Source organism: Bombina bombina, unplaced genomic scaffold (genome assembly GCF_027579735.1).
Source record: "Bombina bombina isolate aBomBom1 unplaced genomic scaffold, aBomBom1.pri scaffold_1409, whole genome shotgun sequence".
Classification (NCBI taxonomy): domain Eukaryota; kingdom Metazoa; phylum Chordata; class Amphibia; order Anura; family Bombinatoridae; genus Bombina; species Bombina bombina.
Window position 1 is genome coordinate 1 of NW_026511223.1, and position 63,457 is coordinate 63,457.

General features: G+C 42.7%; 1 protein-coding gene across 1 annotated transcript; it reads right to left on the reverse strand.

The window, feature by feature from the left end:
- Positions 1-4,636: 4,636 nt before the first annotated feature.
- Positions 4,637-28,993, reverse strand: LOC128643653 (condensin complex subunit 1). Its single transcript, XM_053696480.1, has 5 exons — positions 28,729-28,993; positions 14,294-14,509; positions 13,788-13,962; positions 4,854-4,938; positions 4,637-4,775 (listed from the first exon to the last, which is right to left on the reverse strand). The coding sequence occupies exons 1-5, from the start codon at positions 28,991-28,993 to the stop codon at positions 4,638-4,640; spliced, it is 879 nt and encodes a 292-aa protein (XP_053552455.1). The 3' UTR covers position 4,637.
- Between the last annotated feature and the right edge of the window lie 34,464 nt (positions 28,994-63,457).

Genomic DNA, 63,457 nt, shown 5'->3' on the forward strand with positions numbered 1-63,457 from the left:
CAAACAGTCACAACAACTGCCACAGCTCTACTGTGGCTTTTTACCTCCCTCAAAAACGACTTTGAAGCCTTTTGAGCCCTCCAGAGATGTCCTGGATCATGCAGAGGGAAACTGAATGTCTGTCAGTATTTTTAGCTGCACAGAAAAGCACTAAAAAAGGCCCCTCCCACTCATTACAACAGTGGAAAGCCTAAGGACACTGTTACTAGGCAAAATTCAAGCCAGCCATGTGGAATAAAACTAGGCCCCAATAAGTTTTATCACCAAATACATATAAAAACGATTAAACATGCCAGCAAACGTTTTATATTACATTTTTATAAGAGATTGCATCTCTATTAAGCCTGATACCAGTAGCTATCACTGCATTTAAGGCTTTACTTACATTAGTTCGGTATCAGCAGCATTTTCTAGCAAATTCCATCCCTAGAAAAATATTAACTGCACATACCTTATTGCAGGAAAACCTGCACGCCATTCCCTCTCTGAAGTTACCTCACTCCTCAGAATATGTGAGAACAGCCATGGATCTTAGTTACTTCTGCTAAGATCATAGAAAACGCAGGCAGATTCTTCTTCTAAATACTGCCTGAGATAAACAGTACACTCCGGCACCATTTAAAAATAACAAACTTTTGATTGAAGAATTAACTAAGTATAAAACACCACACTCCTCTTACGACCTCCATCTTGGTTGAGGCTTGCAAGAGAATGACTGGATATGACAGTTAGGGGAGGAGCTATATAGCAGCTCTGCTGTGGGTGATCCTCTTGCAACTTCCTGTTGGGAAGGAGAATATCCCATAAGTAATGGATGATCCGTGGACTGGATACACTTAACAAGAGAAAAAAAAACCATCTTTGATGTAGCTGTTACCCATTAATTTATGTACATATGTTGTGTTTATCTGAAAAGTCTTTGCTGTATTTTTTTACATGCATCATCAACACAATGCTGTATACGGATAATGGTTGCCGAAAATACAGTTGTAACTTATGCAGCAGGGACATCAGAAGGCGGATTGGCTGCTTGTATGAACATGTCAGACAACTCTTTAACACACAGGGGCCAGTCCGGATGACGATACCGGATAGGCCGAACAGCAGCCAATTGGAATTATGAAAAGTTCAGAAGGTGGATTGACTGCTCGAATGAATGTCAAATGACGCTCTTACACACAGACAGGTCCGGATGTTACCGGATAGGCCGAACAGCAGCCAATCAGAAGCACGCAGTACGTTTTTAAAGGACTCGTTAGGGAATTACAGGTATAACCTTTTTCATCCTCTTGAGAAAGTCTGCTAAGGGCCGACGAAACGCGTTGGGGCGGAGCTCTGGTAGCTCCGGTTTAAGCAATCTAACAGAAAGGACTGTATCCTGTGGCGTGTATCGTGCTACACGAAAATTGTGACAGTTTGACATTTGGACGTCTTAATATCCATAAATGGGAGACATGCTTGTGATTACTTTCATCCTGTAAGTGTTTATAACTGTATGTGTGCATTAAAGTGTATAAAAAGTCTACCTTGATGGGCCTGCGCTTGTTTCTCCTCTTCTAGATTTTTTTAGAAAACCGTCCAATTTCTTATCCATAGGATCCTTGAAAGCACAGCTGTCTTCAATAGGAATAGTTGTACGCTTAGCCAGGGTAGATAAAGCTCCCTCCACCTTAGGGACTGTTTGCCACGAGTCCCGGACAGTGTCAGATATGGGATACATTTTCTTAAAATTGGGAGAAGGTGAGAACGGGATACCCGGTCTTTCCCATTCCCGAGTAATAATTTCCGAGATTCTCTTAGGAACCGGAAAAACATCAGAGTAAGCAGGCACTTCTAAGTATTTGTCCATCTTACACAATTTCTCTGGTAGTACCACCATAGAGTCACAGTCATCTAGAGTCGCTAAAACCTCCCGAAGTAACAGACGGAGGTGTTCAAGCTTAAATCTAAAGGACATGATGTCCGAGTCAGTCTGAGGTAACACTTCCCGAGTCGGAAAGTTCCCCCTCAGACAGAAGTTCGCTGACCCCCAATTCAGATCCTTGTGAGGGTACATCGGAAATAGCCAACAAAGCATCAGAAGTCGCAGTATTCAAATTGGCTTCAGTACTGCTGCGTTTTCCCTGCAACACTGGCAACTTAGATAAAACCTCTGTAAGGGTAGATAACATAACTGCAGCCATATCCTGCAGAGTAAATGAAGTGGACGAGGTCAAAGAACCCGGCGTCGCTTGGGTGGGCGTTAAAGGTTGTGACGCTTGGGGAAAAAGTAGTGGCATACCCTGATTCTCATCAGACTGAGAAGCATCCTTAGACACACTTTCCTTAAAGAAAATCTGTTCTTTACATTGTAAGGCCCTTTCAGTACATGAGGGACAAAAAGTAAGAGGGGGTTCCACAATGGCATCTAAACACATAGAACAAGTACTTTCCTCAAGTTCAGACATGTTAAACAGACTAGCAATAGCAATAATAGTCGTTCTTTACTTGATATATTGAGCTCTGGAGTTAATTATATAGTCAAAAATGTTGAACTAAAAAGTGTACTGCTCCTTTAAATAATTAAAGCGCAACAATTTTTCTGCTATCAGTCAAAACAATGTTTGCAGCAATAAAAAGTGCCCTTATGTTCCAAAATAACTTAACAATATTGCTCCGTTTGTGTGGTTATGCTATATACTAATTTTTATCACACTCCAGGCCCCTGCACCTCGCCACAGCTCTGCTGTGTTGCCTACCTGCCCCCAGATCACACGGATCCTCCTTGAGTAGCGCTCCTAAGTCTCTGTACCTTTCGTGTACAAACTGACTTAGGCCCCAATGGAGCCAAGGACCTTGCTGCCAATCCGGATGAATACTGCGCGGCTGAGCGCGCAAAATTAGGCCCGTCCACCGTGGGCATAACTCGAGCCGTACTGAGACCCGCATGGGAAGAAAAACATGTCTATTTCCCAACTTAAATCACTATAAAACGCCATGTGCCCCTCTGATACACACACTTTAAATAATAAAAGTGCAAACATACATTGAAAATTGCGCTCTGCCAAGCCAGTTATAATGACATAACTACAGCCCTTAAGCAGCAAACCGCATCTTCCAGCGTCAGCCAACACAGTATATCAAAGTGAAACACCAAACACACTGATAAGTAATCAAAATGAAAGGGAATTCCAGGTACACCATTTCCTTTCATATAGTGCATACTGATTACCCCTCCCCAGATAGGGAATAATGTCAGCCTATTCTGATGTATCTAGAATCCCCAGAAACAAATGACTGAACATACCTCAATGCTGCTTGTAGCATGACACGGTTCTCCACACTGAAGAGGTTTATTTACACTACCTTCAACCACTCTGTGGGAACCAGCAAGATCTTAGATAAGTTTGCTAAGATCATCAACATCAGGGAAGAAAATAAGATGTCTCCACTCCTCTTGGGAAGTTATTGACTGACTATTTCTCCCTGAGAAAAATAGTACTCACTGGCACCATTTTAAAATAAAAAACTTCTTGATTGAAGAATCTAAACACACACCTCACTTTACCTCTTCCTATCACTAACACAGGCAAATAGAATGACTGGGGTGGGAGGGAGGGGAGGAGCTATATATACAGCTCTGCTGTGGTGCTCTTTGCCACCTCCTGCTGACCAGGAGGCGTAATCCAATAAGGATGAAATCAGTGGACTCGTCATATCTTGTAAAAGAAAAAAGGCACTCAACAGGAACTGCTGCCATATCAAACTCCACCCATCATGGACATAACCACATGAAACTCCCGATCGGCTAAATGTATTATCACAGCTGTCGGGAGAAAGGTAAAAAATATACCACCATCACTGAGCCAGATTCTCCTTGTCCCCAGTGCCTGCTCTGCTGCCCTTAATAAACATTCCATTATCATAGGTGAATTTGACTTGTCCCTCAATTTTTTGAATGTGAAAGTGCTATCTGTTTCTCTGTATGCGTGTCCCAGAAAAATTTAAGTTAGCACTTACCTTAAGACTTCTGCCAGGCAGCACGGCAGCTCACTAGGTTTGAGAGGCCAGTTCTCTCACATTGATATGTGGATATAAACAAAAACCGAGTACTCTTACTTAGGCTTGCACGGTTAGGGCAGCATAAATATATGGGAGGCGCAGTGAGGATTGTACCCCACAAGCTCCCATTGTTCTAAAGCCACCACTGCTCTACTGAAGAGACTGATATGGAGTACGGCTACACCCTAGTACAAAACAGCACAATCTTGCACTGCTGAAAAATTAAATCTTGCTTAAAGAATTTTTTCCTAACACCTAACTTTACCACTTCCTTACTCTAACATAGGCAAAGAGAATGACTGGGGTTGGAGAGAAGGGAGGTTATATATAACAGCTTTGCTGTGGTGCTCTTTGCCGCCTCCTGCTGAGCAGAAGTGATATTTCCAATAGTAATTAGATGATCCGTGGACTCATCGTGTCATTAGAAAGAAAAGGTCTTTAGCATCAGGACATGAGCGGATCCCCTACTCTAAAGGGCAAAACCCATCAGCACAGCAAAAAACACCCAAAGATCAGATATTAAATACGGTTTAAAAAGACAGATCAAACTCTAGCAAGGAGGAAGTGAAGTGGGCTTGACTGATTCATACTGGCGCTTACCGTGACATCATGCCCAGCAGCATGACAGATGCTTGTCGTTCCAAAGGAGAACAAGGAGACTTTAAAGTGAACTTCTCCCAGAGCAACTGCAACACCTGAGGGGTGATGTCCCCTTTCTGCACAAACTCTGAAACCTGATCACAGAAGAATTTGTTATATGGCAGGTTAGACAAAAAAAAAAAAGCACATCAGCATGAGGGATCCATACTCACAATCTCCTCCAGGCACTGGATAAGAGCCGTAGACGAGTCAACCATAAGAAGGGACAAGCTGCAGATCAAACCCTGAGCCTGCAACCTTTGAAGAAAAAGAAAATATTAAGACCTGGATATAAAAGAAAATTTATGCTTACCTAAAAAATGTATTTCTCTTTTTTGACACTATGAGTCCACGGATCATCTTAATTACTAATGGGATATTAAACTCCTGGTCAACAGGAGGCAGCAAAGAGTACCACAGCAGAGCTGTTAAATAGCTCCTCCCTTCCCTCCCACTCCAGTCATTCGACCAAAGTTAAGGAAAGAAAGGAAAAACCAAGGTGTAGGGGTGTCTGAAGTTTATAATAAACAACAACCTGTCTTTCAAAAACAGGGCGGGCCGTGGACTCATCGTGTCAAAAAAGAAATACATTTATCAGGTAAGCATACATTTTCTTTTTTTTTTTATGACACAATGAGTCCACGGATCATCTTAATTACTATTGGGAATCAATACCCAAGCTAGAGTACACAGATGATACGGGAGGGACAAGACAAGGAACCTAAACGGAAGGCACCACTGCTTGAAGAACCTTTCTCCCAAAAGCGGCCTCAGCCGAGGCAAAAGTGTCAAATGTGTAGAATTTTGAAAAAGTGTGAAGAGAAGACCAAGTTGCAGCCTTGCAAATCTGTTCCACAGAAGCTTCATTTTTGAATGCCCATGAGGAAGCAACAGCCCTCGTGGAATGAGCCGTAACTCTCTCAGGAAGCTCATATGCAAAACGTATGATACTCTTTAGCCAAAAAGAAGTAGCCGTAGCTTTCTGACCCTTACATTTTCCTGAGAAAACCATAAACAAAGAAGACTGACGAAAGTCCTTAGTTGCCTGCAGGTAAAAAACTTTAAAGCACGAACCACGTCCAAATTGTGTTCTGAGAAGATGGATTAGGACACAAAGGAGGAACAACAATCTCCTGATTAATGTTCCGATCAGAAACAACCTTAGGAAAGAATCCTAATTTAGTACGTAAAACTACCTTATCTGAATGGAAAATAAGATAAGGAGACTCATACTGCAATGCCGAGAGTTTAGACACTCTTCGAGCAGAAGAAATAAAACTATCCAAGATAACAACTTAATATCTAAGGAATGCATGGGTTCAAACGGAGACCCTAGAAAAACCTTGAGAACTAAATTAAGACTCCATGGAGGAGTAACTGGTTAAAAGACAGGTCTGATTCTGACCAAAGCCTAACAAAAAGATTGTACATCTGGAACATCCGCCAGACGTTTGTGTAACAAAATAGATAGGGCAGAGATTTGACCCTTTAAAGAACTTGTCGACAATCCCTTCTTCAAACCCTCTTGGAGAAAGGACAAAATTCTAGGAATCCTAACTACTCCATGAGTAGCCCTTGGATTCGCACCAATAGAGATATTTACGCCAAATCATATGGTAAATCTTTCTAGGTACAGGCTTACAAGCCTGAATCATGGTCTCTATGACCGAGTCAGAAAACCCCTGCTTGGATAAAATTAAGCGTTCAATCGCCAAGCAGTCAGCTTCAGAGAAACTAGATTTGGGTGAAGAAAGGGCCCCTGAATTAGGTGGTCCTTCCTCAACTGAAGTCTCCAAGGTGGCATGGATGCCATCTCCACCAGATCTGCATACCAAATCCTGCAAGGCAAAGCCGGAGCAATGAGGATCACCAATGTCCTCTCCTGCTTGATTAGAGCAATAACCCGAGGAAGAAGAGCAAACTGATGAAATAGGTATACTAGACCGAAGGTCCAAGGGAACGCCAGAGCATCTATCAGCTCCACCTGGGGGTCCCTGGACCTCGACCCGTATCTCGGGAGCTTGGCATTCTGTTGGGATGCCATGAGATCCAATTCCGGCTGACCCCACCCGAGAATCAGGTTTGAAAACACTTCCGGATGGAGTACCACTCCCCCAGATGAAAAGTCTGCCTGCTTAGGAAATACGCCTCCCAGTTGTCCACCCCTGGGATGTGGTTCGCCAACAGACAGCAAGAGTTGACTTCCGCCCACTGGATTATTTTGGCTACCTCTGTCATCGCTAAGGAACTCCTCGTTCCTCCCTGATTTATGTAAGCCACTGAAGTTATATTGTCCAACTGGAACCTGATAAACCAGATTAAGGCCAACTGGGGCCAGGCCAGAAGAGCATTGAAGATCGCTCTCAGCTCCAGAATGTTTATAGGAACAGACTGAGTCCAAACTCACTCAACTTTTAGGGAGCCCCAGACTGCTCCCCACCCTAGAAGGCTGGCATCTGTTGTCACAATCACCCAAGATAGTCAGCGAAAGCAGGTTCCCAGGGAGAGGTGATTCAGAGACAACCACCATTGCAGAGAATCCCTTGTCTCCTGCTCCAGAAGTATTCAAGGAGACAAGTCCGCACAATCTCCGTTCCATTGCCTGAGCATGCCTAACTGTAGAGGTCTGAGGTGGAACCGAGCAAACGGAATGATGTCCATTGCTGCCACCATCAGCCCGATTACTTCTATGCACTGAGCCACTGACAGCCGAGGAGTGGACTGAAGGACTAGGCAAGTATCGATAATCTTTGATTTCCCGACTTCTGTCAGAAAAAACTTCATAGACAGGGAATCTATTATGGTTCCTAAGAAAGTTGAAATTGCAGAAAAGGTAACACCATGTCGGTGTGGGATGTCGCTTATTGAAAGGATGGTGCCTGGACTAGGATGTCGTCCAGATAGGGAGCCACTGTAATGCCCCATGACGGAAGCACCGCCAACAGCGATCCCAGAACCTTTGTGAAAACTCTGGGAGCTGTGGCCAGACCGAAAGGAAGAGCCACGAACTGGAAATGATTGTCCAGGAAGGCAAGCCTTAGGAACTTGTGATGATCCGTGTGAATAGGAACATGTAGGTACGCGTCCTTTAAATCCACTATGGTCATAAATTGACCCTCCTGGATCAAGGGAAGAATGGAACGAATAGTTTCCATCTTAAAGGACACAAAAGTAGTAAATGAGTACAGCACCTGTTGGTTCCTTAAAGCAGGTTTTAGTTCTGTATGATGCCCGTGGAGAAAGGGTTACTGCCACCCTTACAGCAACATAGACAAATGGAATCCAAAGCACCAATTAGGTAAAAGAAAATACCTTTATTTTCACATTACATGCGACGTTTCGGCCTTCACAGCCTTAATCATGCATACAAAACACTTCAGCCTCTGTCCACAGTATATAGGCTGATCAATTAAAACATTAATTACAAACAGATTTGACAAAATGTTTCACACAGAGCAATTACTCCCTCTAGTGTTAGTCATATTTTACTACATCCTATAAAATTTAACTCTCAAGTTACCAAAAATACAATTACTAGAGGAGTTTCCACTGAATGTACAAGTGTCATTAAAAACAAGAAAATATATAGGAACAAGTCTTACTGCAATCTTATATTTCTATAGTAATATTTCTAAAGTATATTACTGACACCTTTTACCAATCTTACTGATAAACTTTACCTATGTGTTTAAGTGAACAAGTGACTTTACCTATGTGTTTAACTAAACCAAAACTAACTAAAAAAAAATAATTTTTTTTTGAAGAAAATGTTTTTTGTTTTGAATTTTTACTGTTACATTTAGAGAAAGACAGAGAAATCTATTTCTCTATTTAACCCTTTAGGGTACATACAATCTAATTTATGGATCCAGTAAGTTTCTTTTTGTTTAAGGATCCTCTCCCTGTCACCCCCTCCTCTTAATGTACCTACATGGTCAATAATCTGCCACCTAATTTGACTTATGTTGTGGCCTGCCTGGATAAAATGATTAGAAACAGGAGCTTCTTTATTACCACATCTCAAGTTGGACTTATGCTGATTAATTCTTTCCCTGCCTTTTCTAGTCTATTCTCCAATGTAAATAAGAGAACACGGGCATTTAATAAGATAGATTACGTAGGATGTCTCACATGTATAATAACCATTAATTTTATATTTATGCCCTGTTCTTGGATGGGAAAATTCTTTCCCTTTTATCATTGCATGGCAATTAGAGCACCCTAGACAGGGATAAGAACCATAAGATTTCTGACCCATATGGCTTTGTTTAAGACTTTTGGAGGGTCCCAAATCATTTTTAATCAGTGTGTCTCTCAAATTTCTAACCCTCTTAAAGGCAATAATGGGATTATTTTGGAATATCTCCATATCTCTATTACAATTTTTAATAATATTCCAATGCTTTCTTATGATTTTAGTAACTTCAGTACTGTATGAATTATATTGTGAAGTAAATACCATCCTCCTACTTTTATTTTTACCATTTTTATTATCTTTAGGGGCATTATTATCCCTGTACATTTTCTTCTCTCTCTGAAGCCTTGAGATCTCTTCCTTAATGAGGTTTTCAGGATAACCTCTGCTAACAAATCTGTTGCCCATTTCCATCATTCTGGTAGATAATATTTCTTCATCCTTCACTATTCTACAGACCCTAAGGAGTTGACTCCTAGGGAGTGAGTCTTTTAACCTAGTTGGATGGAAACTATCATAGGCAAGCATAGTATTCCTATCAGTGGATTTTCTAAAAAGATCTGTTTTAAGGGTCCCATTATCCTTATAAACCCTAGTGTCTAAGAATTCCACTGAAACCTCACTATGTATAAGGGTAAATTCTATCCCAGGGATAGCAGAGTTTAAGTCATACACATCTCAAGGCTTCAGAGAGAGAAGAAAATGTACAGGGATAATAATGCCCCTAAAGATAATAAAAATGGTAAAAATAAAAGTAGGAGGATGGTATTTACTTCACAATATAATTCATACAGTACTGAAGTTACTAAAATCATAAGAAAGCATTGGAATATTAAAAATTGTAATAGAGATATGGAGATATTCCAAAATAATCCCATTATTGCCTTTAAGAGGGTTAGAAATTTGAGAGACACACTGATTAAAAATGATTTGGGACCCTCCAAAAGTCTTAAACAAAGCCATATGGGTCAGAAATCTTATGGTTCTTATCCCTGTCTAGGGTGCTCTAATTGCCATGCAATGATAAAAGGGAAAGAATTTTCCCATCCAAGAACAGGGCATAAATATAAAATTAATGGTTATTATACATGTGAGACATCCTACGTAATCTATCTTATTAAATGCCCGTGTTCTCTTATTTACATTGGAGAATCGACTAGAAAAGGCAGGGAAAGAATTAATCAGCATAAGTCCAACTTGAGATGTGGTAATAAAGAAGCTCCTGTTTCTAATCATTTTATCCAGGCAGGCCACAACATAAGTCAAATTAGGTGGCAGATTATTGACCATGTAGGTACATTAAGAGGAGGGGGGTGACAGGGAGAGGATCCTTAAACAAAAAGAAACTTACTGGATCCATAAATTAGATTGTATGTACCCTAAAGGGTTAAATAGAGAAATAGATTTCTCTGTCTTTCTCTAAATGTAACAGTAAAAATTCAAAACAAAAAACATTTTCTTCAAAAAAAAATTATTTTTTTTTAGTTAGTTTTGGTTTAGTTAAACACATAGGTAAAGTCACTTGTTCACTTAAACACATAGGTAAAGTTTATCAGTAAGATTGGTAAAAGGTGTCAGTAATATACTTTAGAAATATTACTATAGAAATATAAGATTGCAGTAAGACTTGTTCCTATATATTTTCTTGTTTTTAATGACACTTGTACATTCAGTGGAAACTCCTCTAGTAATTGTATTTTTGGTAACTTGAGAGTTAAATTTTATAGGATGTAGTAAAATATGACTAACACTAGAGGGAGTAATTGCTCTGTGTGAAACATTTTGTCAAATCTGTTTGTAATTAATGTTTTAATTGATCAGCCTATATACTGTGGACAGAGGCTGAAGTGTTTTGTATGCATGATTAAGGCTGTGAAGGCCGAAACGTCGCATGTAATGTGAAAATAAAGGTATTTTCTTTTACCTAATTGGTGCTGTGGATTCCATTTGTCCATCTTAAAGGACAGTACCCTGAGAAATTTGTTTAGACTCTTGAGAGCTAAAATTTTGGGAACCACAAACAGATTGGAATAAAAACCCCGACCCTGTTCCTGTACTGGAACGGGAACAATCACTCCCAGGACGGAGAGGTCTCTTACGCAGTGTAAAAACGCCTCTTTTTGTCTGGTCTGCAGATAATCTTGAAAGTAGAAACCTGCCTCTAGGAGGAAAACTTTTGAACTCTAGTTTGTATCCCTGGGACACTATTTCTATTGCCCAGAGATCCTGAACATCCCAAACCCAAGCCTGAGCTAAGAAGGAAAGTCTGCCCCATACCTGATACGGTCCCGGATAGGGGCATGCCCTTCATGCTGTCTTGGATTCAATAGCCGGCTGCTTGGATTGTTTTCCCTTATTCCAAGACTGGTTGGGTCTCCATGCAGGTTTAGATTGTTCCTACTTAGAGGAGGAAGAATTTCCCTTAAAATTTCGAAAGGAACGTAAATTACTCTCATCCTTTCTGCTTGTTTCTCTTACCTGAGGGAGAAGATGACCCTTACCTCCTGTAATAGAGATAATTTCCATTAGCCCAGGTCCAAACAAGGTCTTCCCCTTGTAAGGAATAGCTAGAAGCTTAGACTTAGAGGACACATTCGCAGACCAAGACTTCAACCATAAGGCTCTGCGGGCCAGAATAGAAAAACCTGAAATCTTGGCTCCCAGTTTGATAACTTGAAGGGAGGAATCCGTAATAAAGGAATTAGATACTTTAAGAGCTTTTATCCTATCTTGGATATCATCCAAAGAAGTCTGTCCTGAAAGCATCAGCTCATCAAACCAATATGCCGCTGCACTAGTGACAGTAGCAAGGCACACAGCTGGCTGCCATGGCACATACATCTTCTTGAGTAGACCCTCTAACTTCTTGTATATAGGATCTTTGAAGGCACAACTAACCTCTATGGGAATAGTAGTTCTCTTAGCTAGGGTGGAAATAGCCCCTTCCACCATGGGCACTGGTCTCTCCCACTCCTTAGTAATAATCTCAGAAGCTCGGTCAGGGACCGGAAACACGTCTGTCGAGGAAGGAACCTCAAAATTTGTTCAGCTTACTGGACTTAGGAACAACCACTACAGTGGAGTCGCTGTCGTCTAAAGTAGCTAAAACATCCTTAAGTAATAGCCGGAGGTGCTCTAGCTTAAATCTAAAAAACTTCAGTATCAGCGCATCAGAAATTGTAGAAGACATGAGATGCAATGTCCCTTAAAGTAACTAGTGAGGAGGTGCAGGGCTTATGAGAGCGGTAAAACTTGGGATGCTTGAGGCGAGAGCTGCGGCATATACTGTACTTTATCATTAGATTCCTGGACAACATCTGCTTTAGAAGCTCAGAATTTTTTTTCCTTATAAAACTTAATGTCCTCTCAATACATGAAGGACAGAAAGGTATTGGTGGTTCCACAATGGCATTAAAAAACAAATAGCAAGGAACATTTTACAAAGTCCCTTGATCCATACTAGTTCACACTTAGAAAAAAATCAAATAAAAATCTTAATTTACTATAACATATTAATCTCAAAAAACATTCCTGTCTCTTTAAATTTAAACGTAAAGTTTTTTACTGGTCTGTGTAAACTAGCAAAACACAAAAAAGATATTACAGATATCACCTCCAAAGTCAACTACACTGAGGTGCCTACCTCGCTGGCCAAAAGATGAAGGACTTCACTCTACGCAGACGATCTGCTGTAGTGCAAGAAAGAACTTAGTCACAGTCCGGTCCTAGGAACGCATGTCTAGCACGGAACATGCTCTCCTAGACAAATCCTACTCGATATGTCCCCCAGACTGAAGCACATAGAAGTGGCGCGCAGACAGTGGGCGTAGACAAAAGTAAATGCTTTCTCCTAGGGAAATGTATTCATGTTAACCCCTCAGAGAGAAAAAACACCGTAGCCCTAAGTGAAGCGCTCTAACCAGCCCCAGTGCCTGCTAATAAATCTGTCTGCAGTACTCTCCCGTATAGGAGTTTATAATAAGCAATAAAGTGCCCCATTGTCTTGAGCCCTTTATGTGTAAGGTAGATCCAATATGCTAACTTTCTTTTGAGTTGTCTCCTGTCCCATAAAATTAAAAAGTAGCACTTACCTCATATTACTGCCTGACAGTAAGGCAGTTCACAGGTTTGAGAGGTCCTCCTCTTCACATTGACCTGTAAAGAAACCAAAGACTGAGACATATCCCTCAGACTATAGGAAATTAGGGCAGCATTAAATATGGGAGGCACAGTGAGAATTATGTCCCACAAGCTCCCATTGCTCTAAAGCCACCAAAGCTAAACTGAAGAGACTGATATGGACTACGGCTACACCCTAGAACAAAGCAGCACAATCTTGCACTACTTTAAAAATTATAAACTCTTGATAGAAGAATCTTTTCTAACACCTCACTTTAGCACTTCCTATCACTAACATAGGCAAAGAATGACTGGGGTGGGAGGGAAGGGAGGAGCTATTTAACAGATTTGCTGTGGTGCTCTTTGCCGCCTCCTGCTGACCAGGTGGTGAATATCCCATTAGTAATTAAGATGATCCGTGGACTCATTGTGTCAAAGAAATAAGGATAAAAGGAAATTAAGCAGGAACTAGACCATGATCACAAGTAAAGTAGAGAGAACTTAAGTGAAATTAATACATAAATACATTTCATGTGCCTCCCTCTAATCATGGGTGCTGCAAATCTGGAACCTACGTTTCACTGTAGGAGACAACAGCAGTGAATATGGTGGTACCAATTACTAGAGGTGGGGAACTTTAAAATGGCCCAAAAAAAAAAAAAAGTGTCTAAAAGTTATATAAAGGTATAGGAAGGATATTTCATAGCACAAACATCATTGGAGTGTGCATGTTGCTAAAATGTACAGTAAGTAGGAGAAAAGGCTAATGGGTAACCACAGGAGAAGTATTTACCGCTCAGACTCTCTGCTCGGGCTGAGGTAGAGCCGCCGGTAGGCACCAATCACAGCTTCTCGAACTCCAGGCTCCTTTGACCAGACCAGTGGAAGCATGCGACGAACACCAAGTAAAGCCTGGGAAACCCCAAACTGTGACACGGTGACAAAGAACTCAATGACTTCCTGCACCACTGGAGGGGGTGAGGGTGGAGAGAGGAAAAACACAAAACATTAAGGAAATTCCTCATGAAGGGTCACCAATGTTATTATCTGTGCAGTGTGCACACGCATGTATATTAAAACAGTAGTGTGTACATCTATCAAACACATGAAACACACGTCCCTAGGATGGTCACATCAGAGGCCCACGCATTACATGCCAGTGCCCCCAGGAGTGTCTAATGAGCCACACATACAAGGACCACTAGGAATGTCAAAGTGCACCAGGGTGCTCATGCTACGGCTAGGTATATACACATACAGGATACTGGGCAATGCATCGAGCAGCCAACTAGTACACACCTGACACAGCTGGCTCATACATCATTCTGCTGATCACATCAATCGCTTCTTCAATCTTCAAAGCAAAGTGATGGGCATCTGTCAGATACTGCACCAGCATTTCCTGTTTGCCCAGATCAGAAGCTTCCGGTGATGTTGCTACAGACTCAGTTTCCTTATCTTGAGGGGCATCAGCAGGTCTCTCGTCACTAGGAGCTGTAGATTCTTGCACAGTTACTGCAAAAGTAGAAGGAAAACTAACTGCAGTGTGTCACAGTATAGGCAGAGCCATAAACCTTCTCTGGCCTCAAGACCAGGCATTGACAAAAGTAGTGAGTAAGCCATGTCTAAGGTCAGTAACACACACTAGTATGGGGCCACAGACAGGGTGTGCATTATTAGCACTGTCAGACTCCTAAATTGGAGTGTCACCGAGTCCTGAAAACTATGTGAAACACTCTAATCCTATTTAACAATCCTGGGGTCAGTGTAAGGTGAGCACAGTCTGTTACAAAGAAAAACTAAATTTATGCTTACCTGATAAATGTATTTATTTCCGGATATGGCGAGTCCACAAAAATCAATTACTGTTGGAAATATCACTCCTGGCCAGCAGGAGGCGGCAAAGAGCACCACAGCAAAGCTGTTAAGCATCACCTACCTTCCCTCCAACCCCAGTCATTCGACCGAAGGAAAATGGAGAAAAAGCAGCAACACAAGGTGTAGAGGTGCCAGAGCTTTAAGTGAAAAAATAACGGTCTTAAAATAAAGGGCGGGCTGTGGGCTCACTGTATCAGGAACTAAACTAAATTTATAAGGTAACCATGAATTTTTTTCTTTCCTAAGAGAAGGTGAGTCCACGGAATCATCAATTACTGTTGGAAATAAAATGATCAGGTAAGCATAATTTGTTATTGGTTCTCATCGTGGGGAGGAGAGTCCACGGCTTCATTCATTACTTTTGGAATACAGAACCTGGCCACCAGGAGAAGGCAAAGACACCCCAGCCAAAGGCTTAAATATCTCCCCCACTCCCCTCATCCCCCAATCATTCTGCCGAGGGAACAAGGAACAGTAGGAGAAATATCAGGGTATAAATGGTGCCAGAAGAAAATTTAATTTTAGGTCTGCCCACTGGAGTTAAGGGCGGCAGCCGTGGACTCTCCTCCCCACAATGGAAATAAAATTATCAGGTAAGCATAATTTATGTTTTCCATCTAAAAGGGGAGGAAAGTCCACGGCTTCATTACTTTTGGGAAACATATACCCAAGCTTTAGAGGACACTGAATGAAACCGGGAGGGTAAAAAGGTGGACCCTAACCTGAGGGCACCACAGTCTGTAAAACCTCTCTCCCAAAAACAGCTTCTGCAGAAACAAAAACGTCAAAATTGTAGAACTTTGTGAAAGTGTGTAAGGAGGACCAGGTAGCCGCCTTACAAATCTGCTACATAGAGGCCTCATTCTTGAAGGCCCAAGATGAAGCCACAGCTCTAGTTGAATGAGCAGTAATCTGAGGAGGCTTATGTCCCGCTGTCTCATAGGCCAAGAAAATCAAGCCCCTCAACCAAAAAGGACAAAGAAGTAGAAGAGGCACTTCTGCCCCTTGCGCTTCCTGCAATACACCACAATAAGAGATGTAGACTGTCTAATATCCTTTGTAGCCTGAAGATAGAACTTCAAGGCACGAACCACATCCAGATTATGGAGTAACCTCACCGTAGAAGGAGGGTTAGGACACAAAGTAGTAACAATTATTTCCCGATTGATGTTACGGTTAGACACCACCTTGGGAAGAAACCCCAGACTGGTGCAAAGAACAGCCTTATCCACATGAAAAACCAGATAAGGAGACTTGAAGCAAGGCAGCTAGCTCAGATACTCTGCGTGCGGATTCATTAGCCAACTTTTCAAGACAGAATCTTAATGTCAATATAATGCATAGGCTCAATCGGAACCCTATGCAAAACCTTAAGGACCAAGTTTAAGCTCCAAAAAATTGAATGTCAGGGAGCTCAGCGATGTCTTCTGTGCAACAAGAGTGATAATGCCAACAACTGACCCTTTAAGGAAACACATAAGCCATGTTGAAGACCCAAGGGGCTGTCAGAGCATCTATCAGCACCGCTCCCGGATCCCTGGACCTGGATCCGTAACAAGGAAGCTTGGCGTTCTGGCGAGACGCCATGAAATCCAGATCTGGTTTGCCCCAACGATGAATCAGTTGAGCGAAGACCTCCGGATGAAGTTCCCACTCCCCCGGATGAAAAGTCTGGCGACTTAGAAAATCCGCCTCCCAGTTCTCCACGCCTGGGATGTAGATCGCTGACAGGTGGCAAGAGTGAGACTCTGCCCAGCGAATTATCTTTGAGACTTCCAACATCGCTAGGAAACTCCTGGTTCCCCCTTAATGATTGATGTAAGCCACAGTCGTGATGTTGTCCGACTGAAATCTGATGAACCTCAGGGTTGCTAACTGAGGCCAAGCTAGAAGAGCATTGAATATTGCTCTTAACTCCAGAATATTTATTGGGAGGAGTTTCTCCTCCTGAGTCCATGATCCCTGAGCCTTCAGGGAATTCCAGACTGCGCCCCAACCTAGAAGGCTGGCGTCTGTTACAATCGTCCAATCTGGCCTGCGAAAGGTCATCCCCTTGGACAGGTGGGGCCGAGAAAGCCACCATAGAAGAGAATCTCTGGTCTCTTGACCCAGATTTAGTAGAGGGGACAAATCTGAGTAATCTCCATTCCACTGACTTAGCATGCACAATTGCAGCGGTCTGAGATGCAGGCGCGCAAATGGTACTATGTCCATTGCTGCTACCATTAAGCCGATTACTTCCATGCACTGAGCTACTGACGGGTGTGGAATGGAATGAAGGGCACGGCAAGCATTTAGAAGTTTTGGTAACCTGGCCTCCGTCAGGTAAATTTTCATCTCTACAGAATCTATAAGAGTCCCTAGGAAGGGAACCCTTGTGAGTGGAAATAGAGAACTCTTTTCCACGTTCACCTTCCACCCATGCGACCTCAGAAATGCCAGAACTATCTCTGTATGAGACTTGGCAGTTTGAAAACTTGACGCTTGTATCAGAATGTCGTCTAGGTACGGAGCCACCGCTATGCCTCGCGGTCTTAGTACCGCCAGAAGTGAGCCCAGAACCTTTGTAAAGATTCTTGGAGCCGTAGCTAACCCGAAGGGAAGAGCTACAAACTGGTAATGCCTGTCTAGGAAGGCAAATCTTAGGTACCGATAATGATCCTTGTGAATCGGTATGTGAAGGTAGGCATCCTTTAAGTCCACAGTGGTCATGTACTGACCCTCTTGGATCATGGGTAGGATGGTTCGAATAGTTTCCATTTTGAATGATGCAACTCTTAGAAATTTGTTTAGGATTTTTAAGTCCAAGATTGGTCTGAAGGTTCCCTCTTTCTTGGGAACCACAAATAGATTTGAATAGAATCCCTGCCCGTGTTCCGTCCGCGGAACTGGGTGGATCACCCCCATTAGTAAGAGGTCTTGTACACAGCGTAGAAACACCTCTTTCTTTATTTGGTTTGCTGATAACCTTGAAAGATGAAATCTCCCTTGTGGAGAAGCTTTGAAATCCAGAAGATATCCCTGAGATATGATCTCCAACGCCCAGGGATCCTGGACATCTCTTGCCCAAGCCTGGGCGAAGAGAGAAAGTCTGTCCCCCACTAGATCCATTTCCGGATAGGGGGCCCTCTCTTCATGCTGTCTTAGGGGCAGCAGCAGGTTTTCTGGCCTGCTTGCCCTTGTTCCAGGACTGGTTAGTTTTCCAGCCCTGTCTGTAACGAGCAACAGCTCCTTCCTGTTTTGGAGCGGAGGAAGTTGATGCTGCTCCTGCCTTGAGGTTACGAAATGCACGAAAAATAGACTGTTTGGCCTTTGATTTGGCCCTGTCCTGAGGCAGAGCATGGCCCTTACCTCCCGTAATGTCAGCGATAATTTCTTTCAAGCCAGGCCCGAATAAGGTCTGCCCTTTGAAAGGAATATTAAGCAATTTAGATTTAGAAGTCACGTCAGCTGACCAGGATTTAAGCCATAGCGCTCTGCGCGCTTGGATGGAGAATCCGGAGTTCTTAGCCGTAAGTTTGGTTAAATGTACGACGGCATCAGAAACAAATGCATTAGCTAGCTTAAGTGCTTTAAGCTTGTTCATAATTTCATCCAATGGAGCTGTGCGAATGGCCTCTTCCAGAGACTCAAACCAGAATGCCGCCGCCGCAGCAGTGACAGGCGCAATGCATGCAAGGGGCTGTAAGATAAAACCATGTTGAACAAACATTTTCTTAAGGTAACCCTCTAATTTCTTATCCATTGGATCTGAAAAGGCACAACTATCCTCCACCGGGATAGTGGTACGCTTAGCTAAAGTAGAAACTGCTCCCTCCACCTTAGGGACCGTCTGCCATAAGTCTCGTGTGGTGGCGTCTATAGGAAACATTTTCCTAAATATGGGAGGAGGGGAAAAAGGCACACCGGGTCTATCCCACTCCTTGCTAATAATCTCTGTAAGCCTTTTAGGTATAGGAAACACGTCAGTACACACCGGTACCGCATAGTATCTATCCAACCTACATAACTTTTCTGGAATTGCAACCGTGTTACAATCATTCAGAGCCGCTAATACCTCCCCTAGCAATATGCGGAGGTTCTCAAGCTGAAATTTAAAATTCGAAATCTCTTAATCCAGTCTCCCTGGATCAGATCCGTCACCCACAGAATGAAGCTCTCCGTCTTCATGTTCTGCAAATTGTGACGCAATTGTGGCTCTCACATCATCAGCGCGCTCTGTCCTTAACCCAGAGCTATCACGCTTGCCTCTTAATTCTGGCAATTTAGATAATACTTCTGTCATAACAGTAGCCATGTCTTGCAAAGTGATTTGTAAGAGCCTCCCTGATGTACTTGGCGCCACAAAATCACGCACCTCCTGAGCGGGAGGCGAAGGTACTGACACGTGAGGGGAGTTAGTCGGCATAACTTCCCCCTCGTTGTCTGGTGATAATTTCTTTACATGGAAAGATTGACTTTTATTTAAAGTTACATCAATGCATTTAGTACACAACCTTCTATGGGGCTCCACATTGGCCTTCATACATATTGTACAAAGAGATTCCTCTGTGTCAGACATGTTTAAACAGACTAGCAATGAGACTAGCAAGCTTGGAAAATACTTTTCAAATAAATTTACAAGCAATATAAAAAACGCTACTGTGCCTTTAAGAAGCACAAAAAGCTGTCACAGTTGAAATAACAATGAACCAAATTAGTTATAGCAACCAAATTTTCACAGTAAATGTATTAAGTTAGCAAAGGATTGCACCCACCAGCAAATAGATGATTAACCCCTTAATACCCAAAAAACAGATAACAATTTAATAATTAACGTTTTCTCTTGTTAAGTGTAGTCAGTCCAGGGGTCATCCATTACTTATGGAATATATCTCTTCCTAACAGGAAGCTGCAAGAGGATTACCCAGCAGAGCTGCTACATAGCTCCTCCCCTCACATGTCATATTCAGTCATTCTCTTGCAGCCTAACTAGATAGGTCGCTGTGAGAGGTCTGTGGTGTTTTTTAACTTCGTTTATTTCTACAATCAAAAGTTTATTTTAAATGGCACCGGAGTGTGCTGTTTATTCTCAGGCAGCATTAGAAGAAGAATCTGCCTGCGTTTTCTATGATCTTAGCAGACGTAACTAAGATCCGCTGGCTGTTCTCATCTGAGGAGTGAGGTAACTTCAGAGAAGGGGAATAGCATGCAGGGCCCCCCTGCAAATGAGGTATGTGCAGTAAATTATTTTTCTGAGGAATCGAATTGACTGAGAAATTACTGCTGATACCAATGTAAAGTAAGTTCAGCCTTAAATGCAGTGATAGCGACTGGTATTAGGCTGATGAGTGTGTGTACACTGAATGTATTTTTCTAAGGAATGGAATTGACTCTGAAAATACGGTTAATACTGAAATAATGTATGAGCCTTAACTGCAGTAAAAGCGACTGGTAGCAGGCTTATTAATAACAATTCATAACTTTTCAAATGTATGTTTAAAACGTTTACTGGCATGTTAATCGTTTTTTGTGAGGTACTTGGTGATAAAACTTATTGGGGCATGATTTTTACCACATGGCCATCTTTGTTTTCTGCATAGAAACAGTTTTCTGAGCTTCCCCACTGTTGTAATATGAGTGGGAGGGGCCTATTTTAGCGCTTTTTGCGCAGTAAAAATTCAGTCACAATCTGTCTACTTCATCCTCCATGATCCAGATCGTCTCTAGAGAGCTCAGGGGTCTTCAAAATTCATTTTGAGGGAGGTAATCAGTCACAGCAGACCTGTGACAGTGTGTTTTGACTGTGAGAAAAACGTTTAATTATTAAATTGTTAATCCGTTTTTGGGTATTAAGGGGTTAATCATCCATTTGCTGGTGGGTGCAATCCTTTGCTAACTTAATACATTTACTGTGAAAAATTGGTTGCTATAACTATTTTGGTTCATTGTTATTTCAACTGTGACAGCTTTTTGTGCTTCTTAAAGGCACAGTAGCGTTTTTTATATTGCTTGTAAATTTATTTAGAAAAGTATTTCCAAGCTTGCTAGTCTCATTGCTAGTTTGTTTAAACATGTCTGACACAGATGAATCTCTTTGTTCACTATGTTTAAAGGCCAATGTGGAGCCCAATAGAAATTTGTGTACTAATTGCATTGATGCTACTTTAAATAAAAGTCAATCTTTACATGTATAGAAATTATCACCAGACAACGAGGGGGAAGTTATGCTGACTAACTCCCCTCACGTGTCAGTACCTTCGCCTCCCGCTCAGGAGGTGCGTGATTTTGTGGCGCCAAGTACATCAGGGAGGCCCTTACAAATCACTTTGCAAGACATGGCTACTGTTATGACAGAAGTATTATCTAAATTGCCAGAATTAAGAGGCAAGCGCGATAGCTCTGGGTTAAGGACAGAGCACGCGGATGAGGTGAGAGCCATGTCAGATACTGCGTCACAGTTTGCAGAACGTGAAGACGGAGCGCTTCATTCTGTGGGTGACGGATCTGATCCAGGGAGACTGGATTCAGAGATTTCTAATTTTAAATTTAAGCTTGAGAACCTCCGCATATTGCTAGGGGAGGTATTAGCGGCTCTGAATGATTGTAACACGGTTGCAATTCCAGAAAAATTATGTAGGTTGGATAGATACTATGCGGTACCGGTGTGTACTGACGTGTTTCCTATACCTAAAAGGCTTACAGAGATTATTAGCAAGGCGTTATATAGACCTGGTGTGCCCTTTTCCCCTCCTCCCATATTTAGGAAAATGTTTCCTAGACGCCACCACACGAGACTTATGGCAGACGGTCCCTAAGGTGGAGGGAGCAGTTTCTACTTTAGCTAAGCGTACCACTATCCCGGTGGAGGATAGTTGTAACTTTTCAGATCCAATGGATAAGAAATTAGAGGGTTACCTTAAGAAAATGTTTGTTCAACAAGGTTTTATCTTACAGCCCCTTGCATGCATTGCGCCTGTCACTGCTGCGGCGGCATTCTGGTTTGAGTCTCTGGAAGAGGCCATTCGCACAGCTCCATTGGATGAAATTATGAACAAGCTTAAAGCACTTAAGCTAGCTAACGCATTTGTTTCTGATACCGTCGTACATTTAACCAAACTTACGGCTAAGAACTCCGGATTCGCCATCCAAGCGCGCTATGGCTTAAATCCTGGTCAGCTGACGTGACTTCTAAATCTAAATTGCTTAATATTCCTTTCAAAGGGCAGACCTTATTCGGGCCCGGCTTGAAAGAAATTATAGCTGACATTACGGGAGATAAGGGCCATGCTCTACCTCAGGACAGGGCCAAATCAAAGGCCAAACAGTCTAATTTTCGTGCCTTTCGTAACTTCAAGGCTGGAGCAGCATCAACTTCCTCCGCTCCAAAACAGGAAGGAGCTGTTGCTCGTTACAGGCAGGGCTGGAAAGTTAACCAGTCCTGGAACAAGGGCAAGCAGGCCAAGAAACCTGCTGCTGCCTCCAAGACAGCATGAAGAGAGGGCCCCCTATCCGGAAACGGATCTAGTGGGGGGCAGACTTTCTCTCTTCGCCCAGGCTTGGGCAAGAGATGTCCAGGATCCTTGGGCGTTGGAGATCATATCTCAGGGATATCTCCTGGACTTCAAAACTTCTCCACGAGGGAGATTTCATCTTTCAAGGTTATCAGCAAACCAAATAAAGAAAGAGGTGTTTCTACGCTGTGTACAAGACCTTTTACTAATGGGGGTGATCCACCCAGTTCCGCGGACGGAACATGGGCAGGGATTCTGTTCAAATCTATTTGTGGTTCCCAAGAAAGAGGGAACCTTCAGACCAATCTTGGACTTAAAAATCCTAAACAAATTTCTAAGAGTTCCATCATTCAAAATGGAAACTATTCGAACCATCCTTCCCATGATCCAAGAGGGTCAGTACATGACCACAGTGGATTTAAAGGATGCCTACCTTCACATACCGATTCACAAGGATCATTATCGGTACCTAAGATTTGCCTTCCTAGACAGGCATTACCAGTTTGTAGCTCTTCCCTTCGGATTAGCTACGGCTCCAAGAATCTTTACAAAAGTTCTGGGCTCACTTCTGGCGGTACTAAGACCGTGAGGCATAGCGGTGACTCCGTACCTAGACGACATTCTGATACAAGCGTCAAGTTTTCAAACTGCCAAGTCTCTGATAGTTCTGGCATTTCTGAGGTCGCATGGGTGGAAGGTGAACGTGGAAAAGAGTTCTCTATTACCACTCACAAGGGTTCCCTTCCTAGGGACTCTTATAGATTCTGTAGAGATGAAAATTTACCTGACGGAGGCCAGGTAATCAAAACTTCTAAATGCTTGCCGTGTCCTTCATTCCATTCCACACCCGTCAGTAGCTCAGTGCATGGAAGTAATCGGCTTAATGGTAGCGGCAATGGACATAGTACCATTTGCGCGCCTGCATCTCAGACCGCTGCAATTGTGCATGCTAAGTCAGTGGAACGGGGATTACTCAGATTTGTCCCCCCTACTAAGTCTGGATCAAGAGACCAGAGATTCTCTTCGATGGTGGCTCTCTCGGCCACATCTGTCCAAGGGGATGACCTTTCGCAGGCCAGATTGGACGATTTTAACAACAGACGCCAGCCTTCTAGGCTGGGGCGCAGTCTGGAACTCCCTGAAAGCTCAGGGATTATGGACTCAGGAGGAGAAACTCCTCCCAATAAATATTCTGGAATTAAGAGCAATATTCAATGCTCTCCTAGCTTGGCCTCAGTTAGCAACTCTGAGGTTCATCAGATTTCAGTCGGACAACATCACGACTGTGGCTTACATTAACCATCAAGGGGGAACCAGAAGTTCCCTAGCGATGTTGGAAGTCTAAAAAATAATTCGCTGGGCAGAGTCTCACTCTTGCCACCTGTCAGCGATTTATATCCCAGGCGTAGAGAACTGGGAGGCGGATTTTCTAAGTCGGCAGACTTTTCATCCGGGGGAGTGGGAACTTCATCCGGAGGTCTTTGCTCAACTGATTCATCGTTGGGGCAAACCAGATCTGGATTTCATGGCGTCTCGCCAGAACGCCAAGCTTCCTTGTTACGGATCCAGGTCCAGGGACCCGGGAGCGGTGCTGATAGATGCTCTGACAGCCCCTTGGGTCTTCAACATGGCTTATGTGTTTCCACCATTCCCGATGCTTCCTCGTTTGATTGCCAAGATCAAACAGGAGAGAGCTTCGGTGATTCTGATAGCGCCTGCGTGGCCACGCAGGACCTGGTATGCAGACCTAGTGGACATGTCGTCCTGTCCACCGTGGTCTCTGCCTCTGAGACAGGACCTTCTAATTCAGGGTCCTTTCAAACATCCAAATCTAATTTCTCTGAGGTTGACTGCATGGAGATTGAACGCTTGATTCTATCAAAGCGTGGCTTCTCTGAGTCTGTTATTGATACCTTAATACAGGCTAGGAAGCCTGTTACCAGAAAAATTTACCATAAGATATGGCGTAAATATTTATATTGGTGCGAATCCAAGAATTACTCATGGAGTAAGGTTAGGATTCCTAGGATATTGTCCTTTCTACAAGAGGGTTTAGAAAAGGGCTTATCTGCTAGTTCGTTAAAGGGACAGATTTCTGCTCTGTCTATTCTTCTACACAAACGTCTGGCTGAAGTTCCAGACGTTCAGGCTTTTTGTCAGGCTTTAACTAGGATTAAGCCTGTGTTTAAGACTGTTTCTCCGCAGTGGAGCTTAAACTTAGTTCTTAACGTTCTGCAAGGCGTTCCATTTGAACTCCTTCATTCCATTGATATCAAGCTGTTATCCTGGAAGGTTTTGTTTTTGATGGCTATTTCCTCGGCTCGAAGAGTCTCTGAGTTATCTGCCTTACATTGTGATTCGCCTTATCTGATTTTTCATTCAGACAAGGTAGTTCTGCGTACTAAACCTGGGTTCTTACCTAAGGTAGTTACTAACAGGAATATCAATCAAGAGATTGTTGTTCCATCACTGTGTCCTAACCCTTCTTCAAAGAAGGAACGACTTTTGCATAATTTGGACGTAGTCCGTGCCCTGAAGTTCTATTTGCAGGCAACTAAAGATTTTCGTCAAACTTCTTCCCTGTTTGTCGTTTACTCTGGACAGAGAAGAGGTCAAAAGGCTTCGGCTACCTCTCTCTCTTTTTGGCTTCGTACCATAATACGTTTAGCCTATGAGACTGCTGGATAGCAGCCTCCTGAAAGGATTACAGCTCATTCTACTAGAGCTGTGGCTTCCACCTGGGCCTTTAAAAATGAAGCCTCTGTTGAACAGATTTGCAAGGCTGCGACTTGGTCTTCGCTTCACACCTTTTCAAAATTTTACAAATTTGACACTTTTGCTTCTTCGGAGGCTATTTTTGGGAGAAAGGTACTTCAGGCAGTGGTTCCTTCTGTTTAATGTTCCTGCCTTGTCCCTCCCTTCATCTGTGTACTTTAGCTTTGGTATTGGTATTCCATAAGTAATGGATGACTCGTGGACTGGATACACTTAACAAGAGAAAACATAATTTATGCTTACCTGATAAATTTATTTCTCTTGTAGTGTAGTCAGTCCACGGCCCGCCCTGTCTTTAAGGCAGACCTAAATTTTAATTAAACTCCAGTCACCACTGCACCCTATGGTTTCTCCTTTCTCGTCTGCTTTGGTCGAATGACTGAATATGACATGTGAGGGGAGGAGCTATGTAGCAGCTCTGCTGGGTGATCCTCTTGCAGCTTCCTGTTAGGAAGAGATATATTCCATAAGTAATGGATGACCCGTGGACTGACTACACTACAAGAGAAATAAATTTATCAGGTAAGCATAAATTATGTTTTTATCACAGTCAAACACACTGTCACAGGTCTGCTGTGACTGATTACCTCCCTCAAAATGAATTTTGAAGACCCCTGAGCTCTCTAGAGACGTCCTGGATCATGGAGGATGAAGTAGACAGATTGTGAGTGAATTTTTGCTGCGCAAAAAAGCGCTAAAATAGGCCCCTCCCACTCATATTACAACAGTGGGGAAGCTCAATTAACTGTTTCTATGCAGAAACAAAAGTTAGCCATGTGGTAAAAATCATTCCCCAATAAGTTTCATCACCAAGTACCTCACAAAAAACTTGTAACATGCCAGTAAACGTTTTAAACATACATTTTAAAAGTTATGAAGTGTTATTAATAAGCCTGCTACCAGTCGCTTTTACTGCAGTTAAGGCTCATACATTACTTCAGTATTAACAGTATTTTCAGAGTCAATTCCATTCCCTAGAAAAATACTTCAGTGTACACACACTCATCAGCCTAATACCAGTCGCTACCACTGCATTTAAGGCTAAACTTACATTACATTGGTATCAGCAGTAATTTCTCAGTCAATTCCATTGCTTAGAAAAATAATTTACTGCACACACCTTGTTTGCAGGGGGGCCCTGCATGCTATTCCCCTTTTCTGAAGTTACCTCACTCCTCAGAATGTGCGAGAACAGCCAGTGGATCTTAGTTACGTCTGCTAAGATCATAGAAAACGCAGGCAGATTCTTCTTCTAATGCTGCCTGAGAAACAAACAGCACACTCCGGTGCCATTTAAAATAAACTTTTGATTGAAGAAATAAACTAAGTTTAAAAACACCACAGACCTCTCACAACGACCTATCTTTAGTTAGGTTGCAAGAGAATGACTGGATATGACATGTGAGGGGAGGAGCTATATAGCAGCTCTGCTTGGGTGATCCTCTTGCAACTTCCTGTTGGGGAAGAGATAAAATACCATAAGTAATGGATGACCTGTGGACTGACTACACTTAACAAGAGAAAATGTAAGCTAGGCTGAATTCCCAAGGCACCACTAAGGCATCTATCGGCTTTGCCTGGGGATCCCTCTACCTCAATCCGTATCGTGGTTGCTTGCAACTTAAGTCTGGACGCAACGAGATCTATCTCCGGTGTTCCCTATCTGAGACAAATCTCCGCAAACACTTTGGGGTGAAGAGACCATTCCCCCAGATGGAAGGATTGCCTGCTGAGAAAGTCTGCCTCCCAGTTGTCCACACCTGGAATGTGGATCGCCGAGAGCGAGCAGCTGTGGTCTTCGCCCACTCGAAAATCCGAGATACCTCCCTCATTGCTAGGGAGCTCCTCGTACCCCCTGATGGTTGACGTAATTCACCAAGGTAATGTTAGTCTGGAACCTGATTAAGCTGAACGACCCCAGAAGAGGCTACGCCCTCAGAGCATTGCAAATTGTCCAAAGTTCCAGAATATTTATCGGAAGGAAAGACTCCTCCCGGGTCCATCTTACTTGTGCCATCCTGGCACCCCAAACAGCTCCCCAGCCTGCCAGACTCTTGTCCGTGGTCACAATCTCCAAGGACAGTCTCAAGAAGGATCAGATGCTCCGGACGAATCCACCAAGAGAGGGAGTCCCTAGTCCAAGCATCCATGGATATCCGCTGAGATAGATCTGAATTATTGCTGTTCCACTGTCTCAACATTAACAATTGAAGAGGTCTGAGATGGAACCTGGCGAAAGGGATGACGTCTATGCTGGAAACCATGAGCCCGATTATCTCCATACACTGAGCCACGGAAGGGCTTGAGTAGGAAAGAAGGGCAAGACAGGTGGACGCAATCTTCCTGCGCCGTTTATCTGTGAGAAATATTTTCATGGACAGTATTATCGTGCCCAGGAACTCCTCCCTGTTGCTGGGAACCAGGGAACTCCTGAGTTGATATTCCAAACGTGAGACTGGAGCAAGAAAAGAAGAGCCCTTGAATGATCCTCTGAGGAGCTGAACGCCGGTACAAAAAGTGAATAGCAGCACTCCAATAGAATCTTTACATTTTTATTGCATATCCAGGAGTACAAAAAATTAGCAACGTTTCGGACTACATGTCCATCATGCCATACATACATCACTTCCTACCCCTCCTTATATACCCCTTGGGACACACCCACAATCTAATTAACTCTTTACAAACTCCTAATACTGTTTTATTACTTCTGCATATGTGGGTATCCTAAATATTAAACATCAAAATTACTAAACTAATTTTCAATTCACCTATATTACATAAGGTGAAAAATACACACAATTTTTGAAGGCATCAATATTAATTAGAAAACATTCAATTTAAAGAAAAAAGCAAAAAACGATACTTAGCATATGTCAATATTCAATTATAGGTTTCCTATATCATTACTATTTTTCTTTTTTCATAACATCACCACACATTCTCAAAGTCTGGGTGACATCTAGCTTCATATACAATACTGATCATCCAAGAAAAAGAGAGACAAAAGAGAGAAACAGAGATTAGTAATCACAAATTAACAAATTTTAAAGGAAAAATTCCTAAAGAAAAACAGACAAATCATAATCCTTGTTCATACCAAATGGAACTAATGAATTCAAAGTAAAAATCCAAAATGCCTCTCTTTGTTTCAAATGTTGTTCCCTATCCCCCCCCTCGTCTACCAGGGGGAACATGTTCCAAAATTTGGAATCTGAGTTGGCTCACCCCATGTTGGGCTTCTAAAAAATGAGTGGCTACAGGGGATTTTAAATTCTCTCTCCTGATGTTTGATTTATGCTGTGATTCTATCACATACCCTACGGGTCGTCTCTCCTAAATAGGTCAAACCACATGGGCATTTAAGGAGGTAGATGGCATACTCTGTATTACATGTTAGAAAATCTTTGATCCAAAATTTCTTGCCTGACTGTGGATGTACAAACGTGGGTCCCTTAATCATACTATTGCAATGGGAGCAACCAAGACATGGGTAACAACCCAAATTTTTACTTATAATATATTTCTGTTTTTCACTTTTAGTACTCCCAATGTCTGCCTTTATCAAAGAATCTCTTAAGTTCATACCTCTTCTATATGCAGGCATAGGTGTCTGCTGAAATTCTGGTATGTCTGAATTACAATTTGCTAAGATGTACCAATGTCTGCAAATCTTATGAATTTGTGTACTTAATTCATTGTATTTGGAGACAAAAACCAATTTGTCCCCATTCCTCTTTTTAACTTTCTCTTGTGGTTTTAACAGACTCTCTCTTGTCATCTCAAGTGTCTTATCAATTTCCTTGTGGATCAAATTCTCATCATTTCCTCGATCCAAAAAGAGATCTCCCATCTCCCTCAGCCTTTTTTTCACTTAATTTGTCTTCTGACACAATGCGGCGTACCCACATCAACTGGCTTTTTGGTAGGGAGTTCTTTAAAGATTGAGGGTGTGCACTACTTGCTAACAAAAGATCATTCCTGTCAGTCTCTTTCTTATACAAATCTATCCTGATTCTATCCTTATCTTTGAAAACCAAAGTGTCTAGAAAGGCCACACTTTCCTCACTGTGAACCAGGGTAAACTTTATATTCCTTGTAGAAAGATTTAATGTATCCACAAACTGCAATAGGCTTCCAATGTTGCCCAGCCATATGCCAAATACATCATCAATATAGCGCCACCATGTGGCACCATATTGTTTAAACAGTTTATTACTATAAACAAGTTTTTCTTCATATATACTCATATAGATGTTGGCATATGTAGGGGCGACATTGGAGCCCATTGCTGTACCTTGCTTTTGAATATAAAACTGGTCTTGAAATAAAGTAATTATAACGAAGTATAATGTCTAATAATTCCAATACAAAATGTTTCTCTTCCCCAGTAAACAAATTTGAATCTGTCATCATTTTGTCCACTGCCCCCTCACCCCCATCATGACTGATGGAGGTGTATAGGCTGGACACATCCATACTGAAAAGTATACATTTATCCAGAGAAACAGAGATATCCTCCAATTTATTTAGGAAATCCCCAGTATCCCTGATGAATGATTGGGACTCCACCACAAACCTCCTCAAGATACGATCAAGATAAACAGAGACCCGAGAACACACTGTCCACACCTGCCACAATTGGACGACCTGGTGGTCTCATCAAGTTTTTATGGATTTTCGGTAGTGTATATAGGACAGGTGTTCTCGGGTGCCTGTTTATCAGAAATTCTTTTTCTTCATGTCCAATAATGCCTTTTTGAATAGCAACATCAACACACTTGTTTAATTCCTTCTGAATGATAAACACAGGATTATATGCAATCGGCAAATAGATATCCTTATCAGACAACTGGCGTAATATTTGATACATAATCCCCTTATTCTGTAACACAGTGGCTCCGCCCTTATCGGCAGATTTAATGATTAATAGTTTGTTAATTTTAATATTCAACAAACTCTCTCTCTCCTTTCTAAAGAAATTAGAAATCCTGTGTTTAAATTTAAATCCCCTGGTGCTGTGTTTCTTTTTCAATTTATTAATATCACAATACACTTGGGAGATAAATGTATCTATGCTTTTATGGTTCCTCATTATTTAAGATTTGATCTGAAATATTAATCACCAGTCTGTCCTTTTGCTCTTTCATAGGTTGTTCTGTTAATACCTCACCGATATCACCTATTTCTTGCGCCGTGCTCGACTGCTGCCTTGACGGGTACTGTGTGTCTGTTTCCCCGTTCCTGTGACGGTGCTTTTTCCCTACGCGGCGGAATCGTTTGCCGCAGTTTCGTCTGAGTCCCCCGTCGATTCACTCGAGGTATTCTGCGTCAGACCCTCTCCTCTCGGTCTCCGCTGTCGCCGCCATCTTGGACCGGAAGTACCACCTCCTGACCTGTTCTGCGGGTCATACTTCCAGCGGTAGACTCGATCTGTCGAGTAATCTTCCTCATCACGGAGGAACTTCGATCTTTTCCTTTCTTCTAGCGTTTTTCGTAATTCCGCTATCTGGGAATTAACCCCTGCAAGAAATTTGCCCATCTCATCAATGGTAAGTGCTGCCTTTAACTCTGCCTCTAGACGACCAATATCCAATTGTTGTAATTCTAGCTCTTTTTGTAGAAACTCCACAGTGAGCACCATAAGGTCAAACGAGCATTTATTTAAAATGAGCTCAAATTTCCTGCAATATTCCGTGTTATCCACCATCAAAGTGGGTCTGGCACTCATTCGAAGGCCCAGTGGAATCCTTCGCACCCGGTATTATGTATCAGAAATATTACGCCAGTTGTCTGATAAGGATATCTATTTGCCGATTGCATATAATCCTGTGTTTATCATTCAGAAGGAATTAAACAAGTGTATTGATGTTGCTATTCAAAAAGGCATTATTGGACATGAAGAAAAATAATTTCTGATAAACAGGCACCCGAGGACACCTGTCCTATATACACTACCGAAAATCCATAAAAACTTGATGAGACCACCAGGTCGTCCAATTGTGGCAGGTGTGGACAGTGTGTTCTCGGGTGTCTGTTTATCTTGATCGTATCTTGAGGAGGTTTGTGGTGGAGTCCCAATCATTCATCAGGGATACTGGGGATTTCCTAAATAAATTGGAGGATATCTCCGTTTCTCTAGATAAATGTATACTTTTCAGTATGGATGTGTCCAGCCTATACACCTCCATCAGTCATGATGGGGGTGTGGGGGCAGTGGACAAAATGATGACAGATTCAAATTTGTTTACTGGGGAAGAGAAACATTTTGTATTGGAATTATTAGACATTATACTTCGTTATAATTACTTTATTTCAAGACCAGTTTTATATTCAAAAGCAAGGTACAGCAATGGGCTCCAATGTCGCCCCTACATATGCCAACATCTATATGAGTATATATGAAGAAAAACTTGTTTATAGTAATAAACTGTTTAAACAATATGGCGCCACATGGTGGCGTTATATTGATGATGTATTTGGCATATGGCTGGGCAACATTGGAAGCCTATTGCAGTTTGTGGATACATTAAATCTTTCTACAAGGAATATAAAGTTTACCCTGGTTCACAGTGAGGAAAGTGTGGCCTTTCTAGACACTTTGGTTTTCAAAGATAAGGATAGAATCAGGATAGATTTGTATAAGAAAGAGACTGACAGGAATGATCTTTTGTTAGCAAGTAGTGCACACCCTCAATCTTTAAAGAACTCCCTACCAAAAAGCCAGTTGATGTGGGTACGCCGCATTGTGTCAGAAGACAAATTAAGTGAAAAAAAGGCTGAGGGAGATGGGAGATCTCTTTTTGGATCGAGGATATGATGAGAATTTGATCCACAAGGAAATTGATAAGACACTTGAGATGACAAGAGAGAGTCTGTTAAAACCACAAGAGAAAGTTAAAAAGAGGAATGGGGACAAATTGGTTTTTGTCTCCAAATACAATGAATTAAGTACACAAATTCATAAGATTTGCAGACATTGGTACATCTTAGCAAATTGTAATTCAGACATACCAGAATTTCAGCAGACACCTATGCCTGCATATAGAAGAGGTATGAACTTAAGAGATTCTTTGATAAAGGCAGACATTGGGAGTACTAAAAGTGAAAAACAGAACTATATTACAAGTAAAAATTTGGGTTGTTACCCATGTCTTGGTTGCTCCCATTGCAATAGTATGATTAAGGGACCCACGTTTGTACATCCACAGTCAGGCAAGAAATTTTGGATCAAAGATTTTCTAACATGTAATACAGAGTATGCCATCTACCTCCTTAAATGCCCATGTGGTTTGACCTATTTAGGAGAGACGACCCGTAGGGTATGTGATAGAATCACAGAGCATAAATCAAACATCAGGAGAGAGAGAATTTAAAATCCCCTGTAGCCACTCATTTTTTAGAAGCCCAACATGGGGTGAGCCAACTCAGATTCCAAATTTTGGAACATGTTCCCCCTGGTAGACGAGGGGGGGATAGGGAACAACATTTGAAACAAAGAGAGGCATTTTGGATTTTTACTTTGAATTCATTAGTTCCATTTGGTATGAACAAGGATTATGATTTGTCTGTTTTTCTTTAGGAATTTTTCCTTTAAAATTTGTTAATTTGTGATTACTAATCTCTGTTTCTCTCTTTTGTCTCTCTTTTTCTTGGATGATCAGTATTGTATATGAAGCTAGATGTCACCCAGACTTTGAGAATGTGTGGTGATGTTATGAAAAAAGAAAAAACAGAATTTATGCTTACCTGATAAATTACTTTCTCCAACGGTGTGTCCGGTCCACGGCGTCATCCTTACTTGTGGGAATATTCTCTTCCCCAACAGGAAATGGCAAAGAGCCCAGCAAAGCTGGTCACATGATCCCTCCTAGGCTCCGCCTTCCCCAGTCATTCGACCGACGTAAAGGAGGAATATTTGCATAGGAGAAATCATATGATACCGTGGTGACTGTAGTTAGAGAAATTAAATCATCAGACCTGATTAAAAAACCAGGGCGGGCCGTGGACCGGACACACCGTTGGAGAAAGTAATTTATCAGGTAAACATAAATTCTGTTTTCTCCAACATAGGTGTGTCCGGTCCACGGCGTCATCCTTACTTGTGGGAACCAATACCAAAGCTTTAGGACACGGATGATGGGAGGGAGCAAATCAGGTCACCTAGATGGAAGGCACCACGGTTTGCAAAACCTTTCTCCCAAAAATAGCCTCAGAAGAAGCAAAAGTATCAAATTTGTAAAATTTGGTAAAAGTGTGCAGTGAAGACCAAGTCGCTGCCTTACATATCTGATCAACAGAAGCCTCGTTCTTGAAGGCCCATGTGGAAGCCACAGCCCTAGTGGAATGAGCTGTGATTCTTTCAGGAGGCTGCCGTCCGGCAGTCTCATAAGCCAATCTGATGATGCTTTTAAGCCAAAAAGAGAGAGAGGTAGAAGTTGCTTTTTGACCTCTCCTTTTACCAGAATAAACAACAAACAAGGAAGATGTTTGTCTGAAATCCTTTGTAGCCTCTAAATAGAATTTTAGAGCACGAACTACATCCAAATTGTGCAACAAACGTTCCTTCTTTGAAACTGGATTCGGACACAAAGAAGGCACAACTATATCCTGGTTAATATTTTTGTTAGAAACAACTTTCGGAAGAAAACCAGGCTTAGTACGCAAAACCACCTTATCTGCATTGAACACCAGATAAGGAGAAGAACACTGCAGAGCAGATAACTCTGAAACTCTTCTAGCAGAAGAAATTGCAACCAAAAACTCTGAGCCATCTCCGTGGAGATGTTGCCTGTGCAACGGCAAAGAGAATGACTGGGGAAGGCGGAGCCTAGGAGGGATCATGTGACCAGCTTTGCTGGGCTCTTTGCCATTTCCTGTTGGGGAAGAGAATATGCCCACAAGTAAGGATGACGCCGTGGACCGGACACACCTATGTTGGAGAAAAGAATAGTAATGATATAGGAAACCTATAATTGAATATTGACATATGCTAAGTATGTTTTTTTGCTTTTTTCTTTAAATTGAATGTTTTCTAATTAATATTGATGCCTTCAAAAAATTGTGTGTATTTTTCACCTTATGTAATATAGGTGAATTGAAAATTAGTTTAGTAATTTTGATGTTTAATATTTAGGATACCCACATATGCAGAAGTAATAAAACAGTATTAGGAGTTTGTAAAGAGTTAATTAGATTGTGGATGTGTCCCAAGGGGTATATAAGGAGGGGTAGGAAGTGATGTATGTATGGCATGATGAAGGACATGTAGTCCGAAACGTTGCTATTTTTTTGTACTCCTGGATATGCAATAAAAATTTGAAGATTCTATTGGAGTGCTGCTATTCACTTTTTGTTCTGGAATTTGATTGCTGGGCTGTGCAGTGCCTAGCGATAGCGTGCACCCATCCAATAACAGTGTGAGCTGGACTTTCATGATTGACTGAGCTGAACGCCGGTGCCTGGACTAGGATGTCGTCCAGATATAGCGCCACAGCAATGCCCCTTGATCTGGCCACTGTTAGTAGCACCCCAAGACCAAAGAGAAGGGCCAAAAACTGGAAGTGTTGGTCCAGAAACACAAATCTTAGAAACTTTAAGTGGTCCCTGTGAATTGGAACATGAAAGTAAGCATCTTTCAAGTCAATTGTCATAAACTGTCCCCTCTTGAACTAGGGGCAGAATAGATCCGATTATTTCCATATTAAATTATGGAACCGCCAGAAACTTGTTTAAACACTTTAGGTCCAGAATCATGCGGAACATGTCCTCCTTTGGAACGACAAATATTTAAATAGTAGCAGTATCCTAGACCCCTTTCCGTTTGGGGGTACTGGTACGATAACACCTAGAGAGGAGAGATCCCTCACACAGTCTAGAATGGCCTCTCTTTTCCAGTCTTGAAGACAGTTTTGATAGGAGGAATCTGTCCCTGGGCGGATGGGACCTTAAAGGGCCACTGTAAGTAAATATTTTCTATGCCTGTTACTAACTACCCCAAATACGCTTTTTATCAACAGCATTTAATTAACATCTCTACCGTATATCAGAAATCTTGTCTGCATATTTAATTGTTTTCCAAACCCACTCCGTGGGTATCCTTTGCTCTGTACCAATCCGTTTACAATACCTAGGTTTCAAAATGGCGCTTTAAACACAAAGTTATTGGTTTAAGTAATTTGAACATGCAGTGCTGAAAATAGTGGGCAGGATAACGTGACATCGGCGAATAAAAACTTTTAGAGCGTTATGAAACTTAGTTTTGGAGAAAATATAGGTCAGTAGGTTTTAATTAATGTTTATTAACTTTAATATGTTAGTTGTTTAGCTTAAAAATTATAACAGAAAGTAATCCTTTAACCCTATCCTGTAACCCTGGGCGACAACCTCCAGAACACAAGGGTCCTGAAGTCCTGCAACCAGGCTTCGGAGAAGAGAGATAATCTGCCCCGTACTTGGTCCACCCCTTCATGCCGATTTTGTCTCAGCTGGCTTCTTGTTCTGCTTGGACTTGTTCAAGATTAAACAGGTTTCCAAGTTCCCTTGGACTGGTCCGCTTTTGTGGCGGGGCTGCTGGCACTGAGCCTTGTCCGCACGAAAGGGACAAAAAACAGAATTTATGCTTACCTGATAAAAAACTCTCTTGCGGTGTATCCAGTCCACAGATTCATCCTTACTTGTGGGATATTCTCCTTCCCTACAGGAAGTGGCAAAGAGCACACAGCAGAGCTGTCCATATAGCTCCACCCCCCCAGTCATTCGACAAAAGGTTAAGAAGCCAAAGGAGAAATCATAGGGTGCAGTGGTGACTGTAGTTTAAACAATACATTTTTTACCTGACTTAATTGCCAGGGCAGGCCGTGGACTGGATACACCGCAAGAAAGTAATTTATCAGGTAAGCATAAATTCCGTTTCTCTTGCAAGGTGTATCCAAGTCCACAGATTCATCCTTACTTGTGGGATACCAATACCAAAGCTTTAGGACACGGATGAAGGGAGGGAACAAGACCGGTACCTTAAACGGAAGGCACCACTGCTTGCAAAACCTCTCTCCCAAAAATAGCCTCCGAAGAAGCAAAAGTATCGAATTTGTAAAATTTGGCAAAAGTATTCAGTGAAGACCAAGTCGCTGCCTTACAAATCTGTTCAACAGAAGCCTCATTTTTGAAAGCCCCTGTGGAAGCCACTGCTCTGGTAGAATGAGCAGTAATTCTTTCAGGAGGCTGCTGGCCAGCAGTCTCATAGGCTAAACGGATGATGCTTTTCAACCAAAAGGAAAGAGGTAGCAGTCGCTTTCTGACCTCTCCTCTTACCAGAATAGATAAACAAAGAAGATGTTTAACTGAAATCCTTAGTTGCTTGTAAATAGAACTTTAAAGCACGAACTACATCAAGATTGTGCAACAGACGTTCCTTCTTCGAAGATGGGTTAGGACACAGAGAAGGAACAACAACTTCCTGGTTAATATTCTTGTTGGAAACCACTTTAGGAAGAAAACCAGGTTTGGTACGCAAAACTACCTTATCTGCGTGGAACACCAGATAAGGTGAATCCCACTGTAAAGCAGATAATTCTGAGACTCTTCGAGCAGAAGAGATAGCTACCAAAAACAAAACTTTCCAAGATAACTTAATATCTATGGAATGTAAAGGTTCAAACGGAACCCCTTGAAGAACTGAAAGAACTAGATTTAGACTCCATGGCGGAGCCACAGGTTTATAGACAGGCCTGATTCTGACTAAAGCCTGTGCAAAAGCTTGAACGTCCAGTACCTCTGCCAGACGCTTGTGCAAAAGGATAGACAGAGCAGATATCTGTCCCTTTAAAGAACTAGCCGACAATCCTTTCTCCCAACTGTCTTGGAGAAAAGACAATATCCTGGGAATCCTAATCTTACTCCATGAGTAACCCTTGGATTCACAACAACAAAGATATTTATACCATATCTTATGGTAGACTTTCCTGGTGACAGGCTTTCTAGCCTGGATCAGAGTATCTATAACTGACTCAGAAAAACCACACTTTGAAAGAATTAAGCGTTCAATCTCCAAGCAGTCAAGACGTAGAGAAACTAGATTTGGATGCTTGAACGGACCCTGTTTTAGAAGGTCCTGCGTCATTGGCAGTGTCCATGGTGGGACAGATGACATGTCCACTAGGTCTGCATACCAAGTCCTGCGTGGCCACGCAGGCGCTATCAGAATCACGGACTCCTTCTCCTGCTTGATTCTGGCAATCAGACGAGGGAGAAGAGGAAACGGTGGGAAAACATAAGCCAGATTGAAGGACCAAGGCGCTACTAGAGCATCTATCAATGCCGCCTTGGGGTCCCGGGACCTGGATCCGTAGAGATGAAGCTTGGTGTTCTGACGGGACGCCATCAGGTCCAACTCTGGAATGCCCCATAGCTGAGTCAGCTGGGCAAATACCTCCGGGTGGAGTTCCCACTCCCCCGGGTGAAAAGTCTGACGACATAGAAAATCCGCCTCCCAGTTGTCTACACCTGGGATGTGAATTGCCGAGAGATGGCAGGAGTGGGCCTCCGCCCACCTGATTATTTTGGTTACTTCCCTCATCGCTAGAGAACTCTTTGTTCCCCCCTGATGATTGATGTAAGCTACAGTCGTAATGTTGTCCGACTGAAATCTTATGAATTTGGCCGCAGCTAGTTGAGGCCATGCCTGAAGCGCGTTGCATATCGCCATCAGATTGAGATACAGATGGCCGAGGAATGGAATGAAGAACTCGGCAAGTAGTTAAAAGTTTCAACTTTCTGACCTCTGTCAGAAATATTTTTATTTCTACCGAATCTATTGGTGTTCCTAGGAAGGGAACCCTTGTGAGTGGGGACAGGGAACTCTTTTTGATGTTCACCTTCCACCCGTGAGACCTTAGAAAGGCCAATACAATCTCCGTGTGAGCCTTGGCTCTGTGAAAAGACGGCGCCTGAATTAAGATGTCGTCCAAATAAGGCGCCACTGCTATGCCCCGCGGTCTTAGAACCGCCAGAAGGGACCCTAGCACCTTTGTGAAAATTCTGGGAGCAGTGGCTAAACCGAATGGAAGAGCCACGAACTGGTAATGCTTGTCTAGAAAAGCGAACCGGAGGAACTGATGATCTTTGTGGATTAGGATATGCAGGTACGCATCCTTTAGATCCACGGTCGTCATATATTGACCTTCCTGGATCATAGGTAAGATTGTCCGAATGGTCTCCATCTTGAATGATGAGACTGAGGAATTTGTTTAGAAATTTGAGATCCAGGATTGGTCTGAAAGTTCCTTCTTTTTTGGGAAACACAAACAGGTTTGAGTAAAACCCCAGCCCTTGTTCCGCAATTGGAACTGGGTGGATAACTCCCATTGTATGTAGGTCTTCTACACAGCGTAAGAACGCCTCCTTTTTTGTCGTGTCTGTAGACAGACGAGAAATATGGAACCTTCCCCTTGGAGGGGTGTCCTTGAATTCTAGAAGATATCCCTGGGTAACAATCTCTAAAGCCCAGGGATCGAGAACATCTCTTGTCCAGGCCTGAGCGAAGAGAGAGAATGTCTGCCCCCTACTAGATCCGGTTCCGGATCAGGGGCTACCCCATCATGCTGTCTTGGTAGAAGCTGCAGGCTTTTTGGCCTGTTTACCCTTGTTCCAGCCCTGATAAGGCTTCCAGGTTGCCTTGGGCTGTGAAGCGTTACCCTCTTGCTTTGCAGCTGTAGAGGCTGAAGCGGGACCGCTCCTGAAATTACGAAAGGAACGAAAATTAGCTTTGTTTTTAGCCTTGAAAGGCTTTTCCTGGGGGAGAGCATGGCCCTTTCCTCCGGTGATTTCTGAAATAATCTTTCAATTCTGGCCCGAAAAGGGTCTTTCCCTTGAAAGGGATATTTAACAATTTGGATTTTGACGACACATTGGCCGACCATGACTTGAGCCAAAGCGCTCTGCGTGCCATAATGGCGAAGCCTGAATTTTTTGCCGCCAACTTAGCTAATTGCAAAGTGGCATCTGTGATAAATGAATTAGCCAGCTTTAGAGCCTTAATTCTATCCATAATTTCGTCATATGAGGTCTCCGTCTGGATCGACTCCTCCAGCGCCTCAAACCAGAAAGCCACTGCAGTAGTTACAGGAACAATGCAGGCAATAGGTTGGAGAAGAAAGCCTTGTTGAACAAAGATTGTCTTAAGTAAACCTAACTTTTTATCCATAGGATCTTTAAAAACACAACTGTCTTCAATTGGTATGGTGGTGCGCTTAGCAAGTGTCGAAACAGCCCCCTCTACCTTAGGGACCGTCTGCCACGAGTCCCGCCTAGGGTCAGTTATGGGGAACATTTTCTTAAAAATAGGTGGGGGGACAAAAGGGACACCTGGTCTATCCCACTCCCTAGTAACAATATCCGCAACCTTCTTAGGGATCGGAAATGCATCAGTGTATACAGGAACCTCTAGGTACTTGTCCATTTTACACAACTTCTCTGGGACCACCATAGGGTCACAATCATCCAGAGTAGCCAATACCTCCCTGAGCAAAACGAGGAGGTGTTACAATTTAAATTTAAAAGCTAATGAATCTGACTCTGCCCGATGAGAAACTTTTCCTGAATCGGAAATTTCTCCCTCAGACATCAAATCCCTCACCTCCATTTCAGAGCGTTGTGAGGGTACATCAGATAAGGTTACCAAAGCTTCAGACTGCTCATAATCTGTTCTTAAAACAGAGCTATCACGCTTTGTAGGAAAAATTGGCAGTTTGGATAGAAAGGCCGCAAGGGAATTATCCATAACTGTCGGTAGTTGCAATGTAATAGGGGCAGACGCACTAGAGGCACTAAGCGTCGCTTGCGTGGGCGTAACTGGTTGTGACACATGGAGAGGTAGACTGACTATCCTCATTACCTTCAGTCAGAATCATCTTGGGCCACATTAAGTGCAACAATATGATCTTTAAAGTGTATAGACATATTAGTGCAATTGGGACACATTCTGAGAGGGGGTTCCACCATGGCTTCTAAACACATTGAACAAGGATTTTCCTTAGTGTCAGACATGTTTAACAGACTAGTATTATACACAAGCAGGCTTGGAAAACCCTTTAATCAAATAAACACAATTTGAAAAAAACGTTACTGTGCCTTTAAGAAATAAAAAGCACACAATTTTACAAAACAGTGAAAAATGCACCAAACGATTAACCCCTTAATGCCCAAACCGGAGCAGCCTAAAGCCAACAACCGGTTAACAAACTACAGCACCTTGCCACAGCTTACTGCCGTGGCCCTACCTGCCCTTAGTAATCAGTTTTGGAGAAACAATGCTTCTTCTAGGCCCTCAATGTGAAGCAGCATGAACTTGTCTTTCATGCTAAATTAGGCCTCTCCCACTCCGGAGTTGTGAGGCCTACAAAAATCACTTCTAAGTGACTAAATTTATGCCATGTGGATAATAACCCCAGTAAAACACTCCAAAGTGCTTAAAAAGGTGTCTCCAATGAGTATTTCTTAATAATCGATTACCCTGCATTAGTGTCAACCAGCCTATTTAGCCCTGTCATGTAAGCATTCAATTCTATACTAAGTCTCAGAACATAGCTTACCCTCCCCACATGGGGATCTTGTCAGTCTTCTAGCATTATCTCAGTCTTGTCTAGAAATAAATGACTGAACATACCTCATTGCAGTCAAGCCTGCAAACTGTTCCCCCCCAACTGAAGTTTTCTGGTACTCCTCAGTCCTGTGTGGGAACAGCAGTGGATATTAGTTACAACATGCTAAAATCATCTTCCTCTCAGCAGAAATCTTCATCACTTTTCTGCTAGAGTAAATAGTACAAACCGGTACCATTTAAAAATAAACTCTTGATTGAAGATATAAAACTACAATTCTAACACCACATTCACTTTACCCTCCCTGAGAGAGAACCTAGTGCGTTAACGCGGCAAAGAGAATGACTGGGGGGTGGAGCTATATGGACAGCTCTGCTGTGTGCTCTTCGCCACTTCCTGTAGGGAAGCAGAATACCCCACAAGTAAGGATGAATCCGTGGACTGGATACACCTTGCAAGAGAAAGTAGATTCTTTAGGCTTAGCCTTCTTATCCTGCGGTAGGAAAGCTCCCTTGGCTCCTGTAACCGTGAAATGATCGAATCCAATCCTGGACCAAACAGGATCTTTCCTTGAAAAGTCAGGGACAAAAGCCTCAACTTAGAGGTCATGTCCGCAGACCAAGACTTTAGCCACAGAGCCCTGCGACCTAAAACGGAGAATCCTGAAACCTTTGCGTTGAGGTGAATAATTTGCATATTGGCGTCACAAATGAAAGCATTGGCGACCTTGAACGCCTTAATCTTATCCTGTATCTCTTCGATGGAAGTCTCCGTCTCGACATAATTACACGCGCTTGCAATTTCTGACCGAGGATTGGATTCTGATTGGCTGATCATTTGAAGAAGGTAGCTACGCAACGGTGTGGGGAGTTAGGCTGCCATATTTACCTCGTATTAGAGAAGTTATCGACAGTGATTACTACAAGAAGCAAGTAGGGAAGGCAAAAGGGGTATGGTGCAGGCGGATCTTCGTTTTTTATTTTTCAATATTGCATAATGTTACCTCGAGTGTTGACTGTCCCTTTAAGAACAAAGGTTAATGCTCCCAGGAGGAGAAACAAAAACACAGGCCTGATGCTGACCAAGGCATGACAATAAGATTGCACATGCCACATCCGCCAGACGTAAGCAACAAGAAAAGAGAATGCAGAAATCTGACCCCTCAGAGAACTGACTGACAAAACCTTTATCCAGACCTTCCTGTAGAAAGACAAAACTATGAATCCTGACCCTACTCCAAGAATAGCCCTTGGATTCACACCAATAATATATTTACACCATATCTTATGATAAATCTTTCTCGTAACAGACTTGCAAGCCTGAATCATGGTCTCAATGACTGAATCTTAGACCATGCTTAGACAGAACTAAGCGTGCAATCTCCAAGCAGTCAGCTTCAGAGAAAGAAAATTTGGATGAAAGGGGCAGTCTCCAAGGTGGAGATCATCATCTCCACTAGTTCTTCATACCAGATCCTGCGAGGCCACGCAGGGACTACTAAAATTACCGACGCTCTCTCCTGTTTGACACGAGCAGAGACTCGTGGAAAAAGGAGGAAACTGGTATGTCAGCCTGAAATCCCAAGGAAACCCCAGAGAATATATCAGAGTGGCCTGTGGATCTCTTGACTTCGAACCGTACCTTGGAAACTTAGCATTTCGCTGAGACGCCATCAGATCCAACTCCGCCGCCGCACTCCCCCATTTGAGGGTTAAGTTGGAAAACACCTCCAAATGAAGTTCCCCAGGATGAAAAAAAAAAAATCTGTCTGCTCAGGAAATCCGCTTCCCAGTTGTCCACTCCTGGAATGTGGATGGCAGATAAACAATTGTGAGCTTCTGCCCACTGAACAATCCAAGTCACCTTCTACATTGCTAAGGAACTCAGAATTCCTCCCTGGTGGTTGATGTAAACCGTTGAGGTGATATTGTCCGACTGGAACCAAGCTATGGACAACTAAGGCCAAGCCTACAGAGCATTATAAATCGCTCTCAACTCCAAGATGTTAAGAGGAGAGCAGACACTCCAGAATCCATAATACGTGCACCTTAAACAAGACCCAAAGTGCTTCCTAGCCCAGAAGGCTGGCGTCAGTGGTCACATCACCCAGGATGGTCTCTAGAAGCATGTGCCCTGAGACAGATACTCCTGAGAAACCACTACAGGAGAGAGTCTCTAGTCGACTGATCTAGATCTATCCTCTGTGACAGATCTGAATGTTCTCCATTTTAAGGAAAACAGAAAGGGAATGATGTCCATGATAACCATCAGACCCAATTCCCTCCATACATTGAGACACTGAAAAATGAAGGTAAAATCAACTGCAGCTAAATCCAAACTCCCAACCTCCTGGTTGCAGGATGACTAAACTATCCACCAGCCACTAAACCGTAGACTGCAGAGAAGGGAAAATGAATAAATCCTTTATTATCTGACCTCTGTTAGACATCTTCTCCTAGATAGTGATTCTAAATAAGTCCAAGCATACCGCATCTGGTGTTCCCAGGCGGTCTCCCATCTAAGTACTGACCAGGTCTGACCCTGCATAACTTTCTAGATCAGACGGAATCGGGTGCGTTCAGGGTATTGTGGCTTTAGTCCCAAATAAATCACACTTGTGGATAGAACAAGGGAACTCTACTACAGATTTATTCCCATCCCTGGAAAATATGATTGGACAAGATCTCTAAAAAGAGTTTGCTGAAAGTAAGGATACCTGAACCATATTGTCCAGAAAAAAAAAAACGCTTGCAATATCCCAAGACCTAAAGGTCAATCTAAGATGACGAAAACTCAGAAAACTTAAGATCCCAATCAAGGGAACAATAAATCTCTCAGGTCTATGTTCGTTATGAACAGGCCTTCTTGAACCAAAGGAGAAAGGATACTACTTTGAATATCAGATTCTGAGATACTAGAGGAAGTACCAAGAACCCGTTCCCAAACTGGGACTGGAACTATCACTTCCAGAGATGAACCTGAACCCAGTTGAAGGAATGCCTCATTTTAGTTGGATTGCAGATACTCTAGAAAGAGAAATCTTCCACCGGGAGGAAATCTTTAGATGTGGAATCGAAAAGGCATGACTGACCCTGCAGAAAGCGGAAAAATAAGCTTTCCTTTAGTCCTGAATGTCAGAGGATAATCCTGCTAGACTAAGTCCAAATAAGGACTCCTTAAAAGGAGATGCCAGAAGCGTGGATGTCAAGGTAACACAAGTATAGAATCTGCAGAACTATAAAGCCTAGGCTGTACCACTAATCCTTCTTATCCATGGATCCGTAAAGGAGCAGCTACCTTCCATAGGGATCAAAGATCTGAGCCATAGTAGAAAAGATCCTTTCTACCTTGGACACCGTGCATTTTAATTCAGTCAGCAACAGGAAAAACCGTTAAAGGACGGGAGACAGATATCCCTAGCTTCTCCTACACCTGTGAAAATGTCCATAACACGTCTATAAACATTTCCTCAAAGGAAGGAACATCATAGAAATGATCAAGTTTACAAAACTTCCAAGGGTTGACAACGGCAGGGATATAGATGTCATCCAAGTAGCTAAAACCTCCTATAACAGTACACGAGGTGTGCAAGCATACATCTGAGAGATATGACTTCAGCATCAGATGAAGGAATTATACTGTCCAAATCTGAGATTTTACCCTCAGAAACCACCGGCAAATCTTCCTCACCAGACTCAGGATAGAGGACGACCTGCGTAATAGAAAATGGAGCAGAAACCCTACACCTGAACTTTAAAATGTCCTCTTGCATTTCCCCCGTGGGAAGGGAAAAAAAAACCCAACACCAACACCACCCCCAACACCACCACCCCCAACACCACCACCCCCAACACCACCACCCCCAACACCACCACCCCCAACACCACCACCCCCAACACCACCACCACCAACATTACCACCACCAACACCAACAGGTAAGCCGCAGAGGATACCTGAGCTGCAAAATCTGTGGGCAAATACACTCCTTTAGGAGATTGAGAGGAACCGCAGGGCACTGCATGTGACGCCATAGAGGCTTGGGACATTTAAGGAGAAAAAAGAAAAATTGAAAGTCTTATTATATATCAGGGACCGACGCCCTCTCCTGTTTGATTCGAGCAATGACCCAAGGTAAAAGAGCAAACGGGGGAGAAAAAAGGTATGCAAGACTGAAATTCCAAGATAGCGCCAGGGTGTCTGTCAGTGCAGCCTGAGGGTCCCTTGACCTCGACCCATAACTCGTGAGCTTGGCATTCTGCTGAAATGCCATGAGATCCAGTTCCAGCTGTCCCTATTTGACAATCAAGCTGGAAAAGACTTCCGGATGGAGTTCCCACTCCCTCTGGTGAAAGGTCTGTCTGCTCAGAAAATCTGCCCCCCATTGTCTGCTCCTGGGATGTGGATCGCCAGACAGCAGTTGTGGGTCTCCGCCCACTGAATTATCTTGGCTACCTCTGTCATGGCTAAGGAACTCAGCGTTCCTCCCTGATGGTTGATGTAAGCCACTGAAGTTATATGTTGTCTGACTGGAATCTGAACCAGGCCGAGGCCAACTGGGGCCAGGCCAGAAGAGCATTGAGGATTGCTCTCAGCTCCAGAATGTTTATGGGCAGAACAGACTCCAACCGAGTCCATGTCCCCTGCGCCTTTAGAGAGCCCCAGACTGCTCCCCATTCCAGTAGGCTGGCGTCCGTTGTCACAATCACCCAGGTGGCTCTACGGAAGCAGGTTCCCTGGTATAGATGATCCTGAGACAACCACCAAAGAAGGGAATCCATCGTCTCCTGCGCCAGATGTAATTGTGGAGACAGATCCGCATAATCTCCGTTTCACTGCCTGAGCATGCATAACTGCAGAGGTCTAAGGTAGAAACAGGCAAATGGGATGATGTCCATAGCCGCTACCATCAGACCGATTACCTCTATACATTGAGCCACTGATGGCCGGGGAGAGAACTAAATCGCTAGGAAAAAAAAAAAAAAAAAGTGACAATCTTTAATTTCCGGAATTCTGTCAGAAATATTTTCATTGATAAGGAATCTATTATAGTTCCCAAGAAAACTACCCTTGTAGTTGGAACAAAGGAACTCTTTTCCAAATTCACCTTTCATCGTGAGATTGCAGGACAGATAACCTTTCCATGTGGGATCTTGCTTATTGAAAAGATGGCGCCTGAACCAGAATGCTGTCCACTGCAATGCCCCGCAATCTGAGCACCGCCAACAGGGATCCCAGAACTTTTGAAAAAATTCTGGGAGCTGGGGCAAGGCCAAATGGAAGAGCCGCAAACTGGAATAGTTTGTCTAGAAATGCGAACCTCAGAAACTTGTGATAATCCCTGTGGATGGGAACATGCAGGTACGTGTCCTTTAAATCTACCGTTGTCATAAATTGACCCTCTTGAACCAAGGGAAGAATGGAACGAATATTTTCAATCTTGAAGGACGGTACTCTGAGGAATTTGTTTAGACTTTTGAGATCTAAAATAGGTCTGAAGGTTTCCTCTTTTTTGGGAACCACAAATAGATTGGAGTAGAACCCCAGACCCTGTTCCTGCATTGGGACAGGAACTATGAATCCAAGGTCGGAAATGTCCCGAACAAAGTGCAAGAATGCCTCTCTTTATCTGTTCTACAGATAATCTTGAAAGCAGAAACCTGCCCCTGGAAGGAAAGGTCTTGAATTCCTTCAACGATGTCCACCGCCAAAGGATATTGAACATCCCAAGCCTGAGCAAAAGGTAAGTCTGCCCCCCACAAAATCCAGTCCCGGATCGAGGGCAGGCCCTTCATGCTGCTTTTGAGTCAATAGCATGATTCTTGGATTGTTTTCACTTGTTCCAAGACTGGTTGGGCCTCCAGGAAGGGTTGGACTGTTCCTGCTTGGAAGAAGGAAAGGAAGGTTTACCCTTGAAGTTTTGAAAGGAACAAAAATTGCTCTGCTTATTCCTCTGACCTTGAGGGAGGAAATTACCCTTTCCTCCCATAATGTCAGAAATTATTTCCGTCAAACCCGGCCCAAACAAGGTATTTCCCTTGTAAGGGATCGCCAAAAGCTTAGTCTTAGATGATACAGCCACAGACCAAGATTTTAACCATAAAGCTCTGCGGGACAGCACAGCAAAACATAATTTATGCTTAGCTGATAAATTTATTTTCTTGTAGTGTATCCAGTCCACGGATCATCCATTACTTATGGGATATTCTCCTTCCCAACAGGAAGTTGCAAGAGGATCACCCACAGCAGAGCTGCTATATAGCTCCTCCCCTAACTGTCATATCCAGTCATTCGACCGAAAACAAACAGAGAAAGGAGAAACCATAGGGTGCAGTGGTGACTGTAGTTTAATTAAAATTTAGACCAGCCTTAAAAGGACAGGGCGGGCCGTGGACTGGATACACTACAAGAGAAAAATTTATCAGGTAAGCATAAATTATGTTTTCTCTTGTTAAGTGTATCCAGTCCACGGATCATCCATTACTTATGGGATACCAATACCAAAGCTAAAGTACATGGATGATGGGAGGGACAAGGCAGGATTAAGCGGAAGGAACCACTGCCTGAAGAACCTTTCTCCCAAAAACAGTCTCCGAAGAAGCAAAAGAATCAAATTTGGAAAATTTGGAAAAAGTGTGAAGCGAAGGCCAAGTCGTGGCCTTGCAAATCTGTTCAACAGAGGCCTCATTTTTAAAGGCCCAGGTGGAAGCCACAGCTCTAGTAGAATGAGCTGTAATCCTTTCAGGGGGCTGCTGTCCAGCAGTCTCATAGGCTAGGCGTATTATGCTCTGAAGCCAAAAGGAAAGAGGTTGCCAAAGCTTTTTGACCTCTCCTCTGTCCAGAGTAAACGACAAACAGGGTAGATGTTTGACGAAAATCTTTAGTAGCTTGTAAGTAAAACTTCAAGGCACGGACTACATCCAGATTATGTAAAAGACGTTCCTTCTTTGAAGGATTAGGACACAATGATGGAACAACAATCTCTTGATTGATATTCTTGTTAGAAACCACCTTAGGTAAAAACCCAGGTTTGGTACGCAGGACTACCTTATCTGCATGAAAAATCAGATAAGGAGAATCACATTGTAAGGCAGATAGCTCAGAGACTCTCCAAGCCGAGGAAATAGCCATCAAAAACAGAACTTGCCAAGATAAAAGTTTAATATCAATGGAATGAAGGGGTTCAAACGGAACTCCTTGAAGAACTTTAAGAACAAAGTTTAAGCTCCACGGGGGAGCAACAGGTTTAAACACAGGCTTAATTCTAACCAAAGCCTGGCAAAATGCCTGGACGTCTGGAACCTCTGCCAGACGCTTGTGCAAAAGAATAGACAGAGCAGAAATCTGTCCCTTTAAGGAACTAGCTGATAATCCTTTGTCCAAGCCCTCTTGGAGAAAAGACAATATTCTAGGAATCCTAATCTTACTCCATGAGTAATTCTTGGATTCACACCAATAAAGATATTTACTCCATATCTTGTGGTAGATTTTCCTGGTAACAGGCTTTCCTGCCTGTATTAAAGCGTGGCTTCTCCGAGTCAGTCATTGATACTTTGATAGAATCAAGCGTTCAATCTCCATGCAGTCAGTCTCAGAGAAATTAGATTTGGATGATTGAAAGGACCTTGTATCAGAAGTCCATGGTGGAAAGGATGACATGTCCACTAGGTCTGCATACCAAGTCCTGCGTGGCCACGCAGGTGCTATCAGAATCACCGATGCTCTCTCCTGTTTGATTTTGGCAATCAGTCGAGGGAGCAGAGGAAACGGTGGAAACACCTAAGCCAGGTTGAAGAACCAAGGCGCTGCTAGAGCATCTATCCGCGTCGCTTCTGGGTCCCTGGACCTGGATCCGTAACAAGGAAGCTTGGCGTTCTGGCGAGACGCCATGAGATCAAACTCTGGTTTGCCCCAACGATGAATCAACTGAGCAAACACCTCCGGATGGAGTTCCCACTCCCCTGGATGGAAAGTCTGACGACTTAGAAAATCCGCCTCCCAGTTCTCCACGTCTGGGATATGGATTGCTGACAGGTGGCAAGAGTGGTACTCTGCCCAGCGAATTATTTTTGAGACTTCTAACATCGCTAGGGAACTCCTGGATCCCCCTTGATGGTTGATGTAAGCCACAGTCGTGATGTTGTCCGACTGAAATCTGATGAACCTCAGTGTTGCTAACTGAGGCCAAGCCAGAAGAGCATTGAATATCGCTCTTAACTCCAGAATAATTATTGGAAGGAGTTTCTCCTCCCGAGTCCACAATCACTGTGCCTTCAGGGAATTCCAGACTGCACCCCAACCTAGAAGGCTGGCATCTGTTGTTACAATTGTCCAATCTGGCCTGCGAAAGGTCATACCCTTGGACAGGTGTACCCGAGACAACCACCAGAGAAGAGAATCTCTGGTCTCTTGATCCAGATTTAGCAGAGGGGACAAATCTGTGCAATCCCCATTCCACTGACCCAGCATGCATAATTGCAGCGGTCTGAGATGAAGGCGCGCAAATGGCACTATGTCCATTGCCGCTACCATTAAGCCGATTACCTCCATACACTGAGCTACCGAAGGGCGCGGAATGGAGTGAAGAACACGGCAAGCATTTAGAAGTTTTGATAACCTGGACTCAGTCAGGTAAATTTTCATTTCTACAGAATCTATAAGAGTCCCTAAGAAGGAGACTCTTGTGAGTGGGGATAGAGAACTCTTTTCCTTGTTCACTTTCCACCCGTGCGACCTCAGGAATGCCAGAACTATCTCTGTATGAGACTTGGCAACTTGAAAGCTTGACGCCTGTATCAGGATGTTGTCTAGATACGGAGCCACCGCTATGCCTCGCGGTCTTAGAACCGCCAGAAGTGAGCCCAGATCCTTCGTAAAGATTCTCTGGGCTGTAGCCAACCCGAAGGGAAGAGCTACAAACTGGTAATGCCTGTCTAGAAAGGCAAACCTTAGAAACCGATGATCTTTGTGAATCGGTATGTGAAGGTAGGCATCCTTTAAGTCCACTGTGGTCATGTACTGACCTTCTTGGATCATGGGTAAGATGGTCCGAATAGTTTCCATTTTGAAAGATGGAACTCTGAGGAATTTGTTTAAGATCTTTAGATCCAAAATTGGTCTGAAGGTTCCCTCTTTTTTGGGAACCACAAACAGATTCGAATAAAAACCCTGTCCTTGTTCCGTCCGCGGAACTGGATGATCACTCCCATAACTAGGAGGTCTTGCACACAGCGTAGGAATGCCTCTTTATCTGATTTGCAGACCGCCTTGAAAGATGAAATCTCCCTTGTGGAGGTGAAGCTTTGAAGTCCAGAAGATATCCCTGAGATATGATCTCCAACGCCCAGGGATCCTGAACATCTCTTGCCTGGGCGAAGAGAGAAAGTCTGCCCCCTACTAGATCCGTCGCCGGATAGGGGGCCGATCCTTCATGCTGTCTTAGAGGCAGCAGCAGGCTTTCTGGCCTGCTTAGGTTTCCAGGCCTGCTTAGATTGAGCAAAAGTTCCCTCTTGTTTTGAAGCGGAGGAAGTTGATGCTGCACCTGCCTTGAAATTTCGAAAGGCACGAAAACATAATTTATGCTTACCTGATAAATTCCTTTCTTCTGTTGTGTGATCAGTCCACGGGTCATCATTACTTCTGGGATATAACTCCTCCCCAACAGGAAATGCAAGAGGATTCACCCAGCAGAGCTGCATATAGCTCCCCCCCTCTACGTCAGTCCCAGTCATTCGACCAAGAATCAACGAGAAAGGAGTAACCAAGGGTGAAGTGGTGACTGGAGTATAATTTAAAAGATATTTACCTGCCTTAAAACAGGGCGGGCCGTGGACTGATCACACAACAGAAGAAAGGACTTTATCAGGTAAGCATAAATTATGTTTTCTTCTGTTATGTGTGATCAGTCCACGGGTCATCATTACTTCTGGGATACCAATACCAAAGCAAAAGTACACGGATGACGGGAGGGATAGGCAGGCTCATTATACAGAAGGAACCACTGCCTGAAGAACCTTTCTCCCAAAAATAGCCTCCGAAGAAGCAAAAGTGTCAAATTTGTAAAATTTGGAAAAAGTATGAAGCGAAGACCAAGTTGCAGCCTTGCAAATCTGTTCAACAGAGGCCTCATTCTTAAAGGCCCAAGTGGAAGCCACAGCTCTAGTGGAGTGAGCTGTAATTCTTTCAGGAGGCTGCTGTCCAGCAGTCTCATAGGCTAAACGTATTATGCTACGAAGCCAAAAAGAGAGAGAGGTAGCAGAAGCTTTTTGACCTCTCCTCTGTCCAGAATAAACGACAAACAGGGAAGAAGTTTGGCGAAAATCTTTAGTTGCCTGCAAGTAGAACTTGAGGGCACGAACTACATCCAGATTGTGTAGAAGACGTTCCTTCTTTGAAGAAGGATTTGGACACAAGGATGGAACAACAATCTCTTGATTGATATTCCTGTTAGTGACTACCTTAGGTAAGAACCCAGGTTTAGTACGCAGAACTACCTTGTCTGAGTGAAAAATCAGATAAGGAGAATCACAATGTAAGGCTGATAACTCAGAGACTCTTCGAGCCGAGGAAATAGCCATTAAAAACAGAACTTTCCAAAATAACAATTTTATATCAATGGAATGAAGGGGTTCAAACGGAACACCCTGTAAAACGTTAAGAACTAAGTTTAAACTCCATGGCGGAGCAACAGCTTTAAACACAGGCTTGATCCTAGCTAAAGCCTGACAAAAGGCCTGGACGTCTGGATTTTCTGACAGACGCCTGTGTAACAAGATGGACAGAGCTGAAATCTGTCCCTTTAATGAACTAGCTGATAAACCCTTTTCTAAACCTTCTTGTAGAAAGGACAATATCCTAGCGATCCTAACCTTACTCCAGGAGTAACCTTTGGATTCGCACCAGTATAGGTATTTACGCCATATTTTATGGTAAATCCTTCTGGTAACAGGCTTCCTAGCCTGTATCAGGGTATCAATAACCGACTCAGAAAACCCACGTTTTGATAAAATCAAGCGTTCAATTTCAAAGCAGTCAGCTTCAGAGAAGTTAGATTTTGATGTTTGAATGGACCCTGTATCAGAAGGTCCTGTCTTAGAGGTAGAGACCAAGGCGGACAGGATGACATGTCCACTAGATCTGCATACCAAGTCCTGCGTGGCCATGCAGGCGCTATTAGAATCACTGATGCTCTCTCCTGTTTGATTTTGGCAATCAATCGAGGAAGCAGCGGGAAGGGTGGAAACACATAAGCCATCCCGAAGTTCCAAGGTGCTGTCAAAGCATCTATCAGAACCGCTCCCGGATCCCTGGATCTGGACCCGTAGAGAGGAAGTTTGGCGTTCTGGCGAGACGCCATGAGATCTATCTCTGGTTTGCCCCAACGTCGAAGTATTTGGGCAAAGACCTCCGGATGAAGTTCCCACTCCCCCGGATGAAAAGTCTGGCGACTCAAGAAATCCGCCTCCCAGTTCTCCACTCCCGGGATGTGGATTGCTGACAGGTGGCAAGAGTGAGACTCTGCCCAGCGAATTATCTTTGATACTTCCATCATTGCTAGGGAGCTTCTTGTCCCTCCCTGATGGTTGATGTAAGCTACAGTCGTGATGTTGTCCGACTGAAACCTGATGAACCCCCGAGTTGTTAATTGGGGCCAAGCCAGAAGGGCATTGAGAACTGCTCTCAATTCCAGGATGTTTATTGGAAGGAGACTCTCCTCCTGATTCCATAGTCCCTGAGCCTTCAGAGAATTCCAGACAGCGCCCCAACCTAGTAGGCTGGCGTCTGTTGTTACAATTGTCCAGTCTGGCCTGCTGAATGGCATCCCCCTGGACAGGTGTGGCCGATAAAGCCACCATAGAAGAGAATTTCTGGTCTCTTGATTCAGATTCAGAGTAGGGGACAAATCTGAGTAATCCCCATTCCACTGACTTAGCATGCACAATTGCAGCGGTCTGAGGTGTAGGCGTGCAAAAGGTACTATGTCCATTGCCGCTACCATTAAGCCGATCACCTCCATGCATTGAGCTACTGACGGGTGTTGAATGGAATGAAGGACACGGCATGCATTTTGAAGCTTTGTTAACCTGTCTTCTGTCAGGTAAATCTTCATTTCTACAGAATCTATAAGAGTCCCCAAGAATGGAACTCTTGTGAGAGGAAAAAGAGAACTCTTCTTTTCGTTCACTTTCCATCCATGCGACCTTAGAAATGCCAGAACTAACTCTGTATGAGACTTGGCAGTTTGAAAGCTTGAAGCTTGTATTAGAATGTCGTCTAGGTACGGAGCTACCGAAATCCCTCGCGGTCTTAGTACCGCCAGAAGGGCACCCAGAACCTTTGTGAAGATTCTTGGAGCCGTAGCCAATCCGAATGGAAGAGCTACAAACTGGTAGTGCCTGTCTAAGAAGGCAAACCTTAGATACCGGTGATGATCTTTGTGAATCGGTATGTGAAGGTAAGCATCTTTTAAATCCACTGTGGTCATGTACTGACCCTTTTGGATCATGGGTAAGATTGTCCGAATAGTTTCCATTTTGAACGATGGAACTCTTAGGAATTTGTTTAGAATCTTTAAATCTAAGATTGGCCTGAAAGTTCCCTCTTTTTTGGGAACCACAAACAGGTTTGAGTAGAACCCTTGTCCTTGTTCCGACCGCGGAACCGGATGGATCACTCCCATTAATAACAGATCTTGTACACAGCGTAGAAACGCTTCTTTCTTTATCTGGTTTGTTGACAACCTTGACAGATGAAATCTCCCTCTTGGGGGAGATAATTTGAAGTCTAGAAGGTATCCCTGAGATATGATCTCTAGCGCCCAGGGATCCTGAACATCTCTTGCCCAGGCCTGGGCGAAGAGAGAAAGTCTGCCCCCCACTAGATCCGGTCCCGGATCGGGGGCTCTCGGTTCATGCTGTCTTTGGGGCAGCAGCAGGTTTCCTGGCCTGCTTGCTCTTGTTCCAGGACTGGTTAGGCTTCCAGCCTTGCCTGTAACGAGCAACAGCTCCCTCCTGTTTTGGTGCAGTGGAGGTTGATGCTGCTCCTGTTTTGAAATTCCGAAAGGGACGAAAATTAGACTGTCTAGCCTTGGCTTTGGCTTTGTCTTGAGGTAGGGCGTGGCCCTTACCTCCTGTAATGTCAGCGATAATTTCTTTCAAACCGGGCCCAAATAAAGACTGCCCCTTGAAAGGTATATTAAGTAATTTGGACTTAGAAGTAACATCAGCTGACCAGGATTTTAGCCACAGCGCCCTACGTGCCTGTATGGCGAATCCTGAGTTCTTAGCCGTAAGTTTGGTTAAATGTACTACGGCCTCCGAAATGAATGAATTAGCTAGTTTAAGGACTCTAAGCCTGTCCGTAATGTCGTCTAGCGTAGATGAACTAAGGTTCTCTTCCAGAGACTCAATCCAAAATGCTGCCGCAGCCGTAATCGGCGCGATACATGCAAGGGGTTGCAATATAAAACCTTGTTGAACAAACATTTTCTTAAGGTAACCCTCTAATTTTTTATCCATTGGATCTGAAAAAGCACAGCTATCCTCCACCGGGATAGTGGTACGCTTAGCTAAAGTAGAAACTGCTCCCTCCACCTTAGGGACCGTTTGCCATAAGTCCCGAGTGGTGGTGTCTATTGGAAACATCTTTCTAAATATTGGAGGGGGTGAGAACGGCACACCGGGTCTATCCCACTCCTTAGTAACAATTTCAGTTAGTCTCTTAGGTATAGGAAAAACGTCAGTACTCGCCGGTACCGCAAAGTATTTATCCAACCTACACAGTTTCTCTGGTATTGCAACGGTGTTACAATCATTGAGAGCTGCTAAGACCTCCCCTAGTAATACACGGAGGTTCTCCAATTTAAATTTAAAATTTGAAATATCTGAATCCAATCTGTTTGGATCAGAACCGTCACCTACAGAATGAAGCTCTCCGTCCTCATGCTCTGCAAGCTGTGACGCAGTATCAGACATGGCCCTAGTATTGTCAGCGCACTCTGTTCTCACCCCAGAGTGATCACGCTTGCCTCTTAGTTCTGGTAATTTAGACAAAACTTCAGTCATAACAGTAGCCATATCTTGTAATGTTATCTGTAATGGCCGCCCAGATGTACTAGGCGCCATAATATCACGCACCTCCCGGGCGGGAGATGCAGGTACTGCCGCGTGAGGCGAGTTAGTCGGCATAACTCTCCCCTCGCTGTTTGGTGAAATTTGTTCAAATTGTACAGATTGACTTTTATTTAAAGTAGCATCAATACAGTTAGTACATAAATTTCTATTGGGCTCCACCTTGGCATTGGAACAAATGACACAGATATCTTCCTCTGAGTCAGACATGTTTAACACACTAGCAATAAACTTGCAACTTGGTTATAATCTTTTTTAGCAAAAACGTACTGTGCCTCAAAGAGGTACTAAACGATTAAATGATTAAATGACAGTTGAAATAATGAACTGAAAAAACAGTTATAGCATCAAACTTTAAAACAACACAACTTTTATCAAAGGTTTGTTCCCATTAGAAAAATAACAATAATTAAATTTGACATAAAAATTACAGAGCAACGTTTTTATTCACAGTCAATATAAAATTCTCACAGCTCTGCTGAGAGAATCTACCTCCCTCCAAAGAAGTTTGAAGACCCCTGAGATCTGTCAGAGATGAACCGGATCATGCAGGAAATATAAGAGTAACTGACTGGAATTTTTTGATGCGTAGCAAAGAGCGCCAAAAACGGCCCCTCCCCCTCACACACAGCAGTGAAGAGAAACGAAACTGTCACAATTAAAACCAAACAACTGCCAAGTGGAAAATAATGCCCAAATATTTATTCACTCAGTACCTCAGAAATGTAAACGATTCTACATTCCAGCAAAAACGTTTAACATGATAAATACTTATTAAAAGGATTAGTGACTTTTAACAGAGTAGTTCCGGTGAAATACCATCCCCAGAATACTGAAGTGTATACATACATGTCATTATAACGGTATGGCAGGATTTTCTCATCAATTCCATTCAGAAAATAAAAACTGCTACATACCTCAATGCAGATTCATCTGCCCGCTGTCCCCTGATCTGAAGCTTTTACCTCCCTCAGATGGCCGAGAACAGCAATATGATCTTAACTACTCCGGTTAAAATCATAGTAAAAAAAAACTCTGGTAGATTCTTCCTCAAACTCTGCCAGAGAAGTAATAACACGCTCCGGTGCTATTGTAAAATAACAAACTTTTGATTGAAGTCATAAAAACTAAGTATAATCACCATAGTCCTCTCACACATCCTATCTAGTCGTTGGGTGCAAGAGAATGACTGGGACTGACGTAGAGGGGGGGAGCTATATGCAGCTCTGCTGGGTGAATCCTCTTGCATTTCCTGTTGGGGAGGAGTTATATCCCAGAAGTAATGATGACCCGTGGACTGATCACACATAACAGAAGAAAATTAGACTGTTTGGCCTTTGCTTTGGCCCTGTCCTGAGGAAGGGTGTGACCCTTACCTCCAGTAATGTCAACATTAATTTCCTTCAAACCAGGCCCGAATAAGGTCTGCCCCTTGAAAGGAATGTTGAGTAATTTAGACTTCGAAGTCACGTCAGCTGACCAGGATTTAAGCCATAGCTCCCTACGCGCTTGGATGGCGAATCCTGAATTCTTAGCCGTTAGTTTAGTCAAATGAACAATGGCATCAGAAACAAATGAGTTAGCTAGCTTAAGTATTCTAAGCTTGTCAATAATTTCAGTCAATGGAGCTGTATGGATGGCCTCTTCCAGGGCCTCAAACCAGAATGCCGCCGCGGCCGTGACAGGCGCAATGCATGCAAGGGGCTGTAAAATAAAACCTTGTTGAATAAACATTTTCTTAAGGTAACCCTCCAATTTTTTATCCATTGGATCTGAAAAAGCACAACTGTCCTCAACCGGGATAGTAGTATGCTTTTCTAAAGTAGAAACTGCTCCCTCCACCTTAGGGACCGTCTGCCATAAGTCCCGTGTAGTGGCGTCTATTGGAAACATTTTTCTAAATATAGGAGGTGGGGAAAAAGGCACACCCGGTCTATCCCACTCCTTGCTAATAATTTCTGTAAGCCTTTTAGGTATAGGAAAAACATCAGTACACACCGGTACCGCATAGTACAGGGAGTGCAGAATTATTAGGCAAGTTGTATTTTTGAGGATTAATTTTATTATTGAACAACCATGTTCTCAATGAACCCAAAAAACTCATTAATATTAAAGCTGAATAGTTTTGGAAGTAGTTTTTAGTTTGTTTTTAGTTATAGCTATTTTAGGGGGATATCTGTGTGTGCAGGTGACTATTACTGTGCATAATTATTAGGCAACTTAACAAAAACCAAATATATACCCATTTCAATTATTTATTTTTACCAGTGAAACCAATATAACATCTCAACATTCACAAAACATAATTTATGTAAGAACTTACCTGATAAATTCATTTCTTTCATATTAGCAAGAGTCCATGAGCTAGTGACGTATGGGATATACATTCCTACCAGGAGGGGCAAAGTTTCCCAAACCTCAAAATGCCTATGAATACACCCCTCACCACACCCACAATTCAGTTTAACGAATAGCCAAGAAGTGGGGTGATAAGAAAAAAGTGCGAAAGCATATAAAATAAGGAATTGGAATAATTGTGCTTTATACAAAATCATAACCACCACAAAAAAAGGGCGGGCCTTATGGACTCTTGCTAATATGAAAGAAATGAATTTATCAGGTAAGTTCTTACATAAATTATGTTTTCTTTCATGTAATTAGCAAGAGTCCATGAGCTAGTGACGTATGGGATAATGACTACCCAAGATGTGGATCTTTCCACACAAGAGTCACTAGAGAGGGAGGGATAAAATAAAGACAGCCAATTCCTGCTGAAAATAATCCACACCCAAAATAAAGTTTAACGAAAAACATAAGCAGAAGATTCAAACTGAAACCGCTGCCTGAAGTACTTTTCTACCAAAAACTGCTTCAGAAGAAGAAAATACATCAAAATGGTAGAATTTAGTAAAAGTATGCAAAGAGGACCAAGTTGCTGCTTTGCAAATCTGATCAACCGAAGCTTCATTCCTAAACGCCAAGGAAGTAGAAACTGACCTAGTAGAATGAGCTGTAATCCTATGAGGCGGAGTTTTACCCGACTCTACATAGGCATGATGAATTAAAGATTTCAACCAAGATGCCAAAGAAATGGCAGAAGCTTTCTGGCCTTTTCTAGAACCGGAAAAGATAACAAATAGACTAGAAGTCTTACGGAAAGATTTCGTAGCTTCAACATAATATTTCAAAGCTCTAACAACATCCAAAGAATGCAACGATTTCTCCTTAGAATTCTACGGATTAGGACATAATGAAGGAACCACAATTTCTCTACTAATGTTGTTGGAATTCACAACTTTAGGTAAAAATTCAAAAGAAGTTCGCAACACCGCCTTATCCTGATGAAAAATCAGAAAAGGAGAGTCACAAGAAAGAGCAGATAATTCAGAAACTCTTCTGGCAGAAGAGATGGCCAAAAGGAACAAAACTTTCCAAGAAAGTAATTTAATGTCCAATGAATGCATAGGTTCAAACGGAGGAGCTTGAAGAGCTCCCAGAACCAAATTCAAACTCCAAGGAGGAGAAATTGACTTAATGACAGGTTTTATACGAACCAAAGCTTGTACAAAACAATGAATATCAGGAAGAATAGCAATCTTTCTGTGAAAAAGAACAGAAAGAGCAGAGATTTGTCCTTTCAAAGAACTTGCGGACAAACCCTTATCTAGACCATCCTGAAGAAACTGTAAAATTCTCGGTATTCTAAAAGAATGCCAAGAAAAATGATGAGAAAGACACCAAGAAATATAAGTCTTCCAGACTCTATAATATATCTCTCTAGATACAGATTTACGAGCCTGTAACATAGTATTAATCACAGAGTCAGAGAAACCTCTTTGACCAAGAATCAAGCGTTCAATCTCCATACCTTTAAATTTAAGGATTTCAGATCCTGATGGAAAAAAGGACCTTGTGACAGAAGGTCTGGTCTTAACGGAAGAGTCCACGGTTGGCAAGAGGCCATCCGGACAAGATCCGCATACCAAAACCTGTGAGGCCATGCCGGAGCTACCAGCAGAACAAACGAGCATTCCTTCAGAATCTTGGAGATTACTCTTGGAAGAAGAACTAGAGGCGGAAAGATATAGGCAGGATGATACTTCCAAGGAAGTGATAATGCATCCACTGCCTCCGCCTGAGGATCCCGGGATCTGGACAGATACCTGGGAAGTTTCTTGTTTAGATGGGACGCCATCAGATCTATTTCTGGAAGTTCCCACATTTGAACAATCTGAAGAAATACCTCTGGGTGAAGAGACCATTCGCCCGGATGCAACGTTTGGCGACTGAGATAATCCGCTTCCCAATTGTCTATACCTGGGATATGAACCGCAGAGATTAGACAGGAGCTGGATTCCGCCCAAACCAAAATTCGAGATACTTCTTTCATAGCCAGAGGACTGTGAGTCCCTCCTTGATGATTGATGTATGCCACAGTTGTGACATTGTCTGTCTGAAAACAAATGAACGATTCTCTCTTCAGAAGAGGCCAAAACTGAAGAGCTCTGAAAATTGCACGGAGTTCCAAAATATTGATCGGTAATCTCACCTCCTGAGATTCCCAAACTCCTTGTGCCGTCAGAGATCCCCACACAGCTCCCCAACCTGTGAGACTTGCATCTGTTGAAATTACAGTCCAGGTCGGAAGCACAAAAGAAGCCCCCTGAATTAAACGATGGTGATCTGTCCACCATGTTAGAGAGTGTCGAACAATCGGTTTTAAAGATATTGTTTGAGATATCTTCGTGTAATCCTTGCACCATTGCTTCAGCATACAGAGCTGAAGAGGTCGCATGTGAAAACGAGCAAAGGGGATCGCGTCCGATGCAGCAGTCATAAGACCTAGAATTTCCATGCATAAGGCTACCGAAGGGAATGATTGTGACTGAAGGTTTCGACAAGCTGCAATCAATTTTAGACGTCTCTTGTCTGTTAAAGACAGAGTCATGGACACTGAATCCATCTGGAAACCCAGAAAGGTTACCCTTGTCTGAGGAATCAAAGAACTTTTTGGTAAATTGATCCTCCAACCATGATCTTGAAGAAACAACACAAGTCGATTCGTATGAGATTCTGCTAAATGTAAAGACTGAGCAAGTACCAAGATATCGTCCAAATAAGGAAATACCACAATACCCTGTTCTCTGATTACAGACAGAAGGGCACCGAGAACCTTTGTAAAAATTCTTGGAGCTGTAGCTAGGCCAAACGGCAGAGCCACAAACTGGTAATGCTTGTCCAGAAAAGAGAATCTCAGGAACTGATAATGATCCGGATGAATCGGAATATGCAGATATGCATCCTGTAAATCTATTGTGGACATATAATTCCCTTGCTGAACAAAAGGCAAGATAGTCCTTACAGTTACCATCTTGAACGTTGGTATCCTTACATAACGATTCAATATTTTTAGATCCAGAACTGGTCTGAAGGAATTCTCCTTCTTTGGTACAATGAAGAGATTTGAATAAAACCCCATCCCCTGTTCCGGAACTGGAACTGGCATAATTACTCCAGTCAACTCTAGATCTGAAACACATTTCAGAAATGCTTGAGCTTTTACTGGATTTACTGGGACACGGGAAAGAAAAAATCTCTTTGCAGGAGGTCTCATCTTGAAACCAATTCTGTACCCTTCTGAAACAATGCTCTGAATCCAAAGATTGTGAACAGAATTGATCCAAATTTCCTTGAAAAAACGTAACCTGCCCCCTACCAGCTGAGCTGGAATGAGGGCCGCACCTTCATGTGGACTTAGAAGCAGGCTTTGCCTTTCTAGCTGGCTTGGATTTATTCCAGACTGGAGATGGTTTCCAAACTGAAACTGCTCCTGAGGATGAAGGATCAGGCTTTTGTTCTTTGTTGAAACTAAAGGAACGAAAACGATTATTAGCCCTGTTTTTACCTTTAGATTTTTTATCCTGTGGTAAAAAAGTTCCTTTCCCACCAGTAACAGTTGAAATAATGGAATCCAACTGAGAACCAAATAATTTGTTACCCTGGAAAGAAATGGAAAGTAAAGTTGATTTAGAAGCCATATCAGCATTCCAAGTTTTAAGCCATAAAGCTCTCCTAGCTAAAATAGCTAGAGACATAAACCTGACATCAACTCTGATAATATCAAAAATGGCATCACAGATAAAATTATTAGCATGTTGAAGAAGAATAATAATAATATGAGAATCATGATCTGTTACTTGTTGCGCTAAAGTTTCCAACCAAAAAGTTGAAGCTGCAGCAACATCAGCCAAAGATATAGCAGGTCTAAGAAGATTACCTGAACACAGATAAGCTTTTCTTAGAAAGGACTCAATTTTCCTATCTAGAGGATCCTTAAACGAAGTACCATCTGACGTAGGAATAGTAGTACGTTTAGCAAGGGTAGAAATAGCCCCATCAACTTTAGGGATCTTGTCCCAAAATTCTAATCTGTCAGACGGCACAGGATATAAATGCTTAAAACGTTTAGAAGGAGTAAATGAATTACCCAATTTATCCCATTCTTTGGAAATTACTGCAGAAATAGCATTAGGAACAGGAAAAACTTCTGGAATAACCACAGGGGCTTTAAATACCTTATCCAAACGTTTAGAATTAGTATCAAGAGGACCAGAATCCTCTATTTCTAAAGCAATTAGTACTTCTTTAAGTAAAGAACGAATAAATTCCATTTTAAATAAATATGAAGATTTATCAGCATCAACCTCTGAGACAGAATCCTCTGAACCAGAGGAGTCATCAGAATCAGAATGATGATGTTCATTTAAAAATTCATCTGTAGGGAGAGAAGTTTTAAAAGATTTTTTACGTTTACTAGAAGGAGAAATAACAGACATAGCCTTCTTTATGGATTCAGAAACAAAATCTCTTATATTATCAGGAACATTCTGCACCTTAGATGTTGAAGGAACTGCAACAGGCAATGGTACTTTACTAAAGGAAATATTATCTGCTTTAACAAGTTTGTCATGACAATCAATACAAACAACAGCTGGAGGAATAGCTACCAAAAGTTTACAGCAGATACACTTAGCTTTGGTAGATTCAGCACTAGACAGCGATTTTCCTGTAGTATCTTCTGACTCAGATGCAACGTGGGACATCTTGCAATATGTAAGAGAAAAAACAACATATATATATAAAGCAAAATTGATCAAATTCCTTAAATGACAGTTTCAGGAATGGGAAAAAATGCCAAAGAACAAGCTTATAGCAACCAGAAGCAATGAAAAATGAAACTAAAATAATGTGGAGAAAAAAGAGACGCCCATATTTTTTCGCGCCAAATAAGACGCCCACATTTGGCGCCTAAATGCTTTTGGCGCCAAAAATGACGCCACATCCGGAACGCCGACATTTTTGGCGCAAAATAACGTAAAAAAAATGACGCAACTTCCGGCGACACGTATGACGCCGGAAACGGAAATAGAATTTTTGCGCCAAAAGAGTCCGCGCCAAGAATGACGCAATAAAATGAAGCATTTTCAGCCCCCGCGAGCCTAACAGCCCACAGGGAAAAAAAGTCAAATTTTTAAGGTAAGAAAAATGATTGATTCAAATGCATTATCCCAAATATGAAACTGACTGTCTGAAAATAAGGAAAGTTGAACATTCTGAGTCAAGGCAAATAAATGTTTGAATACATATATTTAGAACTTTATAAACAAAGTGCCCAACCATAGCTTAGAGTGTCACAGAAAATAAGATTTACTTACCCCAGGACACTCATCTACATGTTTGTAGAAAGCCAAACCAGTACTGAAACGAGAATCAGCAGAGGTAATGGTATATATAAGAGTATATCGTCGATCTGAAAAGGGAGGTAAGAGATGAATCTCTACGACCGATAACAGAGAACCTATGAAATAGACCCCGTAGAAGGAGATCACTGCATTCAAATAGGCAATACTCTCCTTACATCCCTCTGACATTCACTGCACGCTGAGAGGAAAACCGGGCTCCAACTTGCTGCGGAGCGCATATCAACGTAGAATCTAGCACAAACTTACTTCACCACCTCCATCGGAGGCAAAGTTTGTAAAACTGAATTGTGGGTGTGGTGAGGGGTGTATTTATAGGCATTTTGAGGTTTGGGAAACTTTGCCCCTCCTGGTAGGAATGTATATCCCATACGTCACTAGCTCATGGACTCTTGCTAATTACATGAAATATACATTTCTGACATTCAAAAACAAAACAAAAACAAATCAGTGACCAATATAGCCACCTTTCTTTGCAAGGACACTCAAAAGCTTGCCATCCATGGATTCTGTCAGTGTTTTGATCTGTTTACCATCAACATTGCGTGCAGCAGCAACCACAGCCTCCCAGACACTGTTCAGAGAGGTGTACTGTTTTCCCTCCTTTTAAATCTCACATTTGATGATGGACCACAGGTTCTCAATGGGGTTCAGATCAGGTGAACAAGGAGGCCATGTCATTAGATTTTCTTCTTTTATACCCTTTCTTGCCAGCCACGCTGTGGAGTACTTGGACGCGTGTGATGGAGCATTGTCCTGCATGAAAATCATGTTTTTCTTGAAGGATGCAGACTTCTTCCTGTACCACTGCTTGAAGAAGGTGTCTTCCAGA

What these genes read in the sequence shown, in the direction of transcription:
- LOC128643653 (XM_053696480.1), bottom strand. Translation starts at nt 28,993, where the DNA reads ATGGGAGATCTCTTTTTGGATCGAGGAAATGATGAGAATTTGATCCAC. An exon ending in GTATGAGCCAGCTGTGTCAG is followed by an intron (nt 13,963 to 14,293) that starts GTGTGTACTAGT and finishes CACCCCCTCCAG; the next exon opens with TGGTGCAGGAAGTCATTGAG. An exon ending in TCCAGTGCCTGGAGGAGATT is followed by an intron (nt 4,776 to 4,853) that starts GTGAGTATGGAT and finishes TTCTGTGATCAG; the next exon opens with GTTTCAGAGTTTGTGCAGAA.